The sequence below is a fragment of the Mastigoproctus giganteus genome, chromosome 7 (genome assembly GCF_048544385.1).
Source record: "Mastigoproctus giganteus isolate SK-2022 chromosome 7, ASM4854438v1, whole genome shotgun sequence".
Classification (NCBI taxonomy): domain Eukaryota; kingdom Metazoa; phylum Arthropoda; class Arachnida; order Uropygi; family Thelyphonidae; genus Mastigoproctus; species Mastigoproctus giganteus.
The window spans coordinates 25,500,751-25,572,839 of record NC_143581.1 but is presented as its reverse complement, the minus strand read 5'-3'; the positions used below and the strand labels follow the sequence as shown (position 1 = coordinate 25,572,839).

General features: G+C 37.9%; 2 protein-coding genes across 2 annotated transcripts in view; both read left to right on the top strand.

The window, feature by feature from the left end:
• Positions 1 to 2,092, top strand: part of LOC150082676 (uncharacterized) — a 6,727-nt gene extending 4,635 nt beyond the window's left edge. Inside the window, exon 3 of the mRNA XM_090378743.1 lies at positions 2,030 to 2,092. The gene's annotated coding sequence lies outside the window, so the exon portion shown is untranslated. The remainder of the gene's footprint in view (positions 1 to 2,029) is intronic.
• Positions 2,093 to 50,561: 48,469 nt separating this feature from the next.
• LOC150082675 (uncharacterized) lies at positions 50,562 to 51,872 on the top strand. The gene is made up of 3 exons (XM_090378742.1): positions 50,562 to 50,631; positions 51,301 to 51,670; positions 51,779 to 51,872. The coding sequence occupies exons 1-2, from the start codon at positions 50,617 to 50,619 to the stop codon at positions 51,646 to 51,648; spliced, it is 363 nt and encodes a 120-aa protein (XP_090234868.1). The 5' UTR covers positions 50,562 to 50,616; the 3' UTR covers positions 51,649 to 51,670; positions 51,779 to 51,872.
• Positions 51,873 to 72,089: the final 20,217 nt, after the last annotated feature.

Below are 72,089 nucleotides of genomic sequence, written 5' to 3'. Positions count from 1 at the left end.
AGCAAAAGGTTTCAGCACAAAATATTATATGACACAATAAAAGCTCTCTTTTTTGTCTAAAAGCAGGTGTCCGAATATTAATGCAGGGCAGTGTATAACTCGACACTACCGTATATGGCAATATCTAGTCATACAAAGATACGGGGTATATACGGGATGTAAGGAGGTTGGGCATTAAAGTTCTGTGCAAAACTTGTGCTGCACAGTCTCACCCATTGGCCAGAAGAAATGAAAAGTGTCATCATGCGAAGACTTCATCCAGATTTGCCAAGACCATCCTAATTTCCTCTATTGTATTACACTGGTGATGAGTGGTGGATGTTTTAGTACGACCCAGATACGAAGTGTCAGAGCATGCAGTGGACTTCGAAACAATCACCAAGAGCCGAAAAGTTTCGTTTACAGAAGTCTAGAATTACATTACAGGTCACGTTTTCAATCACACACGGTGTGATTCACAAGGAATTTGTACCTGAAGGGGAGTGAGTCAATGCTGCGGTCTACGTACAGGTGCTTCAAAGACGATTGAAGCGCATTTCCCGAGTGAGGCCACAATTTCGAGAGAAAGGCAGCTGTTTTTTCGTTGCACGACAATGGCCCCGCCTATTCCGCACTTGTGAAAACATTTCTGAAGAAACATGACATCGTACAAATCAATCATTCGCCCTCTTCCGATCCAGCACCAGTGGACTTCTTCCTCTTTCTCAAGGTGAAAATTGCCCTGAAAGGAAAGAAATTGCAAGATGTTGAAGACAAAAAACGCAGCCGCTGAACTGAACATCATCACTGTGAAAGCCTTCGCTGACACTTTACACACTGCTCGACAAAATTAACAGAACACGCAGATAACGTGGAGTAACTCGTACAACTTGCGAAGAAGGGGGGAAAAATTTGGTGTGGGGGTATACCATGGAATAACGATGAAATGAAGAGACAGCAAGAGGCTTCGGACAGGTATTAAGGGACATTTATAGTGGTTGTATAACAATTACCAAAAAGGTCGCATTACAGAAGTCTATACAAGATGCTCGAAAATATGGTCACATGACATCAGTACGGCGTAGGATTCCCTCCACCGGCTAAACAGGCCTGACAGTGGGGAACCATGCTCCATATAAGGGTTCGATATACGATTCTGTGGCAAAAAATCCCATTCTTCCGCCAGAAAAGACTTTAGCTCGTCAAGTGACCGAGAAGTTGGCTCACAGTGTGCAATGCGACGCCCACACATGTTCAATTGGACTTAAGTTTGATCTTGATCCAACTATTGAATATCAATAGTTGGATATCTTTAGTTTCAAGATATTCCCCTGCCACTTGAGCTCTATGTGCAGTGGTGCTGTCGTGCACGAAAAGAAAATCTGGGCCAACCATACCCCTAAAAAGTCGCATATAGGGTTCGAGGAACTGTTCTCAGTACCTCTGCGCAGCTACGGTACCTCCTATCAAAAACATGAAGAGGGATGTTACCGTTGATCATTATTCCATCCCACACGAGAACACTGTAAGTGTCCCTTTCTATAATGCTAGAGGGATGGTGCCGCGTTCTCGTTGTCTCCAGATGAAATAAAGTCTAGAATCTGTTTGTAGGCTAAAACGGGACTCGTCAGACTACAGAATTGTACCACATTTGTCAAGACTCTCCAAGTCATGTTCATGGCATCAATTTCGACTAGCTCTCTGGTGGTTCGGGGTTAATGAGATACAAACCAATGGCTTCCTTGCGTAGATTCCACAGTCCGGTTGGAAATGTCTTCACTGTGGCTCTAGCAACCTCAAGAGACGGTTGAAAAAGATTAAAGCTAGAAAAAATTGGAATTTTCAATAAAGATACGTACTTTTTCTAATTTTTATGAGAGACTACATTTTGCCTTTAAAGGCGTTCTGAATTGTAGCGTTGTCTTTTCACTTGGTCACAAAGTATTATCAATAATTATTCTAGACTTAATTATCGCAAAATTAACTTGAACTTACCTATTTGTTTTATTTATCGTCTACCTCCCATTAATTATTCAATTCTTTTTTTCAGGATCTCAGCAGCTCTGACGTACGACAAGGACAAAGATTTTATTTTATTTCTGTAATATATTGTTTAATAAATGCCTTTTTGCAGTAATTGTATAGCTTGTTTTTAAGTTATTGAACATTCCTACAAGACCCTATATTGAAATAAACATTTAGCCATTGTTCTAGATCACGTGACTGCTAAATATGGCGCTGTACACAGCTGAGTAGTACAAAAATGTATAAAATAAGATACGCCGATTGTTTAATCAATATAAGCGCTAATTTAAAGAACTCAGTCAAAGAAACTCAGCGTTATGAGTTCAGGAAGCGTTTCATATTTCAGGAGGTGGATGGAGCTTCTACACGTCAGTTCAAAAGCAACTTGGTAAAGTGGTTTATTGTTCTGTTGAAATCAGAACAAAAAATCGTACGTAATCATTCGATAAAAACAAAGAAATATATTTACTTTTTTTTGGAAAATATTGGCCATTTAAACAAGCGACACCTAATGGTCGCGCATGCGTACAGCAAGCAGAGCAAAATACTTAAAATATCAGTCATAATTTAACGAAATAGGTTTATGAAACCACAGGGAAAGATAATTTTCTGTCTTTCTGTTAGATCACTGGAGTGAGGAGAAAACTTTCTCCTGACAGTTTATCTCAATTTAAGTTACAGAACAATAGGTTAACCGAAAGTATCACAATTATTACGTGTGCGATAAGAGTAGGAAAAGTGTTGTTCAGTTAATCATGTTTGATCATTTTAAGTTTGTGACTCACCTTTGAAATGAATATTTTGATTTCAAAGGTTTCAGAAATACTAGGGGAGGAGAGTCAAAAAAGAGTTTTATTTACCCACAAGTAGTTGCGATAGAAGGTTGAAACAAACACCATGCATTACACTTTTTCAACATAGTCACTGGACAAAATGACACATTTTTACCACCTCTCAATGTACTTCATCATCAGCAGCAAAGTGCTCTCTGCGAAGAAAGGACTTCGGGGCAGGAAAGAGAATATTTCAGGAATGGGCAGGGGACATTATCGTGAAGCAGGCGCACACCTTTTGATGGCTTTCTCTGTGTTTTTTATCTTTTATACAACACGTAGCTTTATGAGGAGGTTGAATACTACTTCGACGTCACTACAGCCTTTTTTAAGAAGGTAATCTGTTAATATTACATCCTGTTAATCCCAGAAAAACTGGCATCATCACCTTTCCAGCATTTTGTTGCACCTTTGCATTTTTGGAGTGGGGGAATGATTCATTCTGCTTGTTTCTACTGTTTTAACATTTGTTTAGTTTCGGGATCATAATAATGGATCCAAGTTTAATCCATGGTGACTATCCTTGAAAAAACTCCTGGCATATTAACAACATTTCGTGTGGACATTGTACCCTTTCGTCCTTCTGGTAAGGGGTCAGATGTGTGGAACCCCATCTAGCAGACACTTTTCTTCTATGCAACTGTTGATGAATCATGTTCTCCGCTGACCCTACACTAATTCGGATCTCTGCAGCTAGTCCATTGAAGCTAAGACTGCGATCTTCCTGAAATGATGCCTCAATTTTTGCAACACTCTTCTGTTACAGCAGATGCTGGACGTCCTGGGATTTCTTCATCATGCTCTGGGGTTCTTCCACATTTGAATTGTTTATACCAATGTGCAACAACACTGTCCACGACATGGGCAGTCTTCTCCACAAACAGCGACCATTTCATGGTGGATTGTTTTGGGTGTTTTCTCTTGCAGAAAGAGAAACCGAATCACTGATCTCTAGTCCACTTTATCCATTATGACACTTCATTCAGCGCTGCAAATAATAAAGTGAATTAACAGATCTAAACCAAAATTTGTGGTTTCTATAGAGATTTCAAGGTGTCAAATCCAAAAATCTCATTCTTCTATCACAACTATTTCTGGGTAAATACAAATCTTTTTTGAACCTCCTCCTGTCGTATGCCATTCTTTTAAAAATACTGTACCTTCTTTACAAGAGTTTCAATACCAAAATTATCGATTTAAAAATAAAAATATTACGTATCATTCTACAAGCGAAACTATTAGATGAAAATGTAAATATTTAATAATTACAAATATGAAAATTATCAAGATATCGACTACTTGAATTTCACACACACATAAACTTTTCTGTTTTTATTTTATTCGTTTTTCTTTTCTTTTTTATATAACTCCGAGTGACATAACTGCGTTTGAATACATACACTAAATTTCATTTGCAGTAATTAATTTTCTAGAAGCTTTTAGAAATGGTCATTGCAATAATAATAATACAAATGGATACATTGCAATGCTTCCCTTTTGTTTCATCTATAAAATCAAAATTGAAAATTCCTAACTAATCATCTATTCGCCGTATAAGTCCTATAAGTCCTATTCGTATAAGTTGTCTCAGTATTGCACTAAACTTGATATAGGAAAGTGGTTGATCTCCACCCACCTCAAGAAATTTTCTCGTTACACAATTTCAAATTTATAGATATTAAATTGACTCCTCCCTTATAAAGAGTTTTCACAGTATTGCATAACTTCGAAAAGTAAGATTAGAAGGGCATCAAACTTCCTTCCACGTGTCTGTCCCCACTTTCTCACAAATTGAATTTGTTGTGAGAAAAACAAAACTATGTCAAGCTTCAACCGCATCGTTGGAAGGAAGCAAATTATCACTAAAATGATCATGAAATTGCAGCTCGCTTTACGAAGGATTTTGTGTCCAGGGTTGATCCTCTAGAATAGATGAATGGAGACAGATTCTATGCTTTAGAAAGAACTTCTGCCTTGAAAATTCACGTCAATCGTTTCTTATAATTCAAAGAAGTGTATCTAAGTAAAAATCGGAGTAACCTTTTCCAGCAAAAGGACGAAATGCTCTATTTCCTGAACTGTACAGAAAGTTGGAGAGTAATGAGGCATGGCGTTTTAACCAAAACCGCATCACCGCGATGAATAAACACTGGCGTTTATCAAACTTCCGTAACGGAACTTTACGGTATCCGTTATCTGTCTGTGTGCCAACTTGTTAACTTCTCGAGACTTCACCTTCTTTAGCCTAAAATCCCCTTTACTTCATTGTGACAGCAGGTGCAAGGATTGCTGAGGCAAATCATACGCAATTCCGTGTTTGTGACGGTCCAAGCGAAAAGCCCGAGGGTGCAACAAATACCACACATTACACTACGATTCGTCAGAAGTGATGACAGGAACAGCAGTCAAAATAAAGTGGAATTCCTTTCTGCTGAATTATGCATCGACTGTTTCATCCACTTTACCATCGTATAAAAGGGACTGGTGGCTGACAGACGGCAGTAATTCACTTGACAGTGGGTGTAGTTGAACAGCGATACCCGGTACCACCAGAAAAATGCGGACTACAGTAAGTAGAACTAACTGAAAATGGTATTTTGGTGATGGATTGCCCTCAGATGTCTTAACTTGATATTTTTGCCACGACTTTCTTTTAAAAAGAATATCCGAAAACATCAGACGCAACTGTAACGAATGGGCCTGGAGTACTGGGGTCCATAGTTTATAATATACGTAAGTTAGTTATAATCCAGTTTAATACAAATATATACTAACAAAAATATATATTTTTGTTAGTATATATTTGTATTAAACTGGATTATAACTGACTTACGTATATTATCAGACGCAACTATTTCGTAAATTATTTTTCGTGTCGATGATTTGAGAAGAAAATAAGCGCAGCCGATAAAAAAAAAAAATTGCAAGATTTAAAAAATTTAGATAAAAGTAAGAGGAAAATATCGCAGGGGGCGCAACAAGCAGAAAAATCAACATTTATACTTACCTTGTTCTTTTATTTCTTAATGATTTTCAAAATTAACCGATTTTTTAATAAATTTTCTTTATTATAACTAAATTAATTTAATCAAAAATCTTTATTAAGTTAAATTTCAATAATAATATTCCCATTTTATTATTTATCGACTACTTTTTTTTCTAGAAAATTCTTGATTTGAAACTTGTTTTTCTACTATTGAATAACAGTGATTACTTGTAATAACTGAAGTGATTGGTCTCTTGGATATGTTTTTTATTATTTTCGGTAAACTGGAATTTTTATAAATTTTCTTAAATATTGAAATTAGTTTAAAAAAAAAAATTAAGTTAAATTTAATGATAATATTCTCACTTTATTGGCGAATTTTCTTCTTCTAGAATAAATCTTGATTCAGGATCTGTTTTTCTACTAGTGACTGATTATTATGATCAGTGATTGGCTTCTATGATATGTTATTTTTTGACTTCCGGTCAACTGAAATGTTTACATATTTTCGTTAGTATTTGCAAATTAGTTTAAAATAAAATAAAAATATTTAATTTAATTTAATAATAATTCTCACTTTATTATTTATCGATGATTTTTTTTTTTTTTATCCTAGAATAAAACTTGAACTGAGATTTGCTTTTCTGCTACTGAATACCAGTGATCACTGAAGTGATTTCGCTCTCGATATTGTTCTTTTTTAACTTCCGGTTAACTATAATTTTTTTGCTCAATTTTTACTGTAATGAATACATTATTTTAAAATTATTTTAAATTATTATATTATAGAATATATTATTTTAAAATTATTATAGACATACTTTAGACTATTAAAATAACAATAATGTAACAATTTTAATAAATTAATAATTTTTTTATTATTTTCATTAATTATTATTATTTCCAATTTTTGAAGTGGAAAATGATAGACTTCTTCATCCATTGAGCACTGGAAAATTCCGAATGGATCTGTAATACAAAATATTTAATAAATATTCGATGAACTCGAAATTATTCATTGAATACTGGGATTGATGTTTTAATATTCCTTTGTTTTCTTTCAGATTGGTCTACTAGTCACTCTTCTGGTCACAACATACTTTGAAGTCCACGCATCAGGATCTGGAGGAGGCAGCTATAAAAGCTACAAATACGGAGGATATCGTCGAGTCAGCTCTTCCAGTAGTGACAGTTCCGGTGGAAAGAGTGGTGGCGGTGGAGGTGGAGGATATGGTGGAAAGAGTGGAGGATACGGAGGAGGTGGCTATGGCGGCGGCAAAAGCGGAGGATTCGGAGGAGGTGGCTATGGGGGGAAAAGTGAAGGATTCGGAGGAGGAGGTAGTGGATATGGTGGAAAAAGCGGAGGATACGTAGGTGGTGGTGGGAGTTACGGTGGAAAAAGTGGAGGATACGGAGGTGGTGGTTATGGCGGACATGGCTTAGGCTACAGTGGAATGTTGCTTGGAGGATTGGGTGGACATGGTATGGGTGGTGGGGGTGGTGGTGGACATGATATTGGCTATGCAGGAGGACATGGTATTGGATATGGTGGCGGAGGATATGGTGGACATAGCGGTTTTATGCTTGGAGGTCTAGGCGGATATGGAGGACATGGTGGAGGTGGCTATGGAGGATATGGTGGAGGTGGCTATGGAGGTCATGGATTTATACGAAACCAAATCATGCTAGGTGGACTTGGAGGTCATGGAGGATATGGTGGCTACGGTGGACATGGAATGGGTCTTGGTCTTATGGGACATGGTGGCAATTTCATTGGTCATATGGGAGAATATGGTGGATATGGAGGTCACTAAAATCCATGAAGTCGTAACGGTGCTAATTTCATTAGTAAGTTGATAGATCTCTTAAATTGAAAAAGTAAATAATGTGTAGTAGTAACTTTATCATTAAACTGCACTATCCTACCAAAAGTTCTCTTTATATTTCGGCACAAACACAAAGATTAGAGAAGTTTACAAGTAGACATTTTACAAGAATATTTGTCGTTAACAAATATTCTTGTAATATTTGTTAACGACATATTTTTTTTATTATTTTTCTTTTGATACTTTCTTTTGATTCGTCTGGACAAAGTCATGGAACACCCCTTTGATTGCAGGAAATTGTGTGTGAATATTTCGGCCTACAAGGGTGATCAATAGTCAGGTGAGACTCCAAACGTTGAACATACCAAAATAACTAACAAATTTCCAAAGGGGAAAATTGTAATTAGATGTTATGTGGGGGAAAATGTCAATGCATGCTATTGCTCAGGAAATAAACATTTCCAAATAATAACGCTCATAGGCACTGGCACAGCCATTGGAACTATGAATGGCTCGTTCTTCTACAATAGTGGATGGTTCTGGATAGTTCTGTGCCCCCTAGTCTGTAACAGTTTATGTTACAAATGTCACTCCATGTTACCAATGAAGGATTGTGAATGCGTGGGTTGAAAAGAATGATATCAGAACGCTACATAGGCCAGCACAGAGCCTTGACCTTACCCGAACTGAATACCTTTGGGAGGAACTGGTAGTCGGAATTAGGGCAAGGACAAGATGGCTCTGCCTTAATTTTACCTTTTTCCTTAGTGGGATTTGCTAACGCTTTGAAGGAGCGTAATAATACCAGTCCTTATCATGTTTTCTTTATAACTACAAGTGTCCCATAGCTTTTGGTAGGAAGAGTACATGTTTCAGCTACTCAGTTTAAAGTATGTTTTGATAATATTTCAGGTATTTTCGGCCTTTAAAGGTGCTTTTATTCAAATACATTTTATTTTTAATACTCCAGTTCTGAAAAACGAGGAGTACAGTAGTTCTATTCATTTTTTTTTTTTTTCATATTTATATGAAAACAAAATTACAATAAAGTAATACTTTATTTCTCCTTTTAACGAATACGTTAAAACACTGCCCCATTTTATCAAAAGTTATTCTTTTTTATTAAATATATTAAAACTTTCATTTGGCTTGTGAAGTTGCGAAGTATTTTATTTAAAAATATATTCTATTTTTTTTTCAGATTCTCTGACAAAGAAAGAAAAGCAGTCCTGCTCGATTTATGGATCAGAATTGTTCTGTGGTGTTTACGTTTACCATTGACATGCGAAATAAATTATTGCTCACACTGTCACGATGCTGTTTTTTCTCCAAATATTTTTATTTTCATAATTGTTAATAAGTTCATTTCCGTGCAATTCATTAACACAAACATCACAAATTATAAATAGTTTATTCTTGATCAGAACAACAAAATGAAGAAATTATACACAAATTATATTTGAGAATACTTTGTGAAAACTAGAACTGTTAAAAACAAAAAGCAAAAATTCAATTTATATCAGGTTAGCTAGGCCAGCGTTTCCCAAACTGGGATCCGCGGACCCCGTGGGTTCGTAAATAAGTTCCAGAGGGTCCGGGAAACGGTGTTCGACCATATATATATATATATATATATATATATACTGTGTGTGTGTAACATATGCAGATGTTATACACTGTGCTGCTACTTTATTAGGTACACCTACCTAGTAGCGTGTTGAGCCTCCTTTAGCCTTCAAAACAGCCTGAATTCGTCTAGGCATGGATTAAACAAGATGCTGAAAACGTTGTGCAGGAATGGAGTACCATGCAGACGTGAGTGCGTCACGCAGTTCCTTTCCAGCTCAAAGACGTTCAATAGGACTGAGATTCGCAGACTGAGTGGACCAATGCAGCAAAGAAAAGTCATTCTCATGTTCCTGGAACCATTCCATAGTGATTCGGGGTTTGTGCACCGGCGCATTATCCTGCTGGAAACAACCATCTGACTGAGGATAAACCTTCAACATGAACGGATGCACTTGGTCAGCAACGTTGTTTAGGTACGATGTGGCATTCAGACGTGAATCTATGGGTATCAATGGACCCAACATTTGCCAAGAAAACATTCCTCACACCATAACACTGCCCCACCACCTTGCACAGTAGTCGTCAGACATGACGGGTCCATGTATTCATGTTGTTTTCGCCAAATTTGAGCCTTCCATCAACATGATGCATCAGACCACGCAACTGTTTTCCAATCCTCGATAGTCCAGTGCTGGTGTTGCTGTGCCCACAGGAGGCGTGCTCTCTTGTTCTTCATTGAAAACAAAGGTACGCGATGTGGCCGTCGGCTGATGTAGCCCAATCGCGACAAAGTGCGACTAGTGGTCTGTTGCGATATTTTGTTCTGCGCACCAAGGTTGTATTCTGACGTGACGTGCGACATTGTGGCCCGTCTGTTTGCTTGCACAATTCTAGCCATCCTCCTCTGACCTCTCTCATCAACAAGCGATTTTCTTCCACAGGAGTGCCGTTGAGATGATATTTTCTGTTCGTTGCACAATTCTCCATCCACCCTTCAAACTGTGGTGCGTGAAAAGTTCAGCAGAACTGCCGTTTCAGAGATGCTTTGTCCGGCACGTCTTGCACCTACTACCATGCCACATTCGAAGTCCGTTAGATCACTCCTTTTCCCCATTCCTGCTACGGTTTGTACGCTTAACTGATACTAGAAAGGTTGTTCTGTTGCATTTATATCCACAACTGTCGTCATGTGACTTGGAACGTTGTGTGGGCAACCCATTTGTGTGCACAGCAGGGATGTACCTGATGAAGTGGCAGCACAGTGTATATAGGGTCTGCAAACTTTCTTTGATATTTGAAGGAGACCCTGAACTTTTTTTGATTTTTGAAAGGGTCCGTAGAGCTATCTCAGTAGTTTGGGAACCACTGATCTAGACGATAAGTGAATATAAATGTATTTAGAATAACGAATAGAATATTTCTATATTTCTTATTAATCGCAATTCTTGTGGAGATATTAATATGATTGTTAATAAAATTAATGTTCTGGTGCGAGAGCAGTTTGTTTTAATTACTCCATAAAAACAATCCCAATTGAATGAAACATTTAGTACATATAGTGGCTCCATCTATTACTCAGAAACAAATACAACTCATTAATTCCAACTCCTGTTTATTTATCTACAAAAATAAATAAATAATAATACAGTAATAATAAAATTGAGACAATGCTTAATTAAAGTTAATTAAGGTGTTAATTAAATTAAACTAAATTAAGTTAATTCATTGTTAATTAAATTGTATTTAAACGGAAATCACGACCCAGACTAGACTGGGAAGCTAGGATCACAGACTAGCGACAGTGCAGTGACTCGGGGGAGAAACGAAGGGGGCGATTCTCCAACGCATCAAAGTCTCAAAAAATGTGCGAAATGTGAGATGTTTGCCGACTTTCTAAAACAGGACATGATCTAGCCAAGGAGGATGCCTTTGTGTGTGCTAGGTGTCTAGAGTGTCAAGAAATGCCCTCGAAGAAATTAATATGAGGGGGCCCATCAAGCTCTCTGCTTCCCAGCTCAATGGCATAGTTCACTCCTGCCTGTGCATCAGGCAACACAGGCAATCTCCAAGGCAGAATGCACTGGTCCCAAAGGAACTAGTTATTGTTGGTGACTGTATTGTCAGGGAGACGAGGAATATATACTATGCAAGAATGATAGGTGGAACAGGACCAGGATATGTCTGCCAGGGGCAAAAGTTGATGACGTTGTAGAACAGATATTTTAAGGGCACAAAACGTGATATTGTTGTACACGTCGGCACTAATGACCTTAAGAGTAGATCTGCAGATTTACTCAACAAGTACAGGTCAATGTTGAAAAAAAGTCGCGAGTCAGGGTTAAATTTGAAAGTGTCTACAATTCTGCCCAGACACGATAGGAGGGAGTATATGATGAATGCCTTGTCGATCAATTCGGTCCTGGAGAGATTGTGCAAGGCTCAAGGGGTAGATTTTTTTTTCAGCCTGGTCTGTGCTTGTTCACAGGAGAGACTGCTTCTACAGGGATGGGATACACTTAAATAGAAAGGGTGCAAGAATATTTGCTGATGCTATCGAGGCAGTGTTAGGTGGGTCGGAAAACTGCTAGCTTGGGGGGTGGGGATATACAGACTGAAAGGTTAACAATGGGCAGCAGGCAGAGGCAAAAGTGATTCTTCTACTGCTTCTATTAGAATGAGCAGCAGCCTGGAAAGCAAGGCAATGGGGTTTTCCAGGACTGCTAGGAGTCATAGTGGAACAAATAAGTAGATGGCCTGTGTTAGGGTAACTATGAGTAGAAACAGGTGCATGTATACTTGCATGTACACCAATGCTAGGAGTATAGTTAATAAATTTGATGAGTTTGAAGTGGTGGTCAAGACATCAAAGGCTGATATTTTTGGGATATCAAAGACGTGGTGTCAAACAGACATGAGCAGTGCAGAACTGGAATTTGGGAAGCACAATGTGTACAGGAAAGATAGACAGGACAGGAAGGGAGGAGAGGTTATGCTGTTAGTTAAGAAACATAAAATTTAAGGAAGTGCATCCAATTGATGTTATGTCACACCAGACTCAATGCAGTGTTGAGTCGGTTTGATGTGACATAAGCACTGGGAAAGGAAAAATAGGTGTGTGTTATAGGCCTAATGCTGATGAGTATAATGAACAGTTGTGCAGAGAAATAAAGTGGGACAGTAAATCAAATGGTCTTATAATGGGGGATTTTAACTTTCCAAATATCGACTAGAAATTATGGGTTGGTCAATCGCACAATAGTAAGACTTTTGTGGATTTATTGGATGATTATTTTCTACAGCAACATGTTCGAGAGGCAACCAAAGGGAGTAATACTCTTCATCTGATTATCAGCAGTGATTATTGATGCATTAAGAATTTTCAGATAAAGGAACCACTGGGTGGCAGTGATCACAATGTACTGATGTGGGAATTACTTAAAGATGTATCTACAATCAAGGCTAAAGGGAAGGTCTTTGCTTTCGTAAAGGTGACTACAGGGGTCTCAGACAGTTTTTAAATTCTGTACAGTGGGATCAACTGATGATGTTACCAGCGTTGATTTTTAAATGGGAAGCCTTCAGGGACTTAATTTTGGAGACTGCTAGACTTTTCATTCCAACTAAGAAATACTGTTCAAAGTTTAGGCCTAAATGGATGTCAGATGAATTACTGAGGCTCGTAGCAGTGAAGAAAAATGTATGGGATGCATATAAAGTATCAGGTGACACAGAAGCCTAGTGAAGGTATAAACTAGTCTGTAATCGAGGCACAAAGGAGGTCAGGCAGGCGAAGGCAGATTATGAGAAATCTTTGGCAAAGAATGCAAAGAAAAACAGCAAAGAGTTCTTTGCTTATGTAAACTATAGAAGGAAAGGGATGAATCAGATTGGACTACTTAACATAGATGGGTTGACTATTGATGATCATGCTCAGGTAGCTGATAAACTGAATGAGTATTTTGCATCTACATTCACATATGAAGAGTTATTCAATAAGGGGAGTGCCAGAAGTTTATCAGACTCTAACAGGCAGCTAAGTGATTTTGTAATAACTGAGAGAAAAGTGGAGGAGAAATTGTTGAAGTTAAACATTAAAAAGGCACCTGAGTCAGATGGAATCTATCCAGTTATATTAAAGAAAGCAGCCAAGGAAGTAAGCAAACCCTTATCCATAATTATAAGAGCTTCCTTGGACTCAGGGGAGGTCCCCACGTACTGGAGATGTGCAAATGTATCACCAATTCACAAAGGGGGTTCAAAAGGCGACACAACTAACTATAGACCTGTTAGTTTAACTTTTGTTCCGGGCAAAATAATGGAATCACTGATTAAAGAAGCATTGCAGGATCATCTAGACAAGACTGCAGTAGTAGTTAAGACAGCATGGGTTTGTTAAAGGGAGGTTTTGTCTGACCAATTTGATTGGATACTATGATGTGGTCACGAAGGAACTGAATGCTGCGAAAAATAATTTTGATATCATATATTTGGATTTCAGGAACGCTTTTGATACTGTTGCACATGGAAGACTGCTGAACAAATTGGAGAAGTATGGCATTAAGGGTAAGTTGCTGCAATGGATAAAGGGATGGTTGAGTTGGAGACGACAGAGCGTGGTAATCAATGGACACTGCTCTTCTTGGGCAAATGTTATTAGCGGTGTCCCACAGAATTCGGTGTTGGGTCCACTGTTGTTTTGTATATTTATCAATGATATTGATGAAGGTATATCAGGGTTAATATCCAAGTTTGCAGATGATACAAAGGTTGGCAGGGTTGTTAACGACGGGAAAGACAGTATGCTACTGCAACTGGATCTAGATAAGTTCGGAAAATGGACTGAGAAGTGACAACTGAAGGTTAACATTGACAAATGCAAAGTACTGCATATGGGTAGCAATAACCGAAGAAAAACGTACGACTGTATTACACTCAGTGAAGTGGAAAACGAAAAAGACCTGGGGTTAATTGTGCAGTCAAATATGATGTTCACTGAGCAGTGCAGACGGGCTGCTAGGGCAGATCATGGAATCTTGTCAATGATATACTGTATAGGAATTTTGCTAGCAGGGACAGGAATGTGATTATTCCGTTATACAAGACAATGGTCAGGCCACACCTAGAGTACAGGTCTGGAGGCCTCATTTTAGGAAGGATGTAGAGTTGCTAGAATGAATACAAAGAAGGGCAACAAGATTGGTGAAGGGAACAAAGGGGTGCTCTTACGAAGAAAGGCTTAAGTTCTGCAGATTGCAGCGCCCAGAGAGTAGGCACCTGGGAGGTGATCTGATTGAGGTGTATAAGGCCTTGTAATGGGTTGAGCAAGCTGAATGCTGATGGGATTCTTCCTCTTGAAGAGAGGAAGAATCCCATCCTCATTCAGCTTAAGAACCTGAGGGCGCACAGTTTCAAATTGAGGAAAGATAGTTGTAGGATAGATGTGCGGAAATTTGCCTTTAGCCAGCGGATAGTTGATTGGTGGAACAGACTTCCATCTTTTGTTGTGGAAGTTGATAGCCTAAATAAATTTAAGGTTGAGCTGGACAGGCATTTGGAACGAATGGAGTGATGAAATGGGAGGGTTTTTTTTTTTTTTTTGGCTGGTGCTGCATAAGCTTGCTTTCTTGCATCGTATGCCTCTGCTAATGCTACTAATGCTAAAAAAATTTTTAAATGCTAAAACAGAATATATTTATGAATGTTTTAAATATTTTCTGATATGTTAATTCGCTGAAAATTTCTTATTATCAGAATCGAAGGAGTAGTGTAAAAATTAACTTTTTATTTTTATTTTTTGAAATGTTAAGGTTCTCCACTTATTAGTTACGTTTCATGCTCTCAATGACTAGTTCCAAGTCAGGTTACATCGAAATGCATAATGCGGTCATTATGTACAATTCCTAAGCATTTTATAAATAATGGCTTGTTTCCATTCATTATAAAATGATTTATTTTTAAACATTACATAATTTTCTCAAATCATGGCATGTGTATGACCAAAGTAAATTTTTGCGTATTTCAATACACAGTCTTAATTATTAACATTAACCAAAACCTAATCCTACCTGCCCTTCATAGCCTAACAGAAGGTTAAACAAAGACAAATTCTTAATTTAAAAAAAAGATAGAAATAAGTTTCAGAGATTGCCGATACCGTCTTTTTCATTATTACGATGACCTCGCGGTTGAAGGTAATAAACTAGGTTATCTGTCACTGATTGTCACCAGGAAAAAGCTCTCTTATCCCGACTTTGTTGTGGTAGCCTTCCATGCCGTTGTTTTGAACAAGTAACCTTTTTTTAACTTACTAAACAGGATTTCAGTAACTACCAACGTTTAGTGGCTGGTTGTTGAAGGGTTAGGCGCATCAGCGACTTCGACATATTGCTCCAAGTACACTCCAAGTAAATTACGTGTGTTCTGTGGTCGATTTTCTGTTTGCTGCACGAAGAACCCGCGTTTTCGGGAGAAAAAACCATGCTACTATCGCCTGAGACCGAGAACACAGCCACGTTGTAAAAAATGCCATTAAAATTTCCTCCCGTCATTGACAGGACTCGAAGTCAGGTCTTTTCCACCCGGTGTTTGGGACGATGGCGATTCTACCAACTGTACCACCCACGAGGGACCACCGCTTGGCTTGTTGGTTTGGATTGGTTGTTAATATGCCCGTGTGAATCTTACAGGAACGACAATTTCTTGTTTTGCTATTGATTTCTACTTATCAATTTTTAAATTAATGCACTATCTGATGATTAACTGAATATTTGAGCGGTTTTCACTTTATTACCTTAATATTTGACACCACCAATAAAAATCCGCAGGGTTATTTCAAGTTTTTCTTGAAGTTTTTGAAGAGACGAACGGCTGCACACAACGGTGGTAATTTCTTTAAAATAAAGCATTTACGATCTAATTTGGACGTGCAGAGTCCTCGACCTAACAATTCTTTAACAGGCTCAACCAGTTTCATTACACCAGGACATTCAAAATACAAAAAAAGTCAACAACCAAAAACGTACACTTGCAGGGTGATTCAGAACTCATAGAAGAAGAATCCTGGACTATCTGTGATAAGCAATAACCATCTGATGAATAATTATTGCAATATTCCAAGTATCCCAAAGAAAACAGGTAGATAATTTGGTCGATATGGATTCCATGGAATGATCAATTATTAGAGAAACATGTCGTTTTATGAATAGTTCATGGATGTGTTTGGTTTTTAGAATATGTACTGAGGCATCTAAGGCAATCAGATATTAGAATATCGTGTCTAGATTGCCTATATTCCCATTGTCGGTTTATTGTTTAGAGGGATGAAGAATACGAGATTTTTGGACAAGAATTGAATACCATTGGCCAGAGAGGGCGTTCAAGACAAGATTAAAATATGTCTGGGATGGATTAGAACTTCTTTTTTTTAGATGAAATCCTGGAACAGCACAGTAACCATAGTGTAGTGGACCTAATGACATTCTGTTTCGAAAGTAATTTATTAAAGTTGGTAAAAAAAAAGTTGGTTTTCCTATGAAAAGTATAAACTGAACAGGTGTATATGAGGAAAATAAAAATCCTTTCGGTCTTTGAGTCGTTTACGTAGTTTTCCTTTTATGTAGTTATGGAGCATGCGCACGTTTAAACTTAAAATATCTCTTTCTTTATATTACATTTGTCGGTTGTAAACTACAAAATAGGTTATCGTAGGTTTTTAAGTTATTATTCCCGAACTGCTTACTTTTAGATTTTAAGTAGAACAGAGGGGAAGCACTTTCATAAATTATGTTATTTTCGATACGTGGACAGTGTCATATGGGCTTATTGTAAGTGGGGCAGACCGATAAATCCAACGAATTATAGTTGGATTTATTGAATAGGATTTATTTTTTAAATTAGTATAATTATTTTTATATTTACAACACCCCATTCTTGTGGCGTGTTGTGAAGTGACTGCATCGGCAACCAATGAAAGACCAAACCCTAAAAACCCTAAAACAAGTCTTTGTAAAAGCCTTTTTTTTAGGGTTTTGTACAATTTGTGTTAAAAAAGCCTGAAGAGTTCCTTTAAGGGCTGTTTTGAAACTGCTCTTTTTTGAGGAGCTCCTTTTGGGCTGTTTTGAAAAGTGGTCCTTTTTGAGGAGCTCCTTTTAGGGCAGTTGAAACTTCTCCTTTTGAGGAGCTCCTTTAAGGCTGTTGAAAACTGCTCCTATAAAGGCTGTTTTGAGGAGTTCCTTTAGGGGCTGTTTTGAAACTGCTCTTTTTTGAGGAGGTCCTTTAAGGGCTGTTTTGAAAACGCTATTTTTTCACCCTTTGAAAACTGCTCCTTTAAAACAACTGTTTTTATATAATAAAATATTAGAAATGGTAGTTTAATAGAAACTAGAAAAATGTCTTAAAGATAGAAACTTTTCCTTGTTTTAGAAAAATATATTAAATTATTATAAATTATACAAGATTTTATTATTAGAAAATAAAAAAATTCTAAATATATCGGTATTGGAAAACAAATTGTTTTAAGGATAAATAAAAATGAGTAAGTAGAACATTGTGTTCCAGGTTTGTCTTCTACTGGTTTCATGGTTATGTATTTGTGTAATCCAATGTGATTTATATGAAAATATATTTAGGCAGTTTTATTTGTCTAATAATAAAATCTTCTATAATTTTATATATTTAATATTTTTAAAATAAGGAACAATGTTTACTTTTAAGAAATATTACCTTGTTTTATTAATCTACCATTTCTAATATTTTATTATCTAAAAAATATCAAGTTCGAAAACTACGCTGACATCTCACGTATTTTAATGCTCACAGCATATTAAAAATTCTTTTTCCCGGAGGGTTCTGGCGGTATTGTACTATTTTAAAATATGACAAAATGGGTTAATCTTCCAATTTTACTATTTTCGAATAAATGTGTTAAAGTGGAACTTCAGACGGCGATGAGATTCGAACCTTCATATTTCAAATTTCAGTTAACTTTTATTAAACTTAATTATTTTTCCATATCACAGAACAAACATAAAATAAAATTCTTAATCCTAATAAGTTTTATAATATAGATATATCAATCACTGGCATGACCAGTGAATCCCAAGAAATCTTCCTCTGAATCCTGATTTTCATCTTCACTTGTGGTATCTTCAACCTCTTCTTGATACAAACTTCCAAAAGCTCTTCCTCTGAATCATCTTCATATATCCAGTTGTCTTCACTACCATCCAAATCATTACTGATTCCGCATTTCTTCAAAGACTTTACTATAATACCTGGACTGATATTTGTCCACGCCCATTCGTACACTTGTGGGTTGGATGCTCTCTTTCATTTGCCAGATTTAGTAAACTCTTATTCATCATCCATCACCCACTTATTCCAATCTTTTCATCCACCCAATAAGCAGGACTTATGAACATCTGCCAAACTGTATCATCCTTCTGCAAATTTCACGTAATGCCAAGTCGCACGCGAATCTCTCTTAGCCGGCCTGCTTATTGGGTGATCTTTGAAATACATCAACCTCTTATGTAAGACGCATTCACTGTATGAGATTCACCCCAATTTTGAGATAATTTTTTTAAATAAAAAGTGCATCCTATACACTGGAAAATACGGTAAATATTCTCTTCACATTTCATCCAAGTATCAGCGCCACACTTCTGGATGATAGACTCCAAAGCATCTATTTTTTTTCTTGAAATTGCAGATATTATGATGGATAATTAGCGATCTTGAAAATAAAGCTCTATGGGGGAAAAAATAGTTCTAATATTAAAACTTTTACCACTCCCTATCACAAGTATTTTTGGGATCGCCTTGGTATCAGATAATTTAATGCAAACTTTAAAATCAAATTAAGTTATAGAAATGTAAAGAGAACATTTTGATTATCGTGATAGGGATCTGTCTTTTGAGCAAACCCTGGACGGGAAAAAAATCAAACCTAATTTAGTATTTTAGCATTTAAGAGACCTTCGCATTTCCATTCCTTAAACAGATAAGCGAAACATAAAGATCCCTTATTCAGCGAAAATGTGTATTTTACAGGACAGCTGTGTGCTAAATAAGAAAGTCGCGCGTGCAATAGGCGTGTCCCCTCCAGGGCGTAATGCTGGGTAAAATATGAGATTATAATCTAATAATACAAGACAAAAAAATACGAGTTCTAGCTTATACCGTGACATGGAGAGGGGACAGAATATTCCTAAGGTTATTTTAACTTAAGAAATAAGTTCAAAGACAGACCGGAGTGAAAGGGTTATTTATCTATTTACATACATGTGAAAATGTTTCCATCATCTGTGGATATCAAGTCTGAATAAGTTTATACGGATGTAACTAGACGATATCTAGTTAATCCACATAGTCCAGCCCTGCATAGTGTCCCACAAGTGCTCTATGGGATTGATATCGGGGGAGTTTGGGGGCCAATCGATATGCTGGAAGTCTGACGATTTGTTGGAAAAATAGAGGACCATGCTGATGAAATGCCGCAAGCTAGGCCACAATTCTGCAATTCTGCCCAGACACGATAGGAGGATTTATATGTTAAAAGCTTGTGGATTAACTCAAGACTTGAAGGACTCTGCAAGGCTTTTTGGGGGAAATTTCTATCAACTTGGCTCACACTTGTAGGTAGAAGGAATTTGTTTTGTAGAGACGGGATACACTTAAACAAAAGTAGTGCAAAAGTTTTTGCCAGTATTATTGAGGATACCTTAAAGGTTCAGGGAAACTGCTAATGGGGGGGGGGATGTGGGTAATACTGACACGCGTTTATCTGATAATATTGGTCACAATATAACTCTTGCACATACCTCAAGATTTCTTATCTGTTACCCCAACTGGACATATTATCTAGATGTTCTGGGGGCAGAAACGTTTCAAGTGAGCGGGTAGCTGATGCCAGGGAAGCGAGCCTAAAAAACTTCAAGGGTTGTGTTAGGGTTGTTAAATATACAAGAACAGTAAGAAGCGTCGTCAGTCAAATGAGCGAATTCGAACTGTTGGTTAAAACAAGTAACGCGGACGTAATAGGGCTTATGGAAACATGGTGTCACCCGGAAATTGGGGATGATGAGTTCCAGTACGGCTTGTATAATGTATTTAGGAAGGATAGGTTAGATAGAAGGGATGGTGGGGTAATGCTTCTTATCAGAAGCAGCCTGAGTGCGACGATAGCTTTCCCGGATTCAGATGTATCACATGCTAGTATAGAGTCTGTATGGTGTGAGATAGTTGGAAACAAAGGTATAATGCGAGTAGGAGTAATCTACAGACCAGGTGATCGTTAAGATTATGACGAAAGCCTCTACATGCAAATGGAATGGGCAAGTAAGCGTCAATGCCTTATTATGGGTGATTTAAATTTGCCTCTAATTGATTGGAGTAAATGGGAAGGAAACTCGACATGGGGAACAAAATTTTTAAATCAACTAGATGACTGTTATTTGTATCAACATCTCAGGGAAAGTACTAGAGAAAAGAATATTCTAGACCTCATCATCACACATGAATCAGATGACATAACAGTGCTGACAGTAGAGGAACCAGTAGCAGGAAGTGATCACGGAGTTCTACGGTGGATGATGACGAGAGAGGTAGCAGAAGTAAAAGGCAAAGGAATGGGTTTTAATTTCAGAAAAGGAAATTACGATGCCTTAAGGTACTGTTTGTTGTTTGTTATTTGGTTTTTAGGAGCATTAGCAACTAAGGCCATATTGCTCCGGGATATGCGGTGGTCATTTCGTGACCTTTCCGCATCCTCCGTATTTGGTGGTGACGGGCTCGAACCCGGGTCTAATCAAGAAGCGTGTGCTACGCACTGCTGCTCCTTCCCACCTGGCTACGGAGGCGCCCTTAAGGTACTACATGGCCTCTATTAACTGGGTAGATATCGCGCAGAGAATGAATACATTTGAACTGTGGTACGCTTTTAAAACATTAATCACAGATGCCTTGAATGCGTATATACCATTAAAAAAATACTCCACGAGAAGGGTTCCAAGTTGGATGAATAGTGAAGTTGCCACATTACTTGAGCAGAAAAAGGTGGCATGGAAAAGTTACAGAGCAATAAAAAGTACTGAAGCCTATAACAGCTACAAGGTGATGTGTAATAGAGCCACAGAAAAGATTCGACAGGCAAAGGCAGTTTATGAGAAATCACTAGCACACAGAGCAAAGAGGGGGGATAAAGAATTCTTCACATATATAAATGCCAAGAAGAGCAGGACAAACCAGATCGGACCTTTACGTAAGGGAAAGGGGATAGTAATAAATACACCAGCTGCCGTTGCAGATGAACTCAACAGTTATTTTGCATCGATATTTACAAATGAAAAGCCTTTTGTGGCAATGGTAAATTGTGGGAGCGAAGTTAAAAAATATGTAATTAATGATATTGAAATTTCGCAAGATTATTTAATGAAAAAACTTTCGAGCCTACAGGCCAGTAAGGCTCCTGGAGTTGATGGTATATACCCTATAATCTTAAGGGAGGCAGCAAGTGAGTGCATTGAACCATTGAGGCTAATTATGCGAGCATCACTAGACTCTGGATAGATTCACTTGGATTGGAAAAGTGCCAATGTATCTCCCATCCATAAGGGTGGCTATAAAAGTGAAGTGGGAAATTACCGGCCGGTTAGTAGTAGTAGGGAAAATCATGATCAAGGGTGGAATTCAGGATCACTTAGATAGAAATGGAATTCTGAAGGATACTCAGCATGGTTTTGTAAAGGGAAAATCATGTTTAACAAATCTGGTTCGCTATTTTGAAAGGGTCACTCATGAGCTGGATTTCGACATTGTTTATTTAGATTTCAGCAAAGCGTTTGACTCAGTCCCACATGAGCGGTTACTTTATACGCTGGAACAGGTTGTAATCACTCGGAAAATCCTTAGATAGATAGCAGGATGGCTTCTGGGCAGGAGGCAGAGGGTTTTGATAAATGGCTATTCCTCAGATTGGGTTGATGTAAGAAGTGGGGTTCCCCAAGGATCAGTATTAGGACCACTGTTGTTTTTAATTTTCATAAACGACATCGATGAACGGATAGAGGGCGTGATGTCTAAATTTGCAGATGATGTTAAAATTGGTAGAGTAGTTAATGATCACTGTCAAGCTGAGCTTCTTCAGAGAGACCTAGATAGACTTCAGGAATGGTCAGAAAAATGGCAGCTGTGCTTTAATCCAACAAAGTGTAAGGTATTACACCTGGGAAACAGTAATCCCAAAATAACTTATTTTGGGATTACTGTTTCCCAGGTGTAATACCTTACACTTTGCAAGGAAGGCCCATGGTGTCCTATCGATGATCTATCGAACTTTTGCAAGTAGAGATAGGGACGTGATAATCCCATTATATAAGGCTTTTGTTAGACCACACTTGGAATACTGTGTTCAAGTATGGAGACCGCACCTAAAGAAAGACATCGAGCTTCTTGAAATGGTGCAAAGACGGGTAACTCACCTGGTGAGATCGGCAAAAGGGCGTCCTTATGAAGAAAGACTTCGAATATGTGAGTTGCAGAGTTTGGAAACTAGACACCTTAGAGGAGATTTGATTGAGGTGTTTAAGGCTCTGAGAAACATCAGTCAAATGGATGAGCATGAAATTTTCAAGATTATAAATGATGCTAGAACTAGGGGACATAAATTCAAGTTACGGGGAGAAATGTTTAGATTGGACTGCAGGAAGTTTTATTTTAGCCAGCGAGTTATAAATTACTGGAATAAGTTGCCTTCATGGGTGGTAGAGGCTGACAGTTTGGGGAAATTCAAAGGTCATCTGCATAGTACCTTCGGGTGAGGGAAACGCATAAGATGATAGGTTTAATTTCCTTTTCGTTTATTAATTATTAGTTTTTTTTTATCATTGTTTTATTTTATTTTTTTTTTTTGCTGGTGCAGCATAAGCCATAGGCTCTCTTGCACCATGCGGCCATTACTACTAATAATAAAGTCAGAACTGTGTTCCTCAAATCATTCATGCACAACAAGTGACAAGTGCCCTATGGCTCGGCGCATTGTCATCTTGGAAGACACCATCGCCATTCGGCAAAAAATGTAACATAGCGGGGCGGGGTGTACACAGTCACAAAGCAGTTGTCGATAGCGGAGATCACTGATACGTTGTTCCACATGCACCAGGGGTCCAAATTCCTGCCAGTGAAACATACCCCACACCATACAACCGTCTCCACTGGCCTGTACTTTTGATCTCATGCATGATGGATGAAGAGCCTCATGTTGTTGACACCAAATCCGTACACGACCATCCACAGTGTGGAGTAAATAACGTGACTCATCCGACCAAGGCACCTTCCTCCAGTCTTTTAACGTCCAACTTGCATGCTCTCTGCATCAGGCGAGTCTTTCACGCCAATGAACCTTGGTCAGGAGAAGATGATGTAGGGGTCGTCTGCTGGTATAGCCCATACGTGCGATGCATGGTCATGGTCATAGGTGGAATGCAAGGGTGCAAGGCAATGATCAAGGGCGGAATTCAGGATCATTTGGATCGAATTGAAATTCTCAAGGATACTCAGTATGGTTTTGCAAAGGGAAAATCATGTTTAACAAATCTGGTTCGCTATTTCGAAAGGGTCACTCACGAGCTGGATTTAGGGAATAATTTCGACATTGTTTATTTAGATTTCAGCAAAGCTTTTGACTCAGTCCCACATGAGCGGTTGCTTTATAAGCTAGAACAGGTTGGAATCACTGGGAAAATCCTTAGATGGATAGAAGGATGGCTTCAGGGCAGGAGGCAGAGGGTTGTGATAAATGGCTATTCCTCAGATTGGGTTGATGTAAGAAGTGGGGTTCCCCAAGGATCAATATTAGGACCACTGTTGTTTGTAATTTTCATAAACGACATTGATGAAGGGATAGAGGGCGTGATGTCTAAATTTGCAGATGACGTTAAAATTGGTAGAGTAGTTAATGTTCACTGTCAAGCTGAGCTTCTTCAGAGAGACCTAGATAGATTTCAAGAATGGTCAGAAAAATGGCAGCTGTGCTTCAATCCAACAAAGTGTAAGGTATTACACCTGGGAAACAGTAATCCCAAAATAACTTATTCACTTGGTGGAGTTCAACTAAACCCAGTACTGGAGGAAAGGGACTTGGGTGTTACGATACGGTCAGACATGAAATTCTCTGATCATTGTAAACAGGTTGCAAGGAAGGCCCATGGTGTCCTATCGATTATCTATCGAACTTTTGCAAGTAGAGATAGGGACGTGATAATCCCATTATATAAGGCTTATGTTAGACCACACTTGGAACACTGTGTTCAAGTATGGAGACCGCACCTAAAGAAAGACATCGAGCTTCTTGAAAGGGTGCAAAGAAGGGTAACTCGCCTGGTGAGATCGGCAAAAGGGCGTCCTTATGAAGAAAGACTTCGAATATGTGGGTTGCAGAGTTTGGAAACTAGACACCTTAGAGGAGATTTGATTGAGGTGTTTAAGGCTCTGAGAGGCATCAGTAAAATGAATGAGGACGAAATTTTCAAGATTATAAATGATGCTAGAACTAGGGGACATAAATTCAAGTTACGGGGGGAAATGTTTAGATTGGACTGCAGGAAGTTTTATTTTAGCCAGAGAGTTATAAATTACTGGAATAAGTTGCCTTCATGGGTGGTAGAGGCCGACAGTTTGGGGAAATTCAAAGGTCATCTGGATAGTACTTTCGGGTAAGGGAAGCGCATAGGATGATAGGTTTAATTTCCTTTTTATTTATATTTTATTTTATTTATATATATTTTTATTTATTTATTAATTATTATTATTTAGTTATTTATTTTATTTATTTGTTTATTTTTTGTTTTTATCATTGTTTTGTTCGGATGTTTTTTTTTTTTTTTTTTTTTTGGCTGGTGCAGCATAAGCCATAGGCTTTCTTGCACCATGCGGCCGTTACTAATACTAATACTAATACTAATGGCTAATATTGTTCCGAGTTGACCCATGTTGTGTTGGGTAGTCAACTCTTCAATAGTGCTGCACGTGTTTGCCTGCACGAGTCGTCGGACCAGGCGCTCAACTCTAACTTCAACCTTTTCAATTTTGCCGTCGGGTCGTTGTTTCACCATTTTTTGGCGCCTGTCCTGGTACACTTTAACTACGGCGGCTCCTGAACACCCCACCAGTTCAACCGTTTGGGAAATCGAGGCACAAACTCGTCAAGCTCCCACAATCTGTCCTTTATCAAAGTCCGATAAATCCTTCCTTTTACCCATCACGCTCGAAATTTTACCACCTACTGAACCACTGACACCTTATCTATGTTACATAGGTCGACTAACTGCGCACTCTCGGACCTCACGTGGTCAACGGGTCGCATTCACTTTTCATAAGGGTGGTGTATAATCTTAACTGACGACTTTTTCTCAACACTGCCAAAAACAATAGCTACCTCCTGTGGGACCAGTGCTTTCTGCCGTTGGTAGTAAGCAATAAAAAAATTTGTGTATACATTTTGCAATCCCTCAGCAGCCGTATTAAAATTATGATCAACCAAGCTCAGAACTGCCCTATTTCAATCTTTACCATGCGCAGGGAATTGAATATCTTCAATTTCAAATTAATATTGTTCAATTGATTGGAATAAATCTAATTCAATCAATTGAACCTTATAACCTCAATCCTTTTTGAATACAGAAAAAATTCCATATCACCCAGTCCAGGGATGAAGCAAATCAACCTGTTGAAAACATAGCGCCTCCTGTCTGGCTGTTCATCAGGGATCTGTATGGTCATATCACATATAAAATCTTTAAACGTTGTAAATAAGGAACGTACCTTTTTTTTTAACTGAAAAATATATTTGAGATATCAAATCTATACAGAACTGGTAGTTCGCCCCATCTTTGAAAAATTTAACCTTTAGGCCGAAACGTTGTGTTCCCAGATCCCATAGATCTACACCAAATTCGGAGCACGGCCACTGGAAGATTGTACATGAATACAGGTTGGAACAAACCATGATTACAACAATTTTGGAGTCTGTCTGGGATGAGGAAGTAGGCACCATCGAAATGGTGCCTACTTCCTCATCCCAGGCACCATAGACATGATGACCTATTGATGAGAAATATCCCCAGTTTCCTCAACAAGCCTACTATTGGTCCAGATGGCGTTCCACTTTTCAAGATCAAAGTGTGTAGTGCGTTCACTGTGGAACCCCTTCTGTCTATCTTTAATCAGATTTTAAAATCCGGGACAATCCAGATGTATGGAATTACTACAGGGTTCAATCCATATCCAAAAGAAGAAACCCTAAAAAAGGCCAAGTACTTTAGACTTATCTCAATGGGATGCTCTTTACTGGAAGTTTTAGAAAAAAAATATTCTAAAAGAACTCATTGATCAACGAGAGAAGATTGATCCCTGCTTCTCTCTTGTAGACCTAAACATTTTCATACAGTGATCCCAAAAGATCTGCATATTCTAATCTACTTGGGGCCCTATTTAAAATACAATCGGCTCTCAACAATAAATCTCAACTAGACATATTTTTCTTCGATATATCTTCTTCTTATGATAGGCTCTCAATCCCTGTTGCGATTTACATTGTGGAGAAATAATTTGGCATCACAAGACCCCTATTAAAAATCATCGATCTAATTCTTAAGCCCAGACAGCTGCTCATCAGCCATAAATCTTTCAGTCAAGTGTGTGTGCATTGTAAGATGGGAAGTACCGAAAACAGATACTGAATTTCATTTGAGAAACTCAGTTTCTAATTTCCGGTTTGTCCAACCTCAACTCCTCCGATTAGAAAACAGAAGATACAGGGGCAATAGTCCCAATTATCTTTTTTTTTTTTTTTTTTTTTTTGCTACAAGATGATTAAAGCTTAATGATTGCCAGGAATTCCGCTTTAGCCCCTTCCCCCTTCAGAAAATCCTGGGACCACCTAGATTTTCTAAAGGTGAGCTAATCCTGGTTTTTGTAAAAGAGCAAAATATCAAAATTTAAGTTTCAGCACTTTATATTCACTCAATGTAGTTGTAAATTCTTTTCTCTATTTTATTTTCTTATTTTTGTGTCAATACTTCTCCTCCCCCCTTATCCCATGGTCTTTTGTCTGCAATACTAATAAACAGATCAGCAGAATGGTATTTTGTGTGAAATATTTCCCAGAAAGAAACATTTAGGTTAAACTGACAAATATCTCAACGCCACATATTAAAAATAAATGGAGAAAAAATATTGTTTTAGAAAAAAATGTCCCATTTCTTCCACTCAACAGCGTAAGCCACACCTTCATTAGGAAATACCGATATAATATTATAAAAAAAACTCTTCGGGGACACATTTCTGGCAAATAAAATAAAACTATCTATAAATATATTAAGAAATGGAATTGGATTACGTTTCCTCTAGCTTTGAAAGAATCTGAATACCCGAAAATTAGACGCCACGTGATAATTTCAACCAATAACGTTGCGATTTCAATTTCGATTCCATTTTTTTTTTTTTCGACTCATTTTGTATTTGCAAATAAATAAAGGTGTCTAAAGAAATCTCTATTTATTAATAAATTGGCAAAAAAGTTCTAAATAAACTTAAAATTTACAAATTATAATTTCATTTTTCAATTTTTTAAATAAAATTCATCTAAAATAGATATGAAAATAATGTTCTGTTTAAATTTTATGAATTCGTTTGACAAGAAACAGTGGATCCTCTAGCTTTGAAAGAATCTGAATACTTGAAAATAAGACGTCACGTGGTAATTTCAACCAATCACATTAGGTTTTATTTCAAGTCATTTTGTATTTGCAAATAAATAAAGGTGTCTAAAGCAATTTCTGTTTATTAATAAATTCATTAAAAAATCAAAAAAAAAATTTCCATGTTATAATTTAATTTTTCGATTTTTAAATAACATTTATTAAAAATAGATATCCCTAGGGGCTAACATCTGGGCTTGGCAAACCCAGGGTCCTGAGCTGGACATCATCATTCTTCTCTTTCTTGCTTTCTTGGTGATTCCCTTCTACTTCTGACTGTCTCTCTCTCTCTCTCTTAGGGTAAAGCAGGATTTTTTTTTTTTTTTTTTTCGTTTTGGCTGGTGCAGCATAAGCCTCAGGCTTCTTTGCCCCATATGGCTAATAATAATAATAATAATTTAAACTTATGTGCGAGAAATGTATTTGGCAAAACAGTGAATGTCTGAAAATTAGATGTCACGTGATAATTTAAACCAATCATGTTACAATTTTTTATTTCATTGCGTTTTGTTTTCCAGTCATTTTGCGTTTGCAAATAAATAAAGAGAGAGATAATCTTTATTGCCCTTCACGGCCAAAAAGCCAGGGGTTTAGAGCCTCCCGAAACTTCCGGGAAAATCGAACAGTTATTTACAAAAAAGATAATTTTACAAACGAAAACATATTTTAATACAAAGAGAGAACTCCTTACGAGAGTTAAGTCTGATTGAGCTGGCTTAACATCGAGATAAGATCACCAGCTGAATCAGACAGGAACAGATGCAAGGTACACCTGAGTCATTGCTGATTACTCCTACTAGCTCAATCAGACAGGAACAGATGCAAGGTACACCTCAGTCATTGCTGATTAGTCCTACTAGTCATATTTTTTTTTCCGGTAAGTCCGGTCAACAGCGAATTTGTTCAGGTCGGCGTCAAGTGCCTGGGTTTGCTTGAGCATCTGCTGAGGGAGGAATCTGTCCGAGAGCTGGAGTCGTGCTGAATGCGAATAGAGCTCGGGATTGGCCCTAAGGGCAGCAGGGGGAATCCTCCAGCCACAGATATCCCAGAATGAAGGTTTTGCAATTATGCCTGTTATCATCTTGACTGTTGCTAGGAGGCGTTGGTCGTCGACTAAGGTGGGAAGCCGTGGAATCCCGAGAGAGTCGGCAAGCTGCGTAGTGCGAATCAGAGCTGGAAGGTTGTGCTTCCTGTTGGCCCACTTTACGAGCCAGAATTCTATGGAAAAGAGTGGTTTCTTTATTGACGGTGCCGCTGACGCCCAAATTTCAGCAGCATAGAGTAAAGGTGGAAAGATAACTGTTCTTATGTACCTCACGGTTGTCTTTTTATCTGTGATATGAAGAAGATGCTGTTTTGCTATCCACCGGAGTCTTGAAGCACCTGTGAGGAGCATGTCTATGTGGGCGTTGAATCGAAGTTTGGAGTCGAATACAACGCCCAGATCACGATGGCTGGATACAATTGGGATGAGGGTGTTGCCGACCGAAGGCTGGAAAGAAGAAGGAGTTTGTTTCAATGAAACCATGAATTCGGACTTAGCAGGATTGATCTTGAGCCCAAACTGGCAGAGGTAAGATGTGACTGCAGTGAGAGTGTTGTTAATTTCCACTTTTACCAGATCAAGGTCTTGACCAGGGATGATAGGAGTGAGTATCTTGATATCATCTGCATAGCTCAGTAGACATCGAGAATGTGCAACCAGTGGGAAGATAATAGATGAAAACAGAAGGCCCGATAGGGACTCCTGTGGTGCAGAAGAGAGGAGAGAAAGCATAATATGTTCCCTGTGATCTGGAAGTGGCATTCCAGGAGAGTGAGTAGTTGGTTTACTTGGACGGCATCAAATGCAGCCTCAATGTCTAAGTAAGTAACAGCTAGTTCGTGCCTTTTCTCAAATGCTGACAAGATAGTATTCGTGTTCGCTAGCAGATTAGTGATCGTTGATCTGTTTGGAAGGGAGTAGTGAATTTGGGCTGGATTACTGGGTAAGATCTGCTTGGTGAGGATGGGGAGTAAGGTCTTCTCCAGGAGCTTCAGCAGGCTGGAAGAGTTGGAGATGTGTCGGAAGTGTTTAAGTTTCGATGGCGACTGAACTTTGGCTAAAGGTTTGATGAGATTGTTTTTCCATTGCTGTGGAAAAATCTGTTTCGAGAGTAACTGGTTGAAGATAATTTAAAGTGGCTGAATAATGTACGGACTTAGGCATCTGAGTATGAATTGGGGAACTCCATCATCACCAGTGGTTGACGAGGCAGGTAGAGAATTGATGGTTACGATCAGCTGTTGTTTTGTGATCTGAATGGTGCTCAACACTTCTTGCTGGGTGGGCTCTGTTAGTAAAGCCAGATCTGAGTTTGGCATAGGATTACGGTTAAATCTTGTGACGAAATCGAGCCACAATTCAGGATCAAGTTGCAAAGGAAAATGAAGATTCACTTTCTTGTATGGAATTTTTCCTTTAGCCAGATCTCGGTTAACGTATAATTTGATTGCCTCAGATTTCAGGCGATTAAATTGAGTCCGTGCCTTGAATAACCGATGCGATCATTGATAGTTTGCGACTGTTTCCATGTGCGATGGAGCTGTTGCTTCAGCTGGAAACCCATTTTGAGTTCAGAATTCCACCAAAGTCTTGTACATGGACTGATTGTGATTTTTTTAGAGGCCGCATATTTGGCAACCGTGTTGATCCAGTTTGTGAGAATGTTCACAGCTAGTTCTGGGTCACAAGTCTCTAAGGCCACCCAGGGAATGAGAGAGGCGGCTCTGATGCACTTATCTACATCAAGTAAGTTGGGGCTACTGATGTCAACCTTTTTTGTTGTCTTTCTGGGTTCTAATTTGGGGGCTGGCATATATGCAGTCACATGTATTGGGACATGATCAGAGTCAAATGACGTTTCTGCAATGTAATCAAGGGTGCAAGGGATAGAGGCTAGAACTAGATCTAAGAGGTTATTCCCCCTGGTTGGAGCTTCATTAATAAGTTGTAGGTCAGCACATCTCAAGTGTGCCAGAAGATCCTTTTTCAGATTAGATAGCTGAGGAGGTAAATAATCACCACAAACTAAGTGAGAAGCTGTGGGATGCAGCTGATTGATTAACCAGTTGGAAACTTCAAGGATGATTTGCTGGGAAGGCGTTGGGGGTATATACACCACACAGACGTCAAACGTCACGAAGTTGTATCCTAACGTAACGAGGATTGCTTCATAATTAGGGGAGTTACTGGATTTATTATCCAATAGCTTGAAAGCGGATTTCTTGTAGAATATTGCGACGCCTCCACCCTTGAGTGCAATCCGAGATGTGAATACGACCCCATAATCAGCTGGGGCAGCTGCCGCTAAAGGTGTCTAAAGCAATTTCTGTTTATTAATAAATTCATTAAAAAATCAAAACAAAAAAATTTCCATATTATAATTTAATTTTTCAATTTTTAAATAACATTTATTAAAAATAGATATCCCTAGGGGCTCACATCTGGGCTTGGAAAACCCAGGGTCCTGAGCTGGATATCATCATTCTTCTCTTTCTTGCTTTCTTGGTGATTCCATTCTACTTCTGACTCTCTCTCACTCTCTCTCTCAGGGTAAAGCAGGATTTTTTTTGTTTTGGCTGGTGCAGCATAAGCCTCAGGCTTCCTTGCACCATATGGCTAATAATAATAATAATAATTTAAACTTATGTGCGAGAAATGTATTTGGCAAAACAGTGAATACCTGAAAATTAGATGTCACGTGATGATTTCAACCAATCACGTTACAATTTTTAATTACATTGCGTTTTGTTTTCCAGTCATTTTGCGTTTGCAAATAAATAAAGGTGTCTAGAGCAATTTCTGTTTATTAATAAATTCTTTAAAAAATCAAAACAAAATTTAAATTTCCAAACTATAATTTAAATTTACAATTTTTTAAATAAAATTTATCTAAAATAAATATAACAATAATGTTCTATTTAAACTTTATGTATTTATGTGGAAAGAAACAGTTAATCACGTGATAACAAGTACAGTAATACATCGTTTGAATCCCGCTACCGTAGTACGGTCACGTTTGTGTCTCTCGCTTTTCGCTCTTGGCGATTTAAAGAAAGTGTAGCCTTCGTTTTCCCTTAAGTCACCATAAAGGTGTCGAATACACCTACTTAGCACGAGTCAGCCAACCCACTCAAGTAGCAATTTTGTTATCCACGTATTAATCAACAGACAGGCGAAGTGAGCCGATTTTGCTCCGTCTCGTTCACGTCGTCATCCCCTGTCTCAGTGTCATTCGTAAGGGTATCAGTTGTTCTACTAACCTCCGTAACTTCTCAGGTCATGGTACCGTACCGTGGTGTTACGGGTTTATCAAGGAAGGTTTTAAGAGTTTTTGCATTTTAGGAAAAATTGTATTGTTGGCTTTGGGAAAAGCAATTCTATTGTAAAATGTAAAGATTAAACCAAAGATAAAAATATTAGCTGGAGATTAAGTGTCGTGTCTTGAGGTGTGGTTGAGGTAATAAAAAATATATAATCATAAAGGGGACAGCAGATAATAGCCCACAAGAGAATGCCAAACCCCTACGTTGTTTCCTGCACACTTTTCACTCTATTTTAAATCTTAAATTAAGACTAAAGTCACAAGGAAGTGAAATTTTTAAATTAAAAACTGGCTGTAGTTAATACACAACCGTTATTATTTTGAAAGAGATAAGAAAATATATTGTTTTTTAGAAATCATGTAATATAGATGTATGTACATAATAAAATTATTTTTTTTAATATTTATGGAAAGATTTTTCATTTGCAAATAAAGAAAATATTTTTATTTATTAAAGATACAAAAGAAAATCGAATTTCATAAACTTTTATTAAGTAATTACTTTGAAAATCTGCTTTTACAGAAATACACATTTGAAGGTTTTACATAATAGAAATTGTTAAGAGACATAAATTTTTCTCGTGGTTAGTGGAGCCGTTTACACATTTTTGTTTATGAATAAATTTTTGTGGTTAGTGGAGCCGTTTACACATTTCTGTTTTATTAATGAAATGGTGAAGAATTTCAATTTTTTAAATAAAATGCATCGAAAATAGATGTTGATAGTAAAGTTCTCTTTAAAATATATGTGGCAAGAAACAGTGGATACTCTAGCTTTGAAAGAATCTGATTACCTGAAAATTTTATTTAAGACACGTTTACACATTTTAAATTATTTAAAGACTGGCTGTTGGGAGCAGTATGCGTATTAAATTTCATGACTGTGGAGTCGTTCACGTATTTAAATTTACTAAATCGTGGCTTTGTGGGGGTGGTTTTCTAATTTCATAAATCATGGAAAAAATCATGGCTTTGTGGGGGTGGTTTTCTAATTTCATAAATCATGGAAACTCTGATGTAACTATAATAACTATATTTCCTTGAATTTTTTCCAGCCTTGTAGCGGTCCTATTTTACACGTGACTGAAGCATCCATATTAGTTCCACTGGACCAACTGATGATGCAACCATCATGTTACCTAATCATATTTTTAATTACGATTGTGAAATTTAGAAACATATCCACCACGGTCCCAAACAAAACTTTTGAACAATGACACTTGATTACTGTTACCACCAAGGTTACTCTTCTATCGATGACTTTAGTGCCCCAATTTCTTTTAGCCCTCATTTCGAAGCTAACGAAATTTCGCACCTTTTAATTGGCTCATTACTTAATAAATATTGAAAAAAAGAAAAGAATTGTCGCATGTGGGAACCTCTTACAAACGATAACCTCCATTCATAATGTTGGTCATGTGATGGGGATAATCTAGTGACCTTTAGCATGGCTTTGGACTCGTTTGATTATTTCACCAACATCCATCGTGTCGAATGGGAATTAAAAAAATTTTATCCTACATAATTAAGGGTGACAGGACAACTACGCTCACGTGCAACCTACATTCCTTACATGGCAGCGGATGTATATATAAAGGTGGTTTTGGACAGACTACATCAGCAGACACTTGGTGTTCCAACAGAAGACATCAACCAACATTGTGCTCTAGTAGACGACTTTGACGCTCACCTTGAGTTAACATGAAGACGTATGTAAGTAACCAATTCGCCTCATTCTGTGAAAGAAGTGTTTTAAAAGTAATTCGGATAATAGTAAGAAAAATAGAGTGAAAGTGTAATTAATACATTTTTATTTTCATTTTCTTACAGCTGGCCTTTGCATTGTGCCTCGCCATTGTTAATGCTGATTATGTAGGTCTGCTAGGAGGTGGAGGTGGAGGTGGTGGTGGAGACTATGGCGGTGGATATGGAGGTGGTCAAGGAGGCTACGGAGGAGGAGGAGGAGGAGGTGGTGATGGCGGTTATGGAAAGGGTGGACTCGGAGGCGGATACGGAGGAGGACTGGGAGGTGGTGATGGTGGTTTCGGAAAGGGAGGATTCGGAGGCGGATACGGAGGAGGGCTAGGAGGTGGTGATGGTGGTTTCGGAAAGGGAGGATTCGGAGGCGGATACGGAGGTGGACAAGGAGGTGGTCAAGGAGGTGGTCAGGGTGGCTTTGGAGGTGGTAAGGGAGGATATGGAGGACTTGGAGGAGGTCTAGGAGGTGGACAAGGAGGCTACGGTGGCGGATTTGGAGGTGGAAAGGGAGGATATGGAGGACTTGGAGGAGGTCTAGGAGGTGGACAAGGAGGCTACGGTGGCGGATTTGGAGGTGGAAAGGGAGGATATGGAGGCGGTCTCGGCGGAGGTCTAGGCGGTGGTTATGGTGGTGGACTTGGAGGTGGAAAGGGAGGATTTGGAGGCGGTCAAGGAGGTGGTTATGGTGGTGGACTCGGAGGCGGTCAAGGAGGTGGTTATGGTGGCGGACTTGGCGGCGGAAAGGGAGGATATGGAGGAGGAGGACTCGGAGGAGGACTCGGAGGTGGTCTTGGAGGCTACGGCGGTGGAAAGGGAGGATATGGAGGTGGTTACTAGAAATATTATATTAATATTTCTATAAAATACGGGTACGTAAACGGTTTTTAAATTTTTATTAAAAATAAATATATTAATAAATGGTTTGAATAATGTTAATGTAAATGGCAGAATTACTTTGTTTATTCAGCAGTTAAGGATAACTATTTAACAGAGCTTTCAAACGCGGTAATCCTTCATCCTTGATGGGGATTGCGCAGGATACTAATGGCCAAGGATATACAGAAAAAGTGTAGATATACTAAACAAGGCCTCCTTTTTATAGTAAATACAAAAGTAGGAAATTATATTTTTCTATTATTATTAAAAGTATATAAAATAGAAATACGCATATAATATGTGTGTGTTCCAAGAAAGGCTTCCCTTCTTTTTTCTCTTTCCGGTGAATAAAAATAAAATGAAATTTCTGTCAAAAAATTCTACAAATCTTGAGACTGAACGGTTTCTAGGATGAGGCACCTAAATCACTTTTAATTTTAACTTATAAAATCCATCTCAAAATTGTTCATTTTCTTTAAAAATGCTCTGCTGTGTACTTTTATACCCTCACTAATTTTTCCAGCAATGTTTTGTGTATTATATTATTTCATGCATTCAATTTTCTCTTTTTTTATTATATATATATATAACACATAATATAAATGTTCTCTTCCGTAAAATAGCACAATATTAAATTGATATGAACCTATAATTATCGATATAAATATTTCTTATCGCCTTCTGTTCCTTAATATTTTGAGCCATTAGTGTCTATATTGATAAAAAATTAATATTAAATATTTTAAAAATTTATAACATTAACTACATATCCATAATAAGAAGATAAATTTAATATTTTAAAATATAAATTACTTAAAAATATAAAATATATGTATATAATGTTACTGCAAAAATAATATTATTATAAATATTATTTAATATATTTTAAAGTACTCTTTTATTTCATTAAAAAATTCCATATTCAATAAATGTAAGAAATGTTATTACATCATTTATCTATAAAACATTAGGCCAAATTTATAACAACTTTTGTCAAAAAAATTATTAAATTAAAATAATTGTTAATTAATGTAGATTTTGTATGGATTGCACATTTTACAAATGTGGATTTATTTTATGTGGATTTTACATTTTACAAATGTGGATTTATTTTATGTGGATTTTACATTTTCGTTCTTTTTTTTTTACAGGTTTCTACATCGTTGCACCGACTGCATATTAATTTTATGAAATTATCGCACCAGCATTTCCACTCTTCATCATTGAACATTGTTAAATATCGAAAATAAATTAAGATTCAATGAATTTCTTGTGCAATCTCTTGTAAATAACTAAGCCTTCACACGACAACTTTTATGTAGAAAGTATACAGTATTTGACAAAAAAATGTAAATACCAACAGTATGCCTTATATCAGTGCCAACACTACATACTGTATTCTGTTAAATGGCCCGGGTCCTAGTCCTGAGCGAATTGAGCATGCGCGTTGAATATTTTCAATGCATTCCAAAACAAGGAATGCATTGAAAAAATTCTTTACGTGGTAGAGAGGAGCAATGGAGTCGACTGGCCACTAGTTTTTTTATACCAGATTGCAAACATTAATTTATACAGCCATCTTATCAGTACATGTATCAGATTTGAGAAAATACTAGCAAAAATGTGGTAATTTGTAAAATACACTGCCCTGCCATTAATAACCGGGCACCCCTTCATTGATGGGAAAACCGGTTCTATTGCATGCAAACATCACAGAACCTGCTATAAATATGCACACTGGGTCGAACAGACAATTGCAAAAGTGGGCATGCAAGATATCAGGTTGAACAGAATTAACAGACTTCCAACGTGGAATGATAGTAGGATGCCACATATGCAAGCGTTCTGTACGAGACATCGCAGTCACTCTGGGGATCCCTAAGTCAACGGTTAGTGACGTCATATACAAATGGCGGAGGAATGAGACTGAATCGGCCAAAAACGGCCTGGTAAACCCCGAAAATTAACAGAACGGGACAAGAGAATTCTGTGAAGAACTGTGCGCCAAATCGTAATTTCCCATTGTCTCAAGTCACACAAATCCTCTTTGAGAGTATTGGAATTAATGTCAGCACTAGTACAAAATGAAGGACACTCCATGATATGGGTTACAATGGTCGTGCAGCTGTCCACAAGCCATTGATCACCTCAACAAATGCTAGACCCCGAATCATGGACTGTATAGCAGTGGAAAACAGTCCTATGGAGAGACGAGTCGACGTTTGCACTCTACTAGTCTGATGGCCGTTCCTGGGTGTGATGAATGCCAGGGGAACAGTTCCTTCCTGATTGTATTCTCCCAACAATGAAGTTTGGCAGTGTCATCGTATGGGGCTCCTTTCATGGTTTGGCTTGGGCCAACTAGTCGGTATTGACAAAACCATGAATGCTGTCCAATACCAGGACAGCTTGGACAATTATGCACTTCCACCATTATGGCAATACTTCGGGGAAGGCCCATACCTATATCAGCAAGACAACGCGCCATGTCATACTGCTCGGGTCGTAACAGAATGGTTTGAGGACATGGGTGTGGAAAAGTTGGAATGGCCAGCCGAGAATGCTGATCTGAGCCCTATTGAGCATCTTTGTATTGGATCATCGAGTACGTGCACGTCGAGATTGCCCAAAGAATAAGACCGAACTGGTGGCTGCGTTAAAGGCCGAGTGGAGGAATATATCACCTGACATTTATAAAAAGCACAAAATATTACAAAATATTATAATGACACAATAAAAGCTCTTGTTTGTCTAAAAGAAGGTGTCCGGATATTAATGGTAGAGCAGTGTATATTTGTTCCATGCTGATAGGAGGGATTGATTGGAGAGTACCCAATTGAAGATACACTGCCCTACCATTAATATGGACACCTGCCTTTAGACAAAAAAGAGCTTTTATTGTGTAATTTAATATTTTGTGCTGAACCCTTTTGCTTTTATGAAAGCCTTCAATCTTTGCGGCATACACTCAGCCAGCTTTTTATAAATGACCCTCCACTCGGCCTTTAACGCAGGCACCAGTTCTGCTTTGTTCTTTGGACGATCTCGATGTGCACGTACCCGACGAACCAATATATTCCAAAGAGGGTTTAGCTCACCGCTCTCTAGACTGGCCAATCCAACTTTTCCACACCTATGTCCTCAAACCACTCTGTTACGACCCGAGCACTATAGCATGGCGCGTCGTCTTGCTGATACAGCTATGGGCCTTTCCCGAAGTATTGCCATGACGTTGAAAGTGCATAATTGTCCAGGTTGTCCTGATATTGCACAGCATTCATGGTTTTGTCGATAATGACTAATGGGCCCAAGCTAAACCATGAAAGCAGCCCCATACCATGACACTGCCTCCACCAAACTTCATTGTTGGGAGTATGCAATCAGGAAGGAACTGTTCCCCTGGCATTCGCCACACCCAGCAATGGCCATCGGACTGGCAGAGTACGAACCTCGACTCGTCTGTCCATAGGACTGTTTTCCACTGCTCTGCAGTCCAGGATTCGCGCTCTTTCAGGGATAGGTAATTCGTAATCGTGGATTCATTCTCTCAATGCGTGAATTTTTTATGGTAAAAGTTTATAATCGATGTATTTAACCTCGAATTATTAATATTAATTTAATCATAAAATAAAATTAATAATTAAGTAGTTTTTCAAAGCCTATACGTTTAAATTATTTATACATTCATGATCGTGTATCGGGTACTCATACCACAACTGCATGATGACAGTATGCTCGATGCCAAAATCATTTGGATGCATAATATCGAAAAATTCTGTACGGTATACATATACTTTTTATGACTTCTTGGCGATAGACCTCGCCATATGCGACTTCTTTCGTTTAGTAGATGACATCTCAATTCACCTACTATGTTACCAAAAGTATTAGAATAGAATACTAACTGTTAATCGCATTAATACAAATTTTAATCGAACTATTTTAGAGAACATGATAGTAGAACGAAGTAAAGAAGATAGCAGGCGTCATTTACACTGAGTGGATAGAAATCACGGGATACCTTCCAAGTAACGGGTAGGTCCACCTTTCGCCCAGGTAAGGGCAGTCATACAGCTAGGCATTGAGTCCACTAGTTCACAAAAGCTTTCCACAAGTATTTCCATTCATTCTTGCTGCACCGCTGTCCATAATTCCGTCGCATTCCTGGGTAGAGGATCCAATGCTCGAACGGATCTTTACACAGCTTCCGAAATATGTTCCACAGGGGCCATGTCTGGTGAACTGTGAGGCCATTCCATGATGGTAAAATCTGCGAAATGCTCTTCGAACCAGGTTATAGTCACCACAGCTCTGTGAGAAAGCGCATTACACTGCTGCAAGAGTCCATTGCTCTGTGGGTGCACAATGACCATGAAAGTACGCAGATGATCTGCAAGGATTGACACGTAACCTGGACTGTTCAGAAATGCGTCTAGACGTACCAGAGGTTCCAATGTGTGCCAATTGAACACACCCCAGACCATTGCCTGAACAGTTCCTTGTTGACATGATGGGTGCATAGCTTCGTGCGGTTTCCGCCAGATACGCACCCTCCCGTCTACTCGAAATAACTGTTTCCAGTTATTTCGAGACTCATCGGACCCGTCTCCAATCATTCAAGGTCCAGTGCCGATGTTCTTTCGCCCAGTTGAGGCGTACAGTCCTGTGTGGTGGTGTTAGCAATGGGATTCTGGTCGGCCAGTGGCTCCATAACCTATTGTGACTGACGATCGCTTGATGGTCTTGGTGGAGACGTTTCTGGCAACTCCCTCGTTGAAGTCGAGGATGATTTGTGCCACTGTCGCTCTCCAGTTCGAGACAGACGTCGACTGCTACGTTCATCCGCCACCTTTCTCCGCCTACAGCGCTGTTCACAATGACATGTTATTCTAGAAATGGAGTAGTCCCGATACACTCTTTACTGTCGAACGGGGATAGTGCAATTTCTGTACCACCTCCGCGATAGAGTGAGCCATGCGTCGGGCACCCACTATCATCCCTCTTTCAAAGTCTGTTAACTCACGACGTTTATCCATGCTGACGTCGAATTACCTTCTACGTGAATGCAGTGATGCAGTGCACCTATTTGCCTGCCAGGCGGTGGGTTTGTCTACTAGCGAGAGGGGTGACAACATCGCGTTGCCCAGGAACCAGGTGTCCCATAAATTTTGTCCTTTCAGTGTACAATCGATATGTTACATAGAAATCGTGCTCAAAGTCATAAAAAAAATCCGCTAAGAGATCAGCAAATGTACAGAAGCCGTTCTCTTGTGAACACTATGTAAACTGTACACTGTAAGTACAGTTTTAAGATTTTGGTGAGATATTTTAGTCATCTTTGGATCCAAAGATGAACCAAAAGTGACATATGCTCCAATATCTCACCTCCACCATCTTTAAACTACGATCAGAGACTACTAAACCTCAATAAATCCTCTCTTTCAGCAACAATTATTGTGACATCCATAGGGGAATGATCTAAAACCAAAAAATAATGCAAACAAAATAAAATTAATAGCAATAAATACGCTTTCAAAATATAAAAATTAATTTCCTTCTTACAAAAGCAACAGCATATTTCACTATTGAAACAGGAAGTAGATTAATCTGTTGTCCCTGGTTTTAGGCGTATCAGCAACTTACACCATTTTGCTATGCCTCTAGGAATCTGTGTTCCAGGTCTGGGTTGCATATTGGACCGGATAAAAAAAACCTGGAATAACCCATAGAAAAAGTCCGACTCCCTCCATCTAAGAACGGCTAACTACAGCTCCTACTGAAAAGTCCAGTCATTGACAAGAGTCGAGCACGACCTCTCAAAACGAAAAACTAGTGGAGAAATCTTCAAGGAGTCCTTACTAGTAGCCCAGTGGTTATAATCACCGTCTTCCCAACACATGGTAGAAAACGCCCGCTTCAATCCCGTCAATTACCCGAGAAACTTTATGGGCTTTTTTCACTCCTAGGTTGAGTTAGTCAGTCTCAGGCGTAGACAGGGTAAGAGTTGTCTCTGCCCTCAGGCAACCATGTCCCTTAGCAGCTGCCCAGGAGCCTGAGGCATTGAAAGCCAAAGTCATAGTTACATAATTTTCAAATATGAAACCTGGAGGCTCTCAGTGGATCAAACAACCTAATTGGTCTGTCCTATCCTCTCAGACTCCACGTTTCTGTATATGGCAGTGGTCCGGAACCTCTACACGACGTCCTGGTTTGGACCAACTGATTCGTGTCTCCTATCTCGATGCTCCTGCCTGGAGGTCATTGTTATACAGGTGCTTAGCGATTTAAATAAACTCAAACTGGACACTAAGGATAATCTTAAAATAAATTCAATTACAGTGAAAGAATGGGAGACATTATTACAAACTTTGGAACAATGAAATGTCCATAGAAATAAGTAATAATCAATAAGAGAATTCACCAGTAATTCCTCCTTCTTACCAAAGAACACAGAACCCTACATGGAATCAATTTCAAAAGAAGAATTTGAATTAGAATTAATAAAATTTTGAATTAAAATTAGAATCTAGATGTGAACCCCTGGCGCTCGTCGCCGTGATGGGATATTGTGCTGTAACTCTACTTCACAATAAAGATTTATTTATTTATAATAAAAGCCAAAAAAAAAGGAAACGTCCAGGCATAAATGGAATTAGTATTGAGTTAAATAAATATGTAGGTGAAAAGTTAAAGAGTATTGAAATTTCTTAATACAGTATGGAGAAAATGTATACTCCCTAATGAATGGAAAACAGGAGTGGTACTAGATTTACATAAGAAGGGATCTAAAGAACTTTGTGAAAACCATAGAAATACAGCCATAGAAGAAAATATTGATTATAAGCAAGCATATGACAGAATCCACCCACCAATTAAGGTTTTATATGATAATACAGATATAATAGTACAATTGAACAATTTTAAATTTTCAAACAGAATTGAAACACCTAGAGGATGACGACAAGGGTGTTTAATCTCTTTCCTTGTTTAATCTAAATATCAATAAGGCAAGAGAAGATTGGCAAAATTGCACTCTAACGGGATTAAAATTTCAGCTCAAACAAAAGTCTCAACTCAACTATATGCTGATGACTAAGTTATTTTAGCTGAATCCGAGACAGAATTACAAAAAGCAGCTCAGAATCTTTTCAAAATTAGCTAATTATTTGGTATGGAAATATCAATAAAAAAAACCGAAATTATGGCCATGGAAGGAAAAGAATTATTACCAGCAAAAATCGTAATTAATGGCCATATAGAACAAGTAAAAATCTTTATTTTTAACTTGGATCTTGAAGAAAAAAGATGAAAGAAGGTTGGAGGCACTACAAATGAGATTTCTTAGGCCGCTTTCAGGGTACTCGTTGAGAGACCATATCCCAAACTACACGTAATCAGGAAAACTGATGAAAAACTACTCAAGAAAACTCTGTTTTATAGGCCACATGGATGGAAGAGTGTTGGAAGACCCGAGAAAAGATGGACGGACTAATTCGAGAGTCCAAACGTACCTAACGGCCTAATCCCTATTCTTAAAGAAGAAGAACAAAAAAGTTAGTTAAAGTACATAGTGCGCTACATTTCAGGCGTGTTGGCAAATAATTTGTAGTTTATAACAAAAAGAGTGACCAAAAAGCCACTACTTATATGTGCAAACAGAGAAAATTTCGTTACTGCGCATCTGCCAGATTATCGATTCATTCCTCCGACCAGCCATGGCAACAAGCTTCCAGTGTCCAACAAGTACCCAGTGCTTCGGTTACAACACACAGTATATGGAGATCCTATGTGATATATACACTGGTGTGCAAAATTTAAGGACCAGTCAGGTTTTCACATGTAGCTTCTCATAGGAGTGGCCTGGATATGGGAAAAGCATACCAAAGGAACCTCGTGAGATACAGAAATGATGAAGGAAACAACACCAACACAACAATGGAAACAAAACGGTACAGAGGGACTTCATTCATACATGGCAACATAGCACTGGCTGCCATGATACAGATGCATCACTGACAAAGATGGAACAAAGAGAAGAGGTGGTCCTCAGGAGGAGATATGGCCACTCCTAATGTCGATGCAGGCTTTGCACCGCCTGTCCATACTCAGAACAATGCTGTTGATAAGTTATTGCGGTAACATCGTCCATTCCTCTGTCAGCGGCATCTTCAGCTGGTGAACATTTTCTGGTGGGTGTGGACGTGCCGCTAGGCGTCTCTCCAGAGCGTCCCATATGTGTTCGATGGGATTTAGATCGGCAGAAACGGGCAGGCCAATCCAAACGAACGATGTCCTCACTTTCCAAAATCATATCAACAGATGCAGTGCAATGGGGTGAGGCGTTATCATCCATAAACACGAACTCGGGGCCAATGGCACCTCGGAACAGACGCACATCGGGAAGAATTACCTCAGTACAGTAGCATGCACCGGTTACACTACCTCTTTCCAGTATCTGGAGTTGTGTACGTCCATCCAAGATAACGCCTTCCCAGACGAGAACACCTCGAACGCCACATCGATCCCTTTCAGTGATGTTTGCAATGTGATACCGTGTGCCAACCTCTCACCAGATTAGCTGACGTCCAGAATCGCTGCTGAGACTGAATCTACTCTCATCAGTAAAGAGTACTTTAAATAAAGATTTTGTGGTTGTAACCTTTAGAAATAGTGTTGGTCCTTAAGTTTTGCACACCAGTGTATGAAATAATAAATAATAACTGCTGGATTTCTCTTGATGGAAGTTCCATAAAAGGGTCGACAAATCGTTCTAACAGATCGATTGTGAAATTAGAAACACATCGACCATGGTCCCAAACAAAACTTTTGAACAACGACAGTTGACTGGTGATACTGCCAAGGTTACTTCGATCTGTCAATGACTTTCGTGCCCCAATTTCTTTTAGTCTTCATTTCGGAGTTAACGAAATTTCGCACCTTTTAATTGGCGCAGTACTTCGTAAATATTGAAAAAAGGAAAGAATTGTCGAATAGAAAATCTCTTAAAAAAGATAACCTCCATTCGGAATATGTTGGTCATGTGATGGGAATAATCTAGTGACCTTTTAGCATGGCTTTGAACTCGTTTGATTATTTCAACAACATCCATATTCAAATGTGTCGAATGAGAATTAAAAAAAAATTATCCTTTATCCTTCATAATTAAGGGTGAGGGCACAACTATGCTCACGTGCAACCTACATTCCCCTCACGGCAGCGGATGTATATATAAAGGTGGTTTTGGGCAGACTACATCAGCAGACACTTGGTGTTCCAGCAGAAGACATCAACCAACATTGTGCTCCAACAGACGACTTTGACTCTCACTTTGCGTTCGATCTTTGGAAAGATTTAACATGAAGACGTATGTAAGTAACCAATTCGCATCACTCTGTGAAAGAAATGTTTTAAAAGTAATTCGGATAATAGTAAGAAAAACAGAGTAAAAGTGTCGTTAATACATTTTTATTTTCATTTTCTTTCAGCTGGCCTTTGCTTTGTGCCTCGCCATAGCTAATGCTGATTATGTAGGTCTGTTAGGAGGTGGAGGTGGTGGTGGTGGAGGCTATGGCGGTGGATATGGAGGTGGTCAAGGAGGTTATGGAGGAGGAGGAGGAGGTCTAGGTGGTGGTGATGGTGGTTATGGAAAGGGTGGACTCGGAGGAGGATATGGAGGAGGTCTCGGAGGTGGTGATGGTGGTTTTGGAAAGGGTGGACTCGGAGGCGGATACGGAGGAGGTCTAGGAGGTGGTGATGGTGGTTATGGAAAGGGAGGACTCGGAGGTGGATATGGAGGAGGACTTGGAGGTGGTCAAGGAGGAGGACTTGGAGGTGGTCAAGGAGGTTACGGTGGTGGATTTGGAGGTGGAAAGGGAGGATATGGAGGCGGACTCGGTGGAGGTCTAGGCGGTGGTTATGGTGGTGGACTTGGAGGTGGAAAGGGAGGATATGGAGGCGGTCAAGGAGGTGGTTATGGTGGTGGACTCGGAGGCGGTCAAGGAGGCTACGGCGGTGGACTTGGAGGTGGAAAAGGCGGTTATTAGAAATGTAATATTTCTATAAAGTATGGGTACGTAAAGGTTTTTAAATTTTTATTAAAAATTAATAGATTAAAAGGCTAAACCTACTAAGGCTAAAATCAGGTGAATAAAAATAAAATGCAATTTCTGTCAAAAAATCGTGGCACCTAGAAAACTTTTAATTTATCTTAGGCCTAATAGAATTCGTCTCAAAATTGTTAATTTTATTTAATTAATTAATTAAAGCTAAAATTAAAATTTAAAACTATAAAGCTAACTACATATCCATAATAAAAATATATAAATTTAATATTTTAAAATATAAATGACTAAAATAAAATATAATGTTACTGCAATAATAATGTTATTCTATGTATTATTTAATTTATTTTAACTTATCTCTCTATTTCATTAATTTTTTTTCTTATTCAATAAATATAAGAAATATTATTACGTCATTTATCTATAAAAGAATAGGATAAAAATATAAAAGTATTTGTCAAAAAAAGTATTAAATTAAAATAATTGTTGATTGATGTTATTAGCATTATGTGGATTTTACATTTTCATTCTTTTTTTTCTTTTTTTTACAGGTTTCTACATCGTTGCACCGACTGCATATTAATATTATGAATTTACCACACCAGCATTTCCACTCTTCATCATTGAACATTGTTAAATATTGAAAAATAAATTGATTCAATGAATTTCTTGTGTAATCTCTTGTACCTAACTAAGCCTTCTCGTGACAACTTAAAAAGTATACAGTATTTGACAAAAAATGTAAATACAACAGTATGCCTTATATCATATTCTGTTAAACTGCCCAGGTCCTAGATTATATGAGGGGGGAGATCATTGTGACGCATGGAAGATACTCAAGATTCCTTATTAATACACTCATTTTTAATTTCTAAACGAATATTCTGCACTAAGAGAAACAATTTTATTTTTCTGATGGGGAACATTCCATCAGAAATTATGAAGGGTTGAGCAGGCTCAATGCTGACAGGATACGTCCTCTTCCTCAGATTACGAACCTGAGGAAGCATAAATTCAAATTGAGGCGTACAGGTCTGGAAGCCTAAAATGAGGCTTCCAGACCTGTACGCAGTACTCAAGGTGTGGCCTGCTTGCCTTATACCAGGGGATAATCACCTCCTTATTCCTGTTCGCAAAATTCCTGTATATCATTAACAAGACCCATAACCTGCTCTGGCAGCCCGTCCGCACTGCTCTGAGAACCTCATGACTGACCGCACAATTACCCCCAGGTCTTTTTCATTCTACAGAAGCTGTTCTCAACGTAAACGACACTGTATGTAAAACTGTACACTGAAAGTAGTTTTAAGATTTTGGTGATATATTTTAGCCATCTTTTGATCCAAAGTGACAAGCGCTCCAATATCTCACCCCCCACCATATTTAGACTACAATTAGAGACTACTAAACCTGGATAAATCCTCTCTTTGAGCAACAACTAATGTGACATACATAAAGAAACGAATTAATAATTTAAACAAATTATTTCACCGTTGAAAAACAGGGAATTGATTAATCTATTGTTGTTGGTGGGTTTTAGGCGTACCAGCAACTTACATCTTATTGCTATGTCTGTCTGTAGCAATCTGTGTTCAAGGTCCAATTTGTACGTTGAGTTGGCTGAAAAACCGGAATAAGCCACGGAAAAAGTCCTACTCCCTCCGTCCAAGGCCGGCTAACTACAAGGTCAAGGTGTATTTATTTAATTGTGGTCTCCAGGATTTCTCCTATATACCGCAGTAGCATCTGAAAAGGCAAAAGGCCAAGGACGGCAAGTGTGTGTAAGTATGTGTGTTGTTATTTTGAGTGTTGCGTGCTGACACCTGGCGACTTCGCAGCCAGGAGGAAGGGGGACACCAGGTCCCCTTCCCCCTGACTCCCAACCTTGGCCATGAGGAGGCGCGCCAGGGTCTACTTTCTATCTGAGACAGACTTATCTATCAGGCAAGCCTGGGAGCCCCGAACACCCAAACATCCAACTCCATAACCAAGCCTGCAATATAGATGCTGACCGTATGTAACAAAGCTCCATCATTTCAACAAACCCGCAGAACAGAAAGTTCTACACCAAAACAGTACATATAGTTGCAATAGGCACAGAGTGAAAAAAAAATGTCATTACACCAATGTGCTAAATGTCAATAACTTATGTTTAATTATTATTACGATTTCCTATATTCAATAACCGTTTGAACAATTTCTCTGCGAAGTCAGAAAACGCTATGAAGTCATCTCTACAAACAATAAACCTTGAAACATCATCAGGCATGTAAATACTTGTTAACAATTGCAATTCATTCCTAATACAGCTAACTACAGCTCCAACTGAAAAGTCCAGTCATTGAAAGAGTCGAGTACTACCTGTCGAAACGAAAAAGTGGAGAAACCGTCAAGGAATCCTCGCTAATAGTCCAGTGGTTATCACCAGCGTCTTCTCCACACCTGGTCGAAAACGTCCAGGTTCGAATCCCTTCAATGATCCGAGAAACGTTTATGGGCTTTTTTCACTCCTTGGTTGAGTTAGTCGGTCTCAGGCATAGACAGGGTCAGAGTTGCTTCTGCCACTGACAACGATGTCCCTTTCTCATAGACAGTTGCCTAGGTGCCAGGGGCTTTGAGAGAGAGAGCTAAGGTCATAGTTATACAGTTTGTAACTATGAAACCTTGAGGCTCTCAGTGGATCAAAAAACCTAATTGGGTCTCTTATCCTCTCACGTTGTAACACTAATTATTTTGAATACTTGGATGACAACTGTTCGGTTCACGGGTCCCCCACTGTTTTAAACTGGCAAGGAACACGAACGAATGGCGGGGCATTTAAATTGGCTAGCCAAGTCACTAGATAGACTTGGCTGGCCAATTTAAATGCTCTACCATTTTGAAAGGAAAATGAAAACACAGCAGCATCCACGAAACCTGAATGCATTACGGTTGCAATTGTTTTTAGAATGGTCTGATATTGATATGAAATATTAAAAGAATATAGTTGAATCCTACCATCGAGAATTCATGCTGAAGTTGGAGTTGGGCATTATTAATTGAAAAATTACACAGGTGACTAATTTTTTGTCCAAGGTGCTTACTTATTAGAATTTCTATATTCACACATCTATCCAAGTGGCAAGTGCAGAACAAGATTTTTATAGTTGTAATGATAAAAAAAATGGAATTATTGAAGAAAAAGGTTTCCGGGAAAACAAGGGGTGGAAAATATAATTTCTTCCGTGTTCTAATCCATATAATTGCTAAATAAGGTGATGTTCTTGTATTTAGACGTTCGCATTTTGAATAGAATGTGTTTCTGTGTTTTCACATTTTGAATAAATTACGAAAATAAAATTTTCAAAAATTAAAAAAAATATCTAAAAAAAATTGAGAAATATTTAGAAAGAAAATAAATTGTAAAAAAAAATTCGAAAGGCCCATGGGAGATTTCTAATTTTTTTTCACTATCTTGAAGAATTCTTTTTTTGTTAAATTTAGTTTTATCTTAGTCTGTCTTATCATATCCAATCAAATTAATTTTTATTTGCCATTATCGTAGTATTTAGGACATTTACTGATGATTAATACTGCTGTTCGAAAGCTTCGCCTTATTTTAAAAACAGGGGGGTCAAAATATTGTCATGAAACCACGCTAGGAATATTGCTTTCACTTTAGCATCACTAACACGTTGATATAGAAAGCAGCCATCTAGCCAAATCCAGAATTTTTTGGTACTCGGTAAGTGACCGACTCGAGTTTGTTGTTTTAATAGAATTTTAGGAGCATCAGAGACTAAGGCCATATTGCTCAGTGTATGTTGTCTGTAAATTGCGTGTTCTGACGTCAATTTTCTGTTTGCTGGACGAAAACCTCGAGTTTCCGGGAGAAAAAACCATGCTACCCTCGCCTGAGACCGATTAACTTAGCCACATTGTCAAAAAGGCCCATAAAATTCCTCCCCTTATTGAGCACTCAGGTCTTTTCCACCCGATGTGGGGAGGACGGCAATTGTACCAATTGTGCTACCTGCGAGGACAACTCGAGTTTAAATCGATCTCTGGAAATTGGAGTACCTCATAACAAGGCATTTCGATTTATTTATCCACTCCTGTTCTTATTTTGTAGAGTTTCTCATCTGAGTGAAGTCTTTTGAATACAAATCCTGACTGATTGGAGCCGTTGTAATTTTAAGGTAGTCGACAGTTGACACTAACTCTCGATATAAGGAGAAATTGTTACAGTTTTTATATGACCTTAATTTAAGTTATCTATCCACAGCTTAAATGGTTTGAACTTAAATACAAAAAAAAAAAAAAAAGAAAAGAAAAAATTAGGTGAGTGGATGGTGTAATCAAACTAAAAGTAGCATTAGTCTGTAAAGTCTTTAAATAACGTTACAGATTTGGTCAATGTTATGAAAGGAAAAATTTCTTTTTATTTTGCAGAATTACTTATACACTGTTGGGCAAAACTTAAGGATCTAAAGGTTGCAACCATAAAACGTTTACTTAAGATACTCTTTACTGATGAGAGTAGATTCAGTCTCAGCAGCGATTCTGGATGTCAGCTAACCTGGCGAGAGGTTGGCACACGGTATCACCCTGCAAACATCACTGAAAGGGATCGATATGGTCCTTAAATTTTGCACACTAGTGTATGTATTAAAAGCTTTGCTAGGTGTTTAGTTTTTTGCCTACCACTACTGTACATTGAGTATAAACTGTGCTGCTATGATTTCTTTCATTTTTTCAACAAAAAGTGAAATTTTTCTATCTTTGGTTTACCAAACACAGTACCACAGCCTTCCCTATGACAACATGGACACTTAATATGTGGACAAGTTTTACAATTTATGGGCATAAAATCGTGTTTCTTCGACTAATTAAAAAAAATACAACTCCCAACAGAAAATATGCGGTCTTAACTGAAGCATTTGACATTTGTCAAAAGCTTGAAACCAAAAGTACACGCAAAATCAGTTTTTTTAAGGGTATAGGAGCAGCAATTTGTCACCTTTCGAGGATAACGCAGTTTAACAGGCGTAAAACTGTTTCCTGCATGTTAAGCTCGGTCTGTTGAAAAAAATTATGTCCTCGCCTAATGCAAGCATTATACCATGACTTCCCTGTACTGTTAGACACGCTACATTTACCACCGTAAATCCCCTTTTGATCTCTAAATTCTGAATAAATTCGTCAAGTGTGAAGTGTAGAAAAGTTATCCTGGTGAAATAAAACTTTTAAAAACAAAAGTATTTTGTATTAATAAAGCTCAACACAACCACCTCCGCTTTTCATAGAAATTTAGTCCCAAACGGAACCTTCTGGTACTGTTGTATTATGTTTTCTTAAAGACAATGTTACAATAAACACCCTCAAAATGTCTCTCTTTCCTCCTAGTTTCGGTCTAGAAACTCTTAAATATTTTACTGTTGCTTTAGTGTCTTTAAGAAACTGTTTCCGGCAAGTCCCTGAACTCTGACACTGGGGAAAGGGTATAAAAGGACTGGTGACTTTTGCAAAATCACAGCAATTGCCAACTAGCCATTTCTCGGACATTAATCGTGAAGTCTCAGTTTCCTACAGAAAACCAAATATGAGCAACACCATGGTAAGTTTATTTAATTACTTTAAAAATTTTATTAATTTAACTAATAATTATTTAACATATAACTATTTATTTCTTTATCTTAAAAGGCTAAATATGTTTTGTAGTTTGAAAGAATAAATATAGTAATTTCATCAGTAAATTCCGGTAAACTGCAGCGCCATCTAGAAGCCCATTTTTGAAGTAATTTTGTAGATCTGTTTATCGTTAATAACTATAAAATATATTAAACTTTTGTGTCTTTCACATTTATTTTCATAGATATTTACCAAAATTCATAAAATAATAACTGAATAAATAATTTGTAGCTAAAAATGTCAAAATAGCGAAAAATAAATCTTATAAACTGTATTAGAATCAAACCCTTTTAGCGTAACTCAATCTGGTGTAGGTGAATTCTGAATTTCATTTTGTGGGCTCGAGGTTGGTTGTCATGGTAACGTTATGTTTTCTTTTATTATTATTTTTGATAAAACTTAATTAATTGAATCCAATTTCGGATGTAAAGATTAGAATGGAACGAAAGGATAACTTGATAAAAGATTTTCAAATTTTCAGCTATAAGGTGTTTCAATTAAAAGGATTAAAATAGAAATTAGAATTAGAAATTAAAATTAGAAATGTGTTCTTTAGAATTGCAAGAAAACTTAAGACTTTCTTCATACTTTTCAGCTGTCCATCTTGGGTGTCATTTTGACTGCTACTGCAGCCTTGGCTGGCCTTATCGGAGGTTTAGGAGGTGGCTTAGGTTATGGTGGTCTTGGATATGGTGGACTCGGATATGGTGGTCTTGGTGGATACGGAGGAATGGGATTAAGAGGACTAGGTTATGGAGGAATGGGCTATGGAGGAATGGGCTATGGAGGAATGGGCTATGGAGGAATGGGCTACGGAGGAATGGGCTATGGAGGAATGGGCTATGGACTCGGTGGAGGAATGGGCTATGGACTCGGTGGAGGATTGGGATATGGAGGAATTGGACATGGCATGTATGGTAGAGGAATGGGTTTCTATGGCTAAATTGTTAATAATATTGTAACAGGTGAGCGCATATTTTCTCTTATTAATTTTTGCTTTTGAAATACGGTAGCACGTAAGATTATTTAGGGCAGGTTCATTAGCTCTAATTAATTGTTGTTCATATTAACAGGTAACGGAGATCTCCCCGACGCATGTGGTCTGGACAGAAGGATAAAACGTGACCTTCCACTTCCCGTCTTGTTAAGAATGTATTAATTAGGTTAGAGGAAATAAAGAGAAAAACATATGAACTAGTTGCTTGTCTTTATTGATACAACTTTTTATTATTCGTGTTTTTGAAAATAACAAGGCCCAAAGAGTAAACTACAATCACAAATTTAATGCTCCAGTGTGGAAATTAAATCTTCAATACAAATTTAATTTTACATTTCTAAGAATTTCCCATTTCTAACTTGGATTAGTAATGCTTAGTGGACGAAAGCAGGACGTGCTCACACCCTACAGCAATGTCTGCTCTCCTTTTGTCCTAATTTCGATAACCTCTTTGTAATTAATCTTTGAAATACAGTCTCCCGGTAATATATCGGTCTAATGAGGGTAGTAAGGTGACTTCTTGCAGTCTCTGTGCATTAGGAAATTATCAATTGTTATTGCTGTATAACCCCGATATGTGAGAAAAATTATTACTGGGATATTTAGTGTTTTCTTGCGCCATCGTTAGAGACTAACGCAGCTGTCATTCATTGATTTATATAACTACCCTTGGGGAATATGCAAAGCTTTTTTGTTAAAATATGTAAATTGTAAACAGCGTGGTGTAACTAGAGTATGGAGAATGTGTCTCTGGCCAAAGGTGCCGAATGGGTTAAAGAAAAGCATCAGAATAAGTGAACGTACAATTTATTTTTAAAATGACTGCAGTTTTTATCATCTCGAATTAGTTTCTAAAAACCTGTAACTTGCGAAATTTCAATCCGTCCTTCACTGATTGCAGATTTGGAGTGAATCTCGCCAGGGACAAAATTTTTTTAATCAACTATACGATCTTTCTTAATAGGCTAGAGAAAAAAGTATTAGGGGCTAAAATATTTTGAACCTTATTATCGACCCCTTGATGGTGTAATAGGGTATAGTAGAGAATCATTGGAGAAGAGTGATCATGGAGTGTAAAGGTGGTTGATGACGAGTGAATCTTGGCTATTAAATATAACTACAGGGGTTTTAACGTTTTAGAACAGAGAACTATGAGAGTCTAAGACTATCATCAACTGGGAAGACAGGATGGGTAAGAAGAGTAAGATGAATTACAGAATAACTTAAAAACCGTCATAATGGAGGAAGCTACAAAAGCACTATATCCTTTAAGGAAACACAGCACGAGGAGGATACAAAGGTGAATGAATAAGTAATTGTCTAGTTTAAGAGAAGAAAAAAAGTTAGCATTACAGCGATTAAAATCACGGAATTGCAATTTTTTATACTCAGACCTCCGTGAGTACATTTATTATTATTATTATATTAGGGTCACCAGTAATTGACTACATCTACCCATGTGTATTGTGTCAGTAAATTGTGTATGTTCTCTTGTCGATTTGCCTGTTTTTCTGGACGACAAAACCTCAGTTTCTGTTGGGGGGAACCTTGCTATCTACGCCTGAGACCGACTAACTCAGCCATGGAGTGAAGAAAGCCCATTAAAGTTCCTCGCATCATCGACGGGATTCGAACCCGGGCCTTTTCCAGCCGATCTGGGGAGGATGGTGACGATACCACTGTGCTAGTGCGCAGATCCGCCCTGAGTATAAAAAAATCACTGAGAAAACAAGGAGTTTTACATATACAGGTATGTAAATTCAAAAAAAGAATATGTAACGAATGCGCGATACTCGCTGACAACCCAGCTGATGAATTAAAGGGATACTTCGTATAGATTTCTGGTTAGTTATTTTGAGAGAGTCACTCATGAGTTGGAATTTCGACGTTGTTTATTTGGATTTTAGCAAAGCTTTTAACGGGTCTTATACAAGAGGTTGCTATACAAATTGAAATTACTTGAGATCACAAATAAAATTCTTAAATGGATTGATAAAGGGACGATTGAACGATAAGAAGGAAACAATTATAATGGTTGCTCTTAAGAATTGGACTAGAACAACAGTGGGGTACCTGCGGCCTTTTCGACTATTTTGCCTGAACATCCTCAAACGGTGTGTAGCATTTTAAATTAATTAATATCACAGAATCATGGTTCTTAAAGCAAAATGTAAAAAAAAAAAAGGTATAATACTCAGAACTCATAAATTGTTAAAAGAATGATTAAAGAATGAATATTATAAATGCTTTTATAATAATTTTATTTATATAATAATTGAATCAAACTTAAGCTCATTTCATTATATAATTTGTTGGTATATTATTATTTGGGCAGTGTAAGTTACTAATTAAGAAAATTCTTTTAACCTATAACAAGTAAAATTTCTTTCTGGGTAAATTTTTCTTTAATTCGTTTACAACATTTCATAGGCCAAAAGTAAAGAAAAGAACAATTAAGGAAGCGAATAGAGTATTCAATGAAGAATGGGAGCTGCAGTGAAAAAATGAATGCTGTGTTTGATTTGTGATACCATGATTGCAAGAGTGAAGAGATATAATGCACACCAGCATTATGCAACTTAGGGACAACAAATATGCAACATTGGAAGGAGAACCACGACAATCCGCAATTGCTCCGTGTATACTGTCTGTAAATTGCGTGTGTTCTGTGGTCGATTTTCTGTTTGCTGAACGAGAAACCTGAGTTTCCGGGAGAAAAAACCACACTACCTCGCCTGAGACCGACTAACTCAGCCACACTGTGAAAAAGGCCCATAAAAATTCCCCTCGTCGTCCACGCGACTCGAACTCATGTCTTTTCCAACCTGTGTGGGAGGGCGGCGATTCTACAAACTATGCTACCCATGAGGGCGCATGATTATTAATAAAATAAAAGCTCAAGAAATAGAAAAAAAAACATTTTATTTTATCAACTCATATAATTACACATTACAGCTATTTACAATGAAAATATACAGAACAAAGAACACTGGAAAGGTTTTAGAATTTCTTTGTTACTACATCTAAATTTCCAGTTTGGATGAAAACAAAGTTCTTCAAAATCAAGTCTAATATAAAAACTTTTTCTTATAGATCGTATTTTGTGAAATCATACATTGACTGGCCTATAGAACCAGCAGGGTCATTATCCTGGTACTAGAGGTCCAGGATAGATGACATTCTGGTTCCTTCTTCTCTCCTGTTTGAAGCATTGAAAGTAATAATAACTGTTACTAATTGGAATAATAAATGTCACTTAATTATATTTGTAGCCAGGTTGAAGAAAATTAAATAACGCTGAAATAGCTTTGCAGAATGATATAATTATAGTTAATTATGGTAAAGTAGGGAGGGCACAGACTGGACGTATTTTAAATATAAATCTAAATGACGTGGCTACAAAATAATTAAGCATTTCTTTTTTGAAATATAAGTACATTTTGTCAAAGGAAATTCATCCAATCATTAACAAAATTGCACCATATAAGTACCAATGGTATTATTTAAAATGTACCAAGTAAAAGTCAATCTTTCGGGGACAAAGAAAAAAACCCTTCAAGTGTCGTTTTTTTTTTTTTTATAACGTTCGCTATCTTCTTCCTTCTTCATATCCAAACATCTTTCTGTCATCGGATATCCTAACTGGATTAACCTTGAAAAAAAAAAAAAAAAAAAGAATTAATGAAGACCGTAAATTAATGTAATTTTTGGATAAAGTTAAGATTTCTGAGGAAAATAATTATAATAATAAATATATAAATAAATTTAATTTCTTTAATTCGTCTTAAATACGAACCAATTGATAAGGCAAAGCTATGCCAAAAATATTTGTACTTCCACAAAAACAAACAAAAATAAATTGTGCGAATTACTAGTAGTATTACAACTGCTACTTGAATTAATGGTACTATTATTTAATTAATTACAGAGCCATTAATTAATCTCTGAATGAAAGTACGCCAATTGAACATATGAACGACTATGAGGAGTATAGCAATCTAAGAGTTGAATTGGTATCTCGAATGAGTAACTCAATCTTATGGCAGAAGGCTGCGAGACGATTCACTTGATAAACAGGAAAACTTCTTGTCCTTCCTGGCCTTAGCAACTGCTATATTTGTTAGGCGGAAGACACTTCTACATTTGGAAGCCTTGGATTGGTAATGCAGTATGGATAGTGCTGGATTACTTAGAGTCTGTACAAACGTTCTGAATGGCTTTGCTTTAATGGACGCATGAGTTTGCTATATCCACTGCAACTCCAGCTTCTTGTGCAATTCGTAATTCTACAGAGTTCAAACTCCTTGTCCTGGCAGTTCTATCTTCGGCAGGGCCTTGGACACCTTAACCTGGACTTGAAAACCTCAACCTTGAACTTGAATTGTTTCCTATATGTATGCATATTCTTCTTTCCTAGTTATTATTATTACTTACTTTTTTGTCTTTTTAATAAAATAAAAACATTGTTATATTATTATCCATGAATTTTATTAATATCTGGAAATTGAAACGTTTTTAACCCCTGCTGATGACTCTTAAATGTAAAACACCATCTTCTGCTCAAACACCAACTAAATGACGGTGAATAAATTTGCTTCTTTTTATGAACTATGACTTCAAAGTATTTTTATACAATTATATTCAGTAATTCCATGATTCCTTTAATTTTGCCATTATGAAACGTTGCACCATCTATGGAACGAATTCAATAACATGCTTTTCTCTCTTTCTCTTCAGTCAGCAACCTCACATGTACCTGACTTTTATTTTATTTTATGACCAAAAAAAATCAATAGAAATCTTACCTTGAGTATCGGTAGTTTCTGTAAATAGATCTCTATTCCGATTCCGATTCCTCGTATTCGCCATCAATAATCTCAACGTTGCCGTCTGTATAAGAACTATCACCAACAGGGTCATCATCACCTCGATAACTAAACTGGGTATTTGGGGAGCCGTACTGTGATTGATGTGTGGCCACACCACCGTCATCGTATCCGTCATAGCCATCGTAACTGAAGCCGCCATCTTCGTCTTCGTCTTCCTCCTCTATCTGCTGGGAAAACGCCATGGTGACGAACAGAACCAGAGAAAGAACAAACACCTGATAAATACAAATAAGAACTAATGTTAACACTGTTTATTTTAAGCAAAATACAAAACAAGTTTAAAATTATTGGGTTTGGAAATATAGCCAGTTTATAATTTAGCAACTGAAGTGTTCTTGTTATTGGAAATTTGCGTTTTACAATTTAGAATGTTGAATTTAAAATTTTAGATCTTCACTATGTCCATCTGTCCGCATGTAATAACTCGACACCCAGTGGACGAATTTTAATGAAATTTAATATTTGGAACTGTTGAAAAGATCTGTTGAGCAGTTTCAAACTTCATTAAAATAGGACCAATAAAAATCCGATAGTTATTGTCTGTCCATCCGTCCGCATGTAATACTTCAACTCCCAGTGAATAGATATTAATGAACTTTTATATTTCGCTCTTTCAGAACGATTTTTTTTTACCTTTCCCAAATTGTAGCTGAAGCAGTAGATATTGTTTGTTGCTATGCGCTGGTTAGAGGAATGAATGGGCAATGCAATGGATGAGCATAAACGAAATTTTATCGGTTCCTCCATAAGTCGTTTCGTATCGTGTTTGACATCAAACTATGTCCTCAAGATGTCCAAGGAGATTAAACTTATACGGATTTTATACTGCGACAATTTCGTACGATACCACTTAAAGTGGTTACAGAAGTGCATCTTGGCATCCCCTAAATCGCAATGAATACTTTCAACAATACTCTGTCCTATTTACTTTGTATCAGTGGGCCATTATGTCAGATTTATACTATGATGTTTCCTCTTGTAGGGGTATTCACCTCGATTTTCTTGTAGGTCATTTGACTTGAGTTAGAAAAAATGTTTTGAAAAGATTTTTATCAATCAGAATTGTCCTCCTTGTAAAAAACAAAGGCTTCTGGGTATTATATAGGTTCCTTAAGAGGAATGCTTTAAAAAGTTCCAAAAGTACTGGATGTAATGCTCGCGTGAAAGCAATTAACCTCGAAAGTGCGCTCTTGACCTATATTTCTGCTTTAGCATAATTGGACAGCATGTTTTAATTAAGATAAAAGGCAAGTCTCAGTTATTGCCGGAATATTTATCAATTAACTTTTCTGAAATGCTATTTTGAACTATTTGCTAGGTATCTAATTGTCTTAAATAAATAACAAATTCAAACACGTTGGCAAGCGTTCAAGGGTAAGTCAACAAATCCCAAATATATTATTGACCTTTTTGAGATGATATTTGTTTTAGTGTAGCACTAAGACAACTCGTTGTACAGGCAAAGTTTGTTCTGCTATTTGCGTTCAGACCATTTGCTTCAACTTAGTCAATTTAAATCCTGATAGACTCAAAAAAAATGTAAAAGAACAAGGGAATCCTCCCAAATGCATATAAGTGGATGAAAGTTCTTGCATTAAGAATACAGCAATTACTAAAACTGTCTGGTGTGCCTAAACATGATTAGGAGACTCTACATGATGATAGCTTTATCAATAAAACTGAGCAAGGTTCGTGGAGTATAATTTTTCACGGCATGGTCTGCTCTCATTAATAATACAGTAGAGGTTTGATTAACCAGAATTTGAGTCGAAGAATACACACAGTTACAGACACAATATACTGACGCCTCATATCCGTGGTTGCTTTGTAACTTAACGCACACCTAACCCTTAAACGAACTGCTGCATTGCAGGATTATGTTGTTTTTTTCTCCTTCCTCTTTGATTTCCTTTGGGAGAATAGATTTTTCAGTGAAAGTTACTTGGTATTTCAGTTCTTAGCATTAGGACGACAAAAAGCATTTTCCTTGAAACCAAACAGATTTTGCAGCTTTTATGGTAGATTAGTATTAGCAAATGAGGAAAGAAAGCAAACTTATACAACATCAACATAAAAAAAACCGTACACCTGGCTAAAAAAAAATATTCGCATGTCTATTAATCGATCCTTCCTCAATTTGAATTTATCTCCCTTTCTGTACATTGTCCAAGCAAGAGGACAGATTACATCAGCATTTAATTTGCTCAATCCATTTAAAGCATTAAACACTTCAGTCAAGTTTCCTTGCAGGTATCTTCTTTCTAGACGCTGCAATTTGCAGAAGTGAAATCTTTCAGTTCTGCAAATTGCAGTCACGGGAACAAAAGAGTACCCTTTTTGTTCTCCTTAATCTCATTGCTCTTCAGCAAGATCCACAACTTTCCTAAAATGTGTATTCCAGACGTGTATGCATCATTCAAGATGCGGCCTGGTCATTGTGCATTGTGCTCTGAGAAGCTGATTATGCAGTATCTTGTATTTATCAATGTCAAGACTCCATTGCTTTTCAGTCCATCTGTCTTTTTCTAGCATTTGTTGCAGTAACATAGCTTGATTCTTGTCATCAACCACCTTGTCACCCTTTGTATCATCTGTAATATTCGACGTTAATATGCCATCATCAATAAAAGCTTTTCTGCAGACAGGAATCTAAGTATATCATGGACTCCATTATTTTTTTCTGGTACAGAAATCAAGCTTGTAGATCTGTACTTACGTGCTTCGCTTTTTGATCCCCCTATAGAAAGGCATTCGCGCATTTCCAGTCTGTAAGCACCTCTCCTGAATCTAAAGATTCTCTTATGATTATGTCTAAAGATTTGCTTATCTCTTTTGCTGTTTCTTTTCATATAACTGGACAGATTCCATCAGCCCCAGGTGCCTTATAAATGCTGCAGAAATTTCTCTTCCACTTTATTCTCAGTTATTATCAAATTATATACATCCCAGTTAAAATTAGGTGCACTTCTTGATATAAGAAGTACACCTAAGAAATACACCAAGATACAAACCTTTAAAAGTATCTCTTAGTATAAAAAGGTTAGTAGCTTCCATGATTAACTCCCCGAACGCTTCCAATTTAGAATAAGTGGTTGGTAACATTATCAGTTGGTCTTACTGAAAATAATATAAGAACTAAGACCATAGTAGTAATTGAAAGCAAAATCCCTTCCCTTTACCCTTGACACTAGTTATATCTTTAAGTAAATCCCATATCGATATACTATAATCACTGCTGATAAAGAGATCAAGAGTATTGCTTCCTCTTATTGCCCTCTAACATACTGGTGTAGAAAACAGTCATCCAATAACTTTATTGGATGATTGGATATAAATCAACAATACTTTTTTGGATTGATATCCACAAAAGTCTTGCTAGTGTGAGTGACCAACAGACAAATTGCAGTCATTATCTGGAAAGTTAAAAGTCCCCAAAAGACATTCAGATTTACTGGCCCACTCCGTTTCTCTGTACGGTTGTTTGTTATATTCATCACAGTCATTAGACCAATAACATACTCCTACCCTCATTTTTGTTTTCTCAGTGCTTATACCACACCAAACTGACTCAACATTGCACTGCCCATCCACATCAAGAAGGTCCAATGCCTTAGATTCTATACTTCTTAATCAAGAAAAAAACCCTTCCCTCCTGATCTGTCTGTCAAGACACTGTACTCATCACATTTAAATTCCACAACACATATGTCTCAATGACCAGGTCTCTGATATCCTTATAATGTCCGCATTTGGTGACTTAACCCATATACTTCAAATTCATCAAATTTATTCACTAGACTCCTTGAGTTAAGGTACATACAAGTATACATGCGCCTGTTTTAACTCTTAATAAAACACAACCTAGACCATGTAGCCCCCCGTGTTGGGGGGCTATAGTCACAAAAAATAAATAAATATAAATCGGATTTTAGAACGCACTTAAAATCAAAAGGCGATTTATATTATATAAGCCAATAGGTACTTACCCACTTTCTCATTGTGTGACCAAAAACCGTTACGTTAGCAACCAACAAAAAGGATCTTCAATGCGAGTCATCTTTGGAGCTCCGATATTTATACGAGACAGGACAACACCTTCCATGACATTGACCTAGAATTCCCGTTTATTGAGCAAAAGAAAAACAGATGAAACAGTGTCTTCCTTGAGCGCAGGTAACGTAGAAAAGCTTTTACAGCCAATATCATGTCATCATCAACACTAACAAAAAAAATACGTTGACTGTAAGTCGTTTGTGTGTCAAACGCTTTCTGCACACGATATTGCGTGCGCCAACCGAGAAATTGTTCAGTTCTGTAACTGAGCGTAATGACATTTTCGTAATTTGCCAACAGATACAATGTTATTGACTTCGATAGCAGCAGACGACTAATCTCTTGACTTATCTCTGTTGTCTTATGCTCTTGTTTTGAAGAACGCATTACGAGGGCCGGCTGTATGTTTTGATGACATGGCACAGCAAAAAAAGTGTAAACCATTCAAGTGTATTAGGTAGAATTTGTTATGGGAAAGAAAGGAGAGAAATTTTTGCTTTCTTTAAAACTCACGCTTTCTCGAAGAACAAAAATTAGTTCATGAAAGAGTGCTTTAAAAAACAGATTAACTTTGAATTAAAAAAATTCTCTAATTTTTGTTATTTATAATAACGTTGTTGCTTTGTATAGCGGCCATTATTTAGTGTTTCTCATTACACCAGAAGACGGATTTCAATACAGAAAACTCGAAACGTAGCCATATTTGGTTGTTGGTACTGTATGGGTCTATTGTAATAAATGTCTCGTTCCAATAAACTAATTAAGGCGTAACAGCTATTTTTCGATAAGTAGACTTTGGTAGGAAAATATTACAAGAAAGATTCCCCTCCCCCCTCTCTGTCTTCTGTTATTGTTGTCTCGATCAAGTTGTTTTTGGTTTTACAACTCCTGGCCACCTTCTACTTCCTTCCAGACATGATAGGTAACTTGTTTGCATTTCTTTATAGTAACTATTAATGTGGGCATTTAGGTTGACTTTATTTTTATTATCGAAACTATTAATTACAATGAGCATAGCTGAGTTTAAACGGGCAAGCACAAAGCTATTACCCTACTTTTGTTTAACTGTTTTTTGGGGTCTCCTTAGATTTTTCTTTTTTGGGGGGAGGGGGGAGAAGCGATGAATAAATATAAGAATATCAAGAATAATTGGAGTTCTTTAATGACTTTAAACAGTACACCATACAGAATTCATTTTACTAAAATGCGCTGCTTTAAATGCTTAATGTCTTGCTCTAAAGTGGCAATTCCTCCCCCACCCCTCCTCATCCATGATACACACAATATCTGCCTGCTTTAATTTTGTGCGAAAAAGATTCGATGATTATAAAAGATATTTCCAAGTTTGGATTTTCTATTGATTGGTTTTCATTAATGAGTTTTCTCTATAAAAGTTTTTCTCTTAGTGATATTTATTCGAGCAAATGAGAGAAGAGGACGGGGAAATTACGTCACTATAAATGCGCAAGTAAATAATTAGATTGTTGTCTGCCATTGAAAGACAACTGCCTCCATAACGTTCAAGAAACTCGTGCACGTGCTTCACTGTCTAATACAGTGGTCTTCAAACTTTTTTTGGTCTCGCACCCTTATTTTACTTAAAATTACTAGCGCGCACCCCGGGAAAATAAAAATTAAATATATAAATTTAATATATTTTTTATTTATAAATCATTTACATGGAAGGCATTACTGTATATCTAAAATCACAAATAATTTTAAAAGATCACAAATAAAAAAATACAAAACAAAATTAAATTGAAGTTCAAGTACAAAATGATAAGAAATCATTAATGTAATAAGTGTAGTAAATGTAATGCAATACTATTTGTTTTATTTATAAATAATTTACATGGGATGCATTATATCTAGATTTTATTATCTATATAAAATGTATTATATATAGCTTATATATCAGTGGGTTCCTTCCTAGCCAGGTGGATAGGGGCAGCAGTGCGTAGCACACGCTTCTTGATTAGACAGGGGTTCGAGCCCATAACCACCAAATACAGAGGATGCGGAAAGGTCAGGGAATGACCACTGCATATCCCCGGAGAAATATGGCCTTAGTTGCTAATGCTCCTAAATATATATATATATATATATATCAGTGTAGTAAACAGCCCTCACGATTTTATTGAGTATTATCACGCGCACCCCACTTTGGAGACTGCTAGTCTAATACATGACCACGCCCAGCATCATTTTATGTTCCATTGTAATGTCAGCTGATGAAGGGACCCAATATAGTTTGTTTATTTTAAATATTTGTATATTTTGTAAATATTTTGGTCTGCTCTTTCGGATGCAATAATATTACTCGAAGTATATCTTGTTGTACGAAAGCATGTCCGGAGAATGGAAGAGGTGTCCAACAATTTCCCATTGGCATCGTTGGAATAAAATCTTCAGAAAAAAATGTCACTTTTTCTTCCTGTAATGATCAAGGTGTTCTATGGCAACCTCATAACGATGCCACATCTGGACATAAGTAAAAGAGTGGCGGTAGCGGAAAGCACTGTATACGCATAGGGTACGTATCCAGAGTGCACTGTAGCATTATAGGAAATTATAATGCATGACGCTTGCATTCATCCTGAAAACCATGAAAACATTATTTTCCCCGAGTCTGACTTCAATCTTCATTCAAGAGAGCCGTTTTTGTTTTGGAACCATATCTCAGCGCACCCGCAGCACACACTTACACCTCTCCACCCAACCAAAAATAAACTCTTGCTGCACGACCAATTTCCTATTACGTGTATAAATAGACTACACTATCACTATATGATTCTACTGACAAGAGGGCAGCCATTACTTTTTGAACAGCCCTCGTATTTCATGGAACAATTATTTATCACTTTTTATTTTTTATCATTAATTATTTATTTATCATTTATTATCATTAATATTATCATTAATTATTTATCATTAATTATTTATCATATATGTTTAACAAAATAAACTTTATAATTTCTGAGCTGCATATTATATCAGGAGTTAGTGATTGGTCAACAGATTAATTCAAAATGAAAATTCTGGATTAAACAGTGTAACGTTTTCAAAAAGAGTAAAATAATAATTAAAATTTCTGTTAAGATAAAAAGATGACTATTGAAATAAATTAATATATAATTTATTCCAATGCAAGAATATTTAAACTATTTATTACCTACTGCTTGTTATTCCAAATTAATAATAAAAATAAAGTATGTTGGCTTCAAATTCATTGCCACTGATTTATAACCTAGAAAATAACAAAGCGCCATCTGTGATTTTGCAGTTCAAGAAACTATAATAACAAATAATGTTTCGTTGTTTACTCTAATATGTTTTTCTTATTTGCTTGTTTTCCAAAGTTTCTAAATAAATCTCAGTTCCCTATGAGAGTCAGACATCTCGATATAATTTATCAAGGAAAATCGCACATTTTATGGGAAACTCAAACCGTGAGGTCTCAATAAACAGCGAAGTATTTTAGGAATTTATCCAATTTGTGGAAGTTGGGTTCCATTTCACTGAACATTACGCTTACAAAAAATGCACCAAGTTTGTCTTTATAAAAAATAAGGGTATAAATCATGAAAACAGTTTCCTTTGTTTACCTATTTTGCATGGCTGTCTGATATTATCAAATCTATCTGTAAATAGTGCACGTCCACAGTTTACACACCGTGACGATATAGTGGCTTTGTTCAATGTTTCGAAAGGTTCTGAGATGAAATCTCGGGAATGATTCCCCCCCCCCTTAAGTTTGATTGCTCTGCACACAAAAGTGTTCGGCATTCGTGTACAGTACATTTTTTCGTTTTCTTTTTTCAGCATTTGTCATTTTGAAAAAGAAGTGAAAGGTTATGAAAATAGCTTCCTCATAAGACGGTTTTTTGACAATATAATGGTTTTGCCACTTGTTTGTTTGGAGAGGTCTGGGTTCGATTCGCGTCTATGACTGTAGAAATTAGGTCCAATTGAGGGTGTAGTTAGCTTATCTTCGGTGAAGGGAATACAATTTTTTCTCCTTGAGTTATTCTGTTTTTTTCAGCCCACACGACATGCAAATTGAACCGTGAAATTGATTTGTAGATATAGGCACAATCTTAATCAAATCAAATTTAATAGTAGGTGAAGTGAAATGAATTTTTGCCTATTGCAACGAACACCAGGTGGCATCATTCTTAAAGTCGTAAAGGAATCTTTTAAAACGGGTCTGCCATTTTGTGCTATTTATTGTCTATGATGAGCTTGCAAGGCACTGATCGTTTCTTTTATATAAACAGCAAAATCCGTGGAAAATCATGTTTATTCAAAGCAGTACAATATTGATTGTTACCGTTGGTTTCGAAAGGAAGTGTGCAAATTGCATATATACTACGGTCGGTTTGCCTGTTTAGTGGGTATAGAACCAAATTTCCGTGAAGAAAAATTGCTAACTCTCCCTGAGACCATGGTGAAAAAGAGTAAAGAACATACTCTATTATTTTTTTTATTTTTTTCTCATCTAGACCACAGTCAACCTGATTTTTCCACATTGTTTTCTTTCTTTTTCAAGGGTGGCCTCCAGACGTGAACACAATATTTTAAATGCGTTTCGCCATCGTCTTATATAAAAGACCTGCCTTAACCGGTGGCACAGCGGATACAATTGCCGTCCTCTGTACACTGGGCGGAAAAGGCTTGGGTTCGAATCCCGTCAATGACGCGAGGAATTTTTATGTCCATTTTTCACAAAGTGCCCGAGTTAGTCGGGAGAGGTTCACATGGTTTTTCGTCTAGCAAACAGGCAAATCAACCAAAATACATGCAATTTACAGACACAATATACTGATCCTTCATAACCACCCTTCCTACCTTTAACAATCTGAAAACTTTGAAAACTTACTTGCGTCATCTAGACAAAAATCAATTTTTGATTAGTGCATTAACAGGTTGCATGGTAGTCAGATTAAGATCTGTGAGTAGTCGTTGCCGGGGTCAAGACAGATGGTACAAAAAGAGATTAAGTGTTCCCAGTCTTCAGTTTCGCTGCAGAAACATTGATCATCTTCATAAAGGCCCAGATCATGCAGTTTTTTCTTGATGGAGCCATGTCCAGTTAAGAGATATGATGTTTCTAGGTTTGGTGTAAACTGTTGAAGGTATAGGTATAGGTATGTTGAGGGTTAGACGGCTCCGGGGATTTCTCCCATCTCCGCATACGTTCTATGTATCGAGTGACAGTACCCTGTCTATGCCAGAGGTTTACAAGTAATGTATGAGTCATGTGGTATGTAGTTTGTTGTGCCCATTGTTCATTTGGCCTGTTGGCCGCCAGGCCCCTAGTGGGACCCGGCGTTTCCATACCTAGTGACGGGGACGCCGACCGGGTGTACCAAGAGACTAATTATACTCTGGCAGGTCCTGCCACTTACTTTCCTGGGATTTCGGTGGCTAGGATCTAGAATAAAGGTTGGAACAATCGCGGTTGATTTCGGTAAAACTGCATTTAGAAAGCGCTGCGTGGGGTTTTACGCTGAAAGAACTATTTCTACAGAGCCTAAAAGGTCGGGCAAAATTTGATGTGATTTAAATTTGGACATGTGTCTCTGTAGTCGCTGTACAAGAGAAAGTGTCGGGAGGGGGGGTGAAGACTGGGGGGTGAAATAGGAAGAAGAGGGGTTGATAGGAAGGTGACCCCCCATTTTCAGTGGGGCATACCTATGCCCCACCAGAGTGAAACTATGGGGAGGCAAGGAGGGGAGAAGAGAGGGAAAAAAACAACTCTCCTCCCCCCTCCACAGGAAATAGGAAAAAACAGATCCGTACAAGGGCGTGTGGTTTTGGGTCGCCAATAGGCCATATCACCTAAGGAAGGGGAGGAGACGGGAACCGTCCACTCCCCCCTGCCTTGGGGATTTAAAGAAACCGGGTAAGGGCACCGGTTTAGATCGTCAAATGGCAGAGGGTCAGATTTAGGATATGGCTCTTCTTAACACCACGACTGGGGGACTAGAAGATCGTTCCATTAGTTGGTATTTGTTATACTTCAGTTGTATTTCTAGTTTTTCCATTTGCTAGTTTCGGCTTTGGTAGGGAATCTTGTACTGCTACTTGGTGCATTGTGGGTAGTCAGTTCCGGTCCATCAGACATGAGGCTGATTTGGGACTTATCCATCATCAATGTCGTGTCGCCATAGGCATCCTCCTTTGTTCATTGCCTTTTCTATTTAATAGCGTCAAGTTTAGGTGTCATTTCTGGGTGTTCAGTCGGTAAGGATTTGTTGATAGGGGCACCATTTCCTTACTTAGGTTCCCTGCTGCTCTTTTCTTGCTCATTTGGTGCGGGTCTAGGGTCTACTTGGTTAATTTCCTGCGTTGTTGTGCAGCGCAATCAATGTCCTCCTCCTTGCGAAAATAACCTGCGCAAACTTACTGAACTCTTTGTATTCTTCTTCCGTGTCCAGTAAAAGGTGTTCCCGATTACGAGGAAGGTGTGTAGTCTTGGTTATCAGGATGCTTCGGAGATCCTCATAATATTCAGATTCATACATTATGTGTTGCCAAGTCTCTAACTTTCCGCATCCATAATTTGGGTCGTCTACAGTTCCCATATTATTTAGCTTGGCATTTATGGCACCATGACCTGTCAGTAGGTATGTAGTGTGTAATCCTGGGAAGAACCAATGTGGGGTTCTGGGATACACTCTGCTGACTTGAGGTATGAATTTTCTTGTGATTTCTCCTTTACAGGAGTTTGACCATCTCTCTCTCTTGCCATGCCTGCCGCAGGTGCAGCACCAGCCGCGTTTTTTCCTTGTTTCCGATTATTCGCCGGATCTGTTGTGTACCCTATGAAGGTTGTTTGGACTCCTCTAGAGAGCATGTACATTAGCTCACAATGCACCACCTCTAGATCAAGGGGAAGCACGCCTGCCAGGGTCTGTAGGGCATGGGTGCTCGCCGTACAGCAGGCACGAGATATAGTTAGTAGAATATTTCTCTGGATGGTGTCAAGAATTCTTTTGTTAACGGCTGTAATTGCCTTGGTAAACCATACAGGCGAGCCGTAGGTTATTGCTGGGATAAATATCGCTTTCTAGTAGAGTGCCAGAGTTCTTCGTTTTAGTCCCCAGTCTTTTCTAGTGATTCTTGCAATCATGGCCGTGTATTTTCTGAGTTTCTACTTCCGGTAGAGGAGATGTTGCTTGAAGGATAAGTTTGAGTCTAAAATGATTCCAAGATACTTTAGTTGAGTGCTAAGCTTGATGGTTGCGCCCTCAACTGTGGCGGCCGACGAGTGTCTAGTGTCCCTTTTATTAGGATTGAGCCCGTCTTTGTCGGCGAAATTGTCAATGAGTGCAGCTTCGTCCAATCCAATAGCTTTTTCAGTACGCTGTTTGCCTGGATTTCCAAGCCAGCCCTTGAGTTTGCCTCCACAGTGAGGATGAGGTCATCTGCAAACGCTTGACTGTTCACCTCTCCCAGGTCCACGAAAGGAAATCATCTAGGACTATATTTCACAGGAGTGGCCCAGCACTGAACCCTGGGGACAGCTTCGGTGTACGGGTCTAGTTATTTTCTGATACGGTGTTATAACTTCCACTTTTCTTTCGTGCAGGTATGATCTTATGGTGTTGTATAGATTCATCGGTAGGCCTGCTTCCCGGAGTCTGCCGAGGACGCTCGGCCACCGAAGGGAGTCGAATGCCCCGGCAAAGTCAACTGAAAGCACCAGAAAGTATTTCTTGGAACACTGTTTTGCTGCTTGGATAAGGTTTTGGAGTGCACCTACTGTTGACGAGCCAGGTTTGAAACCATTTGTCTGCTCGAAGCGAGGTTTTCTGAGTTATAGTGGCTAGTAATTCTCATGTGTAGGAGACTCTCGAAGAGTTTGCTCACCGTGGAGAGCAGAGCTATTGACCTATAGTAGTCCAGCATATCTGGTTTCTTGGTTGGATTTTTTATAATCAGCCTCAAGTTTGCAGTTTTCCAGCTAGTTGGAAATTTTCCTGTCATGAGGCAGCAGTTCAATAGTTGGAGTAGGAGGTTTGGGGCTATTCCTACCACTTTCTTGATAATCTCTGGTTCCAGCAAATCTGGGCCAGGACATTTTTTGTTTCTCATTTGCGTAGTTGCAGCTTGAAGTTCGTCCATTGTAAATTGTGGTTCCATCCTCTGGGTAGTATATGCATCATTTGCCTGACAGATGGTCTGTTGATCAGGTGTTAGCATGCTCGGTGGTTCCCGTAGAATTTGTATTCAGTATGTTAGTTGTTGAGTCCTCCCAGGTTGTTGTTATAGTACCTTGTGGCATCTTAGTTGCCGTTTTAACTTCTCCCCTGGGGAATTTGTTTGTGGTTATTTTATAAACCAGTCCCCAGGGGTCTGTGTTCCTAGTCGTGGAGATTATCCATTCCCAAGATGCCCTCTTGTTTTTTTTTTTTTTTATTCTGTCAGTGTATCTGTTCCTGGCTTCCACTGGAACTCTTTCCTTTTTGCTTGGGCTTCTCTCCTCAGCCCTTGGAGCTACGGAGTCCACCAGGGCTTCGCACCCGACGCCGGGGTCTTTCTTCTCATTGCTGCCTCTGCCGCTGTTGTAATTATTTGGGTTATTTTTCTTTGTAGGCAGTATGGGTTTCCCTGCCAGTCAGGATTTTTGTCCCTCAGTTAATTTGCTTTAGCTATAATTTTCTCCTGAAACATCTGCCAATTTGCCTTTTCTGTTGAAAATCTGCTCATCTTTAGCCTGATGGTAGGTCTCCTCGTCATGGTTCTGTCAATTTGGTATGTTATGGTGCGAGGGTCAGATGTGGTCCAGGCGTTTTGGACTTCCCAGTTTGACACATGCTCTGCTATGTTCCTTGTAGTTAGTGTGATATCGATTGTAGCTTCCCATTTTATTTCAAATTTGTGCAGAACAACAGTCTCAACGAATGCTATGCAGGTTTTGGCCGGGCATTTGCCTCTAGACTTGTACATTGTGTATCGGGCCCTTTGTTATTACTTAAAAAAAAGGCATAGTGGTTTCTTTCATGAATATTACATCTGATGTCACTATAGAGATGGCAGAAGCTAAGAAAAATGTTCTAACACAGTTGATTGGAATGTGGCAACAGAGATGGGATCTTAGTGCAACTGGGGAGGTGACTAGATTGTTTATTCCAACAGTTAAATTTACTTTCGTTTATTTTAACTGGCCATGGCTCATTAAATTTTAAACTACATTACTTTGGTCTAGTCAGCTCTCCTTTATGCACTTGCGGTCAACCTGAGACTTGGAGTCATTTATTATATGATTGTAGTTTGTATGTTGAACATAGAGAAAGGCTAAAAGTGAAGATTGGTAATTTAGTTAGAGGCTGTGAAAGAGACCTTATTGCTAATCAGGATAAATTTCATGCACTGCAAGAGTTCTGTATAACTGTTTTTCAACGGAGAAGACATTGGAATAATCTAATGATTACTAATTAAGATTTGGTTATATACATTTTGATTATTTGTTTTTTTTTTTTTTTTCCCTTTTAGTTTGTTTATGTTATGTGTGTATATATGTATTTTATTTATTTTATTTTTTTTCCGGGTTTGATATCGCTTTTGATACTTTATGGTCGGAGAGAGCCTTCAGCAGACTCCATTCCAATCATTTCTCTCTTCAGCTTTATAAACTTGTCAGAAATTATTTTGCTGATCACTGTCACCGTCATCACTAAAAGCATGAAGATTCACAGAGCTGTCTCCCACGGTTGACCCCAAGGATCAATTTTGGGTCCCTTGATTTAGAACCTAGTTCTTGATGATTGGCTGCGTAGGACTGAATTTCAAAATGTGAAATAAAATGTGATCTGATTGGCAAGAACTCCATGCCAATAAAGCACTCCTTGAACTATCATCTTGGTCCTCTAAGAACAAATTGAAATTACTCCCAACCAAATCAAAGATGATTTTTAAACGTAAATTAGACTACGGCAGACCACCAGTTGTAAAACTTGACAAGAAATCACTTCCACTTGTCCAAAGCACTAAATTTTTAGGAGTCATCAACAACCGCTTTTCCTTTACTGCACATATTCAATACCTGTCCGTCAAAGTTTTATTGCAATGCTGCTCCAAATTACCAGACAAGACTGGAGACTGAACACTAAAACCCTACATCTATTTTATAATGCTGCCATAATCCCAATTACAACCTATGCTGCCAGTCTGGTTTAAAAGTACTGCACTTAAAACTGTACAAACTAAGCTATCTACTATTCAGCGTTTTCTCTTTAGTCTACTTCACGTTTGCCAAACAAATTTCAAATTATTATATTAGGGCCACCCAAAATTTGTCCATATATGTATTGTCTGTAAATTGCGTGTTCTCTGGTTGATTTGCCTGTTTTGCTGGAAAAAATCCCGTTCTGGAAGAAAAACCCTATCTACACCTGAGACCGACTAACTCGGCCATGGAGTGAAAAAAGCCCATTAAAGTTCCTCTAGTCATTGACGGGTTTCCAACCTAGGCATTTTTCACCTGGTGTGGGGAAGATGGTGACGATACCACTGTGCTACCATGCAGACACCGTTTACTGAACAGTATCAACTCCAGCTCTACAAACTCTTGCAGGCACTACACCACTTGACCTGCATGTTGTGTTCAGAGGTCTTTTTTACGTCTGCCGTGGCATTTCTACAGAATTTCAGGGATTCATTGTCAATTCTCAGGCTGATCCCAAAACTGAATGAACCTGATGCTGGAATTTGTTAGTCAACACTCGGCAGAATAGATGGAATTCTACCGAAAAAGGAGCTATTACCAAAAAATTGGTTCCTAAAGTAACTGCACTACTTTCATCATCCACCAGAAAATGGTTTTCACCTTCACTGTTTACCTCCTACATACTAACTGGACATGGTCACTTAATGCAAATCTCTACCAATTCATACTTTCTAAGTCTCCTGTCAATGTGGGCTACCAGAAGACTCTCCTCACGTCCTTTTTGAATGCTCCATTTACGAGGACCTAAGCAAGTTCCAAATTTGTCTCCTGGATGCGAGAAGACACTCATATCTCTCAATAAGTTCCAGGCCCTTCAAATCTTCTGCAATGCTGCTTTTAATCGCAGGCAGTCTTTCAATGTTAATGCAAGCAACCACACTCAAAACACTTTGTAAACGAAAATAAAACCTGTTGCCTTGTTAGTCGTCCTGATGATGCAATGTCCAAAATTTTGCTGGTTTTCAAGATCACACGAAGCGTTAAAATTCTATGTATTTTAACACTTTTATTATATATTGTTTAACTCTTCTCTTATTGTATTTTAAAGCTTTTATCTTATGTATATATCATTTTTATATTAATAAATTTATTTTAACTAGTTAGTCGGTTGTTACAAGAAACTTTGATGATATAATGCAACCTGACGCACAAGGCGTTTTCTAATACACTACACTAGTTGTTAGTCAGTGATTTTTGAAAACCATGAATTA